Below are 72,089 nucleotides of genomic sequence, written 5' to 3' on the forward strand. Positions count from 1 at the left end.
GATAGAACATAGAAATATTGCTGCATAATTTTCTCTACATTGAAATAATATTTCTTCTTCTACATATGCATTTTTTGATGAAGATTAAGAGGAAGCCGAGAATGAAAATGAACTTATTGATTTTTTTGGATGATGATGGTAAAAAATTTGAATTACTTTTCCTGTCCAAGCACCTATTTTTAAAGAATGGTGCATGAAAGAGAAATAAAAAATTGCAACCAAAAGAAGGTGAATCTTCATTTAAAAAAAAAACTGAGAGTAAAAGAATAGCCACAACATTTGTATAAGAAAAAATCTCTTTTCATGTTTTTAAGTTGTAACTGTACAAGTTAGTTGTTTGTTACATGTGTGTAGAGATAAAAATTATAGAAATCAGTTATAATACCATGCAAAAATATATACTATCAGAAACAAATGAATGTAACTAAAGAAACGAAAAATGAAATCATAAAACACTAATAAATATGACAAAACAATTTTTATAGCACAAAATAAAGATAATAAGAAATCAAACTAATAGGTAACTTCTATTAACAAAAAAATGATTATAAAAATAATTAATAATACAATAACAAACGCATAGCCCAAATTTTTATTGACAAGACTATATAATTGGGATTTTTGTCAAAAGTGCCACATTCTCAAAAAAAAACTTTTTAGCAATGCCACATTTTGTTTTCCTTTCTAGAAATGTCATAATTCATCTTTATGGCATTTGTAAAAATTACATAACTAACCCATGAATAATAACAATAAATAACTAAAAAGAAAAGAAGGAAGCAATAAATGCGGTATGACATTAAATGCTTTAACGGTGGACAAGTATAAATTAGAGACATATTTTTCCATCAAAAAACAATGGACAAGTTTAAATTGAAGACATATTTGTCCATTCAAAAAAACAGAGTGTGAGAATAAGTGGACCAAAAATTGACTAGTTCATTAACAAGATTGGAGATGATAATGGATTTGTTCAAATTTTTTTCCACTGAATATTAAAATTGTTTACAAACACTATTCACAAGTAAAATATGAGTAAAATATGAGAAACTAAGCTAAAATTGTTGTCTATTAGAAATTTAAAATGTCCATGAATAAAAGTTGTCTACCGAAAATTAAAATTGTCCATTGATGATGATTAAAGTTGTCCATTGACGATTAAAGTTGTCTATGAAACTAAAATTTGGTCCATTACGAGGAAAAGACAAAAACTCTTCAGAAGGAAAAGACAAAAACTCTTCAGAAGGAAAATATGAGTAAAATATGAGAAACTAAGCTAAAATTGTTGTCCATTAGAAATTTAAATTGTCCATGAATAAAAGTTGTCTACCGAAAATTAAAATTGTCCATTGATGATGATTAAAGTTGTCCATTGACGATTAAAGTTGTCCATGAAATTAAAATTTGGTCTACTACGAGGAAAATACTCCAATTCAGATTTGGTCTACTCTCCATCAACATGATTCTATAGTGTTTTTTCTCAGCGAGATTTTCGACAAGAGGGTGTGAAAGAATTCAGATCTAACCTTAAAACCAAGACAAAAACTCTTCTAAACCACCTTGAAAGCAGCCATAACACACAATAAAACAGATCCAACGAGAACATATCCAACAAACCAGATTGGCGAGTCATAGATCCAGATCGAAAAACTTCAACCTCATAATCAAAGCAGAAGCCATGGATCTGACTATGAACACCATAGATCCCACCAAAACCGACTTAAGAGTTGCCACTCCGAAAAAATCCATCATTGCCAAGAGAAAAACAAAAAAAAATGAGATGAATGAAAGGGAAAAGATGACAAGGCCACCAATCTTCAACCATTGGAGAAGATGATAAACAACGGCTAGGGCAAATTTAGAAGAGATGAGATTTTTGTTTTATTTAGATAATATCTTTTTATTAGAAAAAATGTGATTAAGAAAAATAAAAACTAAAGGAACAAATTTAAAAGGTTAGTTTTGTCTTTTTAATTGACTATTGTGGCATTGTAGAAAAGAACCGATGAATGTGGCATTTTTGACAAACTTTTGTACTGTTCATGGCATTTTCTTTAATTAACTCTATATAATTTATCTATTAATTAGTTCACTATTAAAAAAAAAAAAAAAAATTAACCTTATTAGGGTTAATTTTGTATAGGAAAGAACATATATGTGGATCCATGTGAGGCCAACATTAACTACAAAAAGATGTATTGACTTATTGAATCATGGTTTGAACTCGCGGTACACCGCGGGACACATTTTTCAATTCAGTTATAATATTTTTTTTACATGTTTTACTACAGTATATATATTTTAAAAAATAGTTATATATTGTATTTTATTATTATTATTATTATTATTATGATTTTGTGGTATTTTTGAATTCTAAAGTGTTAATAGTACTATTATTCTTTATTTGTCTTATAATCATATCAACCTTTATATTTTTTATATCAAAGTGAATTGGTAGCTGTTCACAAAAGGAAAAGGTAAATTTGATAGTATATATTGTTCTTTGTTTGTAGCAGTTTTTATTAGTCTACATTATGTACAGGCAAACTGGCGAATTAAAAGGTGAATGAAAGATGATATTTGATACGAATATGTTATTTGAAACGAATATGTTATTATATACCAGAACAGACCCGCTAGGATCCAATGTGAATTAAGAGGTGAATGAAAGATGATATTTACAACTGTATTAAGAGGTGAAAACCTTGAGAATAAAGATATATCTATAATGTGTAGACTGGACTAAAAATCATATAAATAAAGTCTACATGAAAACTTTGGAGAAAAAAATTAAGTGGAAAGTTACAGATGATTCCAGCTTTTGAGACTGACACTAACTACATTGACATTGAGTTTAAAATTCATACTATCGCATGTGCTATATTATAAATAGAAAGAAGATAACAGAGAGACAAACTATCATATTTGAAGTGATGAGTATTTTATGTGGTCTTTGTCATCTCTCTTTATCCCATTTGTCTTTAGGACTCTCTTTACAATCAACAATAACAAATATCTTTCTGGGTTTGCAACCGTAATTTCCATCTCCACCTTCAATGGTGAATACATTGTTCATTCCTTATATTACCTTACCCAACACCACACGTTCTCCTTCCAACCTGCACCACATTTTTTACAATAGTCAAATCTAACTTTTCAAATCAAAAACTAAATCCACAAGAATTTTCCGTATGTTGGCTAGATGACAGTCACAGGACTTTCACAAGAATAAAACTATTGAGTGTTTCTGCATTAAAAACTGGAGTTCCTATATCATATTTCTAGTGTGTTCTTCGTAAGGAAAAAAAGCAATTTATATTGTGCATGAAGTGGGCGCATGAGAATTAAGATGAGAGGAGAGAGCTTACCCTTCACAGTAAAAAATTGCATGCGAGCCATCACTACAACACCTGCACATGCAAGCAAATTTGTTGAACTCCATAAATACATATATGGCTTCGTTTTCCTATGAACTCCGTCAATACGTATATCCTTCTCAAAATGCTTTCAAACCATTTTCCAAACAATTGAATGTAAATTAAGAACCTGTTTCATACTTCGCCACATGAATAAAAAATCACCATTCTGAAACATATAAGTATAATTCACACCATACACACGGATCCTGTAATAAGCACAAAAGAAGAACCACAAAAAAAAAACGTACGCACCCCACGCGCTTCTCTCTAGTCCCCCAAGGCGATAACGCGATCCCTTTCCTTTTCCCTTCACCTTCGCAGATCTCGGCGTCTGCTCCCTCCGGCCACCATGGCCAAAATGAAACCCAAAAAAGCACCTCCTCGCGGTCACCCCACTTGTGTCGCTCAGCACTCACCTAAAGAAACCCTATCCTCACCGCCTGTTATCTCGATTTCAGCTGGTTCTTCGCCCATGCCAAATAGCTCCAGGATGTTACATGAGGTTCCTAAGACCTTGGCTAACCAAATCAAGTCTGATGTAACCCATCTCGCTCCCCCTGAGGCGGCGGCGGCTGAAACTGGAAACCCTAATTCAAAAGCTCCAGCTAATGTTGCCAATTCCCCGGCACAATTACCTGGTAAATCGGTGGAGGGTACTGTTGGGGATCATGTGCCCCCTCTTCCTCCCGTAATGGCGAACCCTATTGTTCCCCAAAAAGCTGACGATAATCCCAAGACTCCGGACATCCCTTGGAGGAACCTGGTTGTTGGATTTTCAGTTAAACTTGAAAATAAGGGAACCCCCCTCACCCTCGACTCCGGTGAGGTATGTGTGACCATTCCCAACTCCGTGATTGAAAATAACAGTCTACGAGGATCCGCCTTCACGGGGTTCTGTACAGGCGATTGTCAATGGGATCTGGAGTCGCCAAAGGAAAGACATCACAGTGTCGAAGATGGAAGGTAACTCCTTCCTATTCAGAGTTACATGCCTCTGGCAAATTGATGGGCAGTCCATGTTTGTAGCCAAATGGTCCCCCGAGGTCCAACCATCGAAACATGAACTCTCTATGGTCCCGGTGTTGCTGGAGTTTGTTGGTGTTCCCCTACAGTTCTTCAACCGTGAAGGTCTGGAACATATTGCAGGGTTGGTTGGCCACCCAGTCTGTCTCCATCCGTACACTGAGAATCTAATCAATGTAGAGGTTGCAAAGGTGTACACAGTCATCGATCCACGGAAACCTCTCCCAGTGGTGGTCAATGCGAGATTTGAATCTGGCTTAATCAAGTGCATCCAAGTCTATAGCCCTTGGTTGCCATCACTTTGTAGCCACTATAAAAAAGTGGGACACACGGTCTCACGCTGCTCCAAAGCCCCAGTTATGTGTACTGCTTGTGGCTCCTCTAAGCATCCCACTACTGAATGCCCTCGAGCCAAAAAAGAAAAAGCTCACGGGAAAAAGCTGATAGCTAGTCAATTGCCTATTATTGGCCCAATCAAGTCCCAATCTTCTACTCCAGTTTGGAAGCCGGTTGATAAACCAGTGGCTCCCAGCCGAACCTTGGCACCTCAAGCAGTGGCAGTCCCCACTCCGCAAATTAGTGGAACAGGATCAGGTCAGACAGGTACACACAACAACAGTATGAGCTCTTCCCTGCCTACCAACTCCTCTCAAACTCATACATTGGGATTCGATGATGGTAAACTTTGCCTTGATCTCATGGACAATCTTTTCTTTCGCTCACCCTCACCATCCGCTGAAGGAGCAGTGGCACACTCAGATACTAGCTCAGATACTAGCTCAGATACTAGCTCAGATAGTCTCTCAGATGAGGATGACAACCCAGAAGCCGAGTCAGATCGATTTCTGAAGGTGGTCTCCAAGAGGATGCAGAGGCAACAACTGCGTAAGGCTCGGGCTGGAGGTCCCTTAAACCTCTTAAACCTCATATCCTTTATGGATATTTTTTGTTGGAATGTAAGAGGGTTTAATGACCCAGTAAAGCGGAGAAGCTTTCAGAAATGGTTGAGGAATAACCAACCAATTTTTGGTGGTCTTATAGAGACTCGTGTTAATCCGGTGAAATCACACGCTATAGTATCTCGTGTTTTTCCTGGATGGCATTTTGCTAATAACTATGAGTTCTCAGACCTTGGCAAAATCTGGATTGTTTGGCATCCTTTGGTTCAGGTTTCCATTGTCAACAAATCCCTGCAGATGATTACTTGCCTCGTAAGGCTTCCTTTTGTCTCTCAACAATTAGTGGGTTCCATGGTCTACGCTTCTGCATCCTGTAACTCTGCTAAGAAAGAATTATGGGCTGAGATCGTTGATCTAGCAGCTGATTCTTCCCTCTCAAGTCTTCCTTGGACGGTCCTTGGGGACTTCAGTCAAATCCTCCTGTCTCATGAACATTATGTGGAGGACGTGACCTAACTCCCCAGTGGTATGCGAGATCTAAACCAGTGTCTTACCAACTCATCGCTTGCTGACCTTTCCTATTGTGGTAATACATTCATGTGGACAAACTAGCATACTAGCGGGCTTGTAGCTAAAAAGTTGGACCGCATCGTTGTTAATGATAATTGGGTTTCGACTTTTCCTTCCTCTCTTGTTGTCTTTGGAGAACCTGCCATATCGGACCACAGTCCATGTTGCTTGTTTCTAGACATCCAGAAGCCCAAAAGGAAGAAACTTTTTAAATTTCTGACTCTGCTCAACCAGCACCCGGAATTCGCCCCTCTTGTTAAATTATGGTGGACTGCTCTCTCTTTCGATGGGACCAAAATGTTTAGAGTATCCAAACGCCTAAAAGAACTCAAATCGGTAATAAGGGAGTTCAGCAAGGAGAACTATTATGGTATCGAGAAGTGGGTTCAAGTGGCGTATAATAATCTTCTTAAATGTCAACAAGAACTCCTCAGCAACCCATCATCTCATACGATCATGGAGGAGAAAGAAGCACACAGTGAATGGTGTCTTCTTGCTAAAGCAGAGGAGTCCTATCTAAGACAAAAATCTCATATTTGTTGGCTTGAGGATGGCGACAAAAATTCAAGATTTTTCCACCGTGCTATTATCACGAGACAAGGTTTCAATGAAATTATCTTCCTTCTGGATAATAACAATCAGGTGGTGGACACTAGTCAGGGTATTCAGACAATGTTGGTGGATTTCTACAAGCGACTCCTTTTTGAGCAAAACCAATCGTTCACTACATCCCTTTATGACCTTGTGGAGTTGGTACCACAACGATGCTCCCAAGCTGCAGTGCGCATCCTCAACACCCCTGTCACACCATTGGAGATCAAAAACGTTGTATTCTCGCTGCCAAAAAATAAAGCCCCTGGCCCTGATGGCTACTATGTAGAGTTATTCACAGCGCACTGGGAAGTTGTTGGCCAATCTGTGGTCGAAGCAATATTGGAGTTCTTTAGCAATGGGAAAAAGCTTAAGCAATGGAATGCCATGATCATTACTCTCATCCCCAAAATCCCAAATGCTCAACGGGTTACAGAGTTCCGCCCTATCGCCTGCTGTAACACCCTCTACAAGATTGTGTCAAAAATTTTGGCCAACAGAACAAAGCAAGTTCTCCCGGATATGATCTCCAATGCTCAATCTGCATTCATTCTGGGATGACATCTAGTGGAAAATGTGTTGTTGGCTACCGAGCTTGTTCAAGGGTATAACCACAAGAATATCTCTTCGAGAGGCATGCTCAAAATCGACCTCACTAAGGCTTTTGACTCGGTTCATTGGGAATACATCATTGGTATCCTCAAAGTAATGGAATTCCCTAGCCACTTCATCTCTTTGATCGAGCAGTGTATAACCACAACCAGCTTCTCAGCTTGTGTAAATGGAGAATTGTGTGGTCAGTTTTGAGGTGCCAAAGTCTTAAGGCAGGGGGATCCTCTCTCGCTATACATGTTTGTCTTGGCAATGGAAGGGCTCTCGCAACTACTGAAGAAAAGCTACGACTCAAGCTCAATTGGCTTTCACCCATCTCCTCAAAGCCCACAAATCACCCATCTGGCATTTGCAGACGACATAATGGTGTTTTTCGATGGTCAGGTTAACTCTCTCACCAATAGAGCAGCGGTTCTACATGAATTCTTCCGTATCTCTGGTCTAACAATGAACACGAGCAAGACTGATCTACTCTTGGCAGGAGTGAACCAAATTGAAACCGACCAGATGGCTTCTATTGGCTTCAACATTGGTTCACTGCCAGTAAGATATCTCGGTCTACCTCTAATGCACCGGAAGCTTCGACAGGCAGAATACATACCCCCCCTCATGGTCTTCCCGTGCCATATCCTACGCAGTAGGCTTCAATTAATCTCATCTGTGATTTATGGAACTATCAACTTTTGGATGTCAGCATTCATTTTGCCAAAGGGCTGCATCAAAAAAATCAAAAGCCTGATATATCATGGTTTTTACGGTTTTTAACCATGATATAAGTGTGCTTTTTGAGTCTTTTTATTTGTTTACTAGGATGTTTTAGAGTCGTAACAAATTTTCTATGATTTTGGCACGGATGGAGCAAAATGGAGCAATTTGGATGATTCTAGAGCATTTAACCGGAAGAAATCAATTTGAAGTCTGATTATACGAAGAGCATCGACCGACACCAAAGGATCATTGGTCGACACCAAGGCAATTCTACACAAGTCTCCAAAATTGGAAGTTTTATAATTTTGCCCGAAGTTTTCCATAATTGCAACACAAGTCCCTGACGTGTCTTTTAGGACATATATATAGTATTTTTAGGTTTTAGAAACCCTGAAGTTTTATGGTTTATTAGATCTGTTTATTTAGGATTCCTTATATTTCTAGATCTTCATCATAGGTTGTTCTTAATGCTAGATCTTTGATTAGTCATCTGGATTTAGATATTAGGATTATTAATTGATATGAGAATATAATTGATTTAAACCTTTTGATGAGCAAAATTACTTCTTACAAAGAGATTTGATTTAGTAATTTTGTGAACAATCTAAACATGTTTTCAAAGCTGATTTTTAACCTAGAATTTTACAAAGAGATTTGGATTTTCTGGTTTTAAATTTAGATAATATTTGCAGTGAGAACTGATTTATTTTACAGAAGAGTTTAGAGTTCTAGATCTGATTTTTAATTGCTTGAATCCTAATATATTGATTGATTTAATATTTCATAATTTTCTGAGAAATTCTCTAGGCCTAACTTTTTGATCATCTGAATTTACACAGCTTCAAGTTAATATTTTGTATTGTTTATTTTAATTCAAATTATTCTGTTTAGCGTAATCATAAAACTCTATAATTTATTGTGTAGACTTAAGTCCTTGTGGAATTCGACCCCTAAGTATTACAGTGACCTCTTAATTTGAGAGAGTAGCTCTAGGATTTAATTTGAGCATATCAAATTTTGGCACCGTTGTCGGGGACTCTTTGATCTACCATTAGATTTGAGTTTTTTATTTCATCTAAATTTTCTTTTTATTTTCTACTTACACGTTTTTGTTTTTCTTCTCTTTGGTGTTTCAGGTGCATGCCTCCTAGACCTCACACAAGGAGCAACAAGACTGATCCTACTGTTAATCTTTCAAACCAAGAGTTGGGAAAACTTGAGCGTGAGAACAGAAAAGCAGTCAAATCCTTGAAGATGGTTAACACAATCATTCTGGTTCGTGATGAGGATGGTACTTTGAGAGATCAAGAGGGCCACTTGCGCAATGAGCAGGGCCATAAGCTTGATGCAGAGGGCAATATGATTGTTGAACCAGTTGTCAACGAACAAGCTGTTGTCAACCAGCAAGCTGATGCCGATGAGGAGGTTAATCTTGGTATCGATCGACGCCAACCAGAGGGCATCGATCGACGCCAACCAGAGGGCATCGATCGACACCCACCTACAGTAGGCGGATGTGGAGCTGCCAACCACGTCCAGAACCCGGTTCGAAGATAGGAGAATAACCGAGACTTGATCAGGACCATTTCTGACTACTACTGGGCTGATCTTGTGTATGAAAACCGGTCTGCTATTGTTCCTCCTCCATTCCAGAGGAATGACTTTGAGCTGAAGCCTGCATACTTCCAGTTAGTTGGACAAAGACCCTTCTCTAACCTGCCTAATGAGAAGCCTCTGGACCATATTGAGCACTTTGAAGACCTGGTGACTAGTATCAAAGCCAATGGAGTGACTGAAGACTACATCTATTGCAAGCTTTTCCCATATTCACTTGCAGGAGAATCATCACAATGGTTGAAACAGTTACCAGCTCGATATTTGACATCTTGGCAACAAGTGAAGGTGGCTTTTCTCAATTACTTTTATGATGATGCAATGTCAGATGAGCTGAGAGTCAAGCTGTCCTCCTTCAAACAGCGACCAGACGAGGCTTTCAAGGCAGCTTGGGTGAGATTCAAGGCCTATCAGAGGGACTGTCCACACCATGGTTTTTCAAGGATGCAGTTGTTGAGTATCTATTTCAGAGGAATTGACTGGGAATATCAGCTAGCTTTGGATGTTGCAAGCCATGGAAACTTCAAAACAAGATTTCCAGAAGATGCTGAAGCTTTGATTGAGAATTTGGCTTCCAGCAATAGCACTAAGAGAGCAGATACTGAAAGGAAGAGATTGCATGGAGGATTTGATTCAAACCAGCTAGCTTCTGTTAATGCCAAGCTTGATTCAGTTCACAATCTCCTGGTTGGTAAGAAATCAGTTCATTTTGCTGCTGAAGTTGAATCATTTGAGCCACAACCTGAGACTGGGAATGAAGAAGCAGATGTCAACTTTGTATATGGGAATCAAGGTCAGAGATTCGGTAATCAGCAAAGTAACAAGCCTTACAGTGGGAACTCTTCAGGCTACACTCCTAAGCCAGATCACCAGAAGCAGCAACAGAACAATGGTTATACTAGAACCTATGGGAACTCATCTTATCACTCTCCTCCTCCACAGACTTCTTCTGACAGTAGAATGGAAGCTATGCTAGAGCAAATTTTGCAAGGTCAGGAGAATTTGACTGTGACATTCAATGGGAAGATTGATAATGTTTACAATGAGCTTACTGGGATGATTGATGCATTGAATATTCATGTCAAGAAGCTAGAGAATCAAATTATTCAGACTGCTGGGTCTGTCAAACGTCAAGAGGGTTTTCTTCCTGGAAGAACTGAGTCAAACCCCAAGCATGCTTGCAATGCTATATCAGTCAGAGATGAGGATGATGGTGAAATTGTTTCTGCAGAACAGGGTGAGAAATCGGCAAATCTCTCGAACCCAGATGTTGGTGTCGATCGACACCACCTGGGTGTCGGTCGACACTAATCTCAAACAGAACCGGAAACTGCAAAATCTCAGGTTCCAGCTGCTGAAAGGGTGTACCAACCGAAGATTCCTTTTCCTAAGCCAAGAAGGTCCAAGCAGGAGCTTGAGGAAGCTAGATGCAAGGCAATGATGGATAAGGTAATGATTGAGATGCCTTTGATTGATGTCGTAAAACATTCACCACCACTTAAGCGGCATGTGAAGAGAATGGTGTCTAATGGTTTGAGCCCTGAAGAAAGAGCACTGCTTACCAAGGATGTCAGCGCGATTCTTTTGAACCAGCCTCCACAGAGGAAGAAAGAGAAGAAGCAAGAGGTAGTTTTCTCTGAGAAAGTGAGTGCAATGATCCAGAGTAGGATTGCAAAGATGTTACCGGATCCTGGAAGTTTTGTGTTAGATTGTTCTATCTCCACAGGAAGGTTTGCTCACTCACTTTGTGATCTTGGATCAAGCATCAACTTGATGCCACATTCTATTGCTCTAAGACTTGGGATGACAGATTTTAAGCCAACTCAGATATCTCTTATCTTAGCTGATCGATCCCGAAGAATTCATGAAGGTGTTTTAGAGGATATTCCAATTAAGGTTGGAAACTTCATGATTCCCACTGACTTTGTGGTGTTGGAATATGAGAAAGAGCCTAAAGACCCTCTCATCTTAGGAATATCTTTCTTGGCTACAGCTGGTGCCATCATAGATGTGCAGAGGGGACACATAACACTGAATGTGGGAGGTTTGAGTATGAAATTTGAGATGGATAAGCTAAGAAGAGCTCCTACTATTGATGGACAGACTTTTTCTGTTGAGAAAGTTTCTGCTACTTGAGTTACAGGCTTAGCATCGATCGATGCTCTATTAGCATCGGTCGATACCCCTCCACATCCGAGACCGAACTTGTCCAAAACTGATGCTCCAAGTCATAAACTTGTTCCTAAATAGACAACTTAACACTCCATACTTCAAAGTCCTCAGGTAAGACAAAGGTACACATCTTCTGTACCTAATCCTCTTCAAGTCATCAATAAGACTTTCAAAGGTAAAAAAACTGTTTTGCAGTCAACCAAGCCACGAGATTATCGTAGAGCGCTTGTTTCTTCTGTTGATGATTTCGCAGGACATAAAAGAAGCAAACCCATCCCTAAGTCCCACCCTGGTCCTGCTCCTCATGTCCTTAGTAGACCTCACTCTTCTACTGCTTATACACCCCCTTGGATGAAGAGGACATTCGCTCAGAGGCATTCAATGCCAATTTCCAATCCACCTTATGCCTGAGCTCCAACACAGTCAAGCTAATGACTGAAAACAAGCGCTAAGTGGGAGGCAACCCACTTCTAGTTTTTTTTTTCCTTTTGAGTCATTTTTCTTTTTGCATTGAGTCCGTTTTTGTTTGAATTTTGTTTGACATTATGAACTATCTATCTATCATGTTGCTTTTAACTTGTGTTTGAGTGTTTCTTCACAGAATAATCATCCAAGGATTGATCCAACAACTCATCAACACAACTAACCACACCTAACAAGGATGAGTTTCGGCCAAAAACACCATTCGTGATGAGTGTCGATCGACACTGAAATGGCATCGGTCGACACCTCTGGGTAACCCGAGAATCAATTCATCTTTTCATTACAATTTTTAATACGTTTTTGTTTCTTTTTGCTTTCCTCTTGTTTGAAAACACTGGGGACAGTGTCGTTTAAGTATGGGGGAGGTTAGTACTAACTACTAACATAGCTTTGGTTTTTAGTGTGTCAAAACCGTATTTTTGTTTTATTGAGCCAAGTTTTTCAAAATTTTGTTGGAAACTATGATTTTTTTTTCTAGTGTATTGCCTTGGCTGATTAATGCTGCAAATTGAATCCAGAATCCGACTAATGAAAAATCTAATGGCTGACCAGTAAACCAGAGACATCCAAATATCCAACATAATCCATAAAAGCCTGAGGTAATTTCTGCACTTTTCTTTTTATCTCATCAAGGAGATTGATGTTCATTGAGCTTGACTCCTTGTTCATACCTAACAAGCAAGATTTTCAAAAGAAAATGGTACTCATCTCCCTTATTTAAGTTGAAAAGATTATTCCTGAGAGCTTTGTTTAGAAAAAAAAATAATAAGAGAATAAAAGATGAGATGATTTTAATCAGTTTAGAGAGGTAGGTAAATTATCTGTGACCTCATTATTCTACTCTTGAGAGTCAAATGATCACACAAATCTTGGAAGCGAGGGGTAGGTAAATTACCGATGACCTCATTATTCGCCTACACCTTTGAATCAGAAAAAAAAGATATGATAAAAAAAAACAGCAAAGCAAAGCTCAAAGGAGGATAAGAATATAAGCAGTCTGGGGAAGAGGAAGAATACCACATGTTGTTAAAATTTATATCTTACTTGTTATGGTATAGTACGAGAATGAGTCTAGAAGGTTCTTGACATAGATCTAATTGATGAGACCCACCGATGAAGGCTTAATGGAGGAAGTAGTGGAATTTGGTTTGAATTTGGAATGCTACGAATGTCAACAGAGAAGTACATGGTGGTTCGATTTGGATTTATTTGCTAAGCATATGGATTATGGTTTGGATGATCATGGCAGTACCTTAGAGAGAAAATGAGTTTATGTGTTTTCAAACCTCTTTCACATGTCTTAGCTTATGTTTTGCTTGAGGGCAAGCAAAGGCTAAGTCTAGGGGAGTTGATATATCATGGTTTTTACGGTTTTTAACCATGATATAAGTGTGCTTTTTGAGTCTTTTGATTTGTTTACTAGGATGTTTTAGAGTCTTAACAGGTTTTCTAGGATTTTGGCACGGATAGAGCGAAATGGAGCAATTTGGATGATTCTATAGCATTTAACCGAAAGAAATCAATTTGGAGTCTCATTATACGAAGAGCATCGACCGACACCAAGGCAATTTTACACAAGTCTCCAAAATTGGAAGTTTTACAATTTAGCCCAAAGTTTTCCATAATTGAAACACAAGTCCCTGACGTGTTTTAGGACATTTATATAGTATTTTTAGGTTTTAGAAACCCTGAAGTTTTATTCTAGCAAATTTTATTTTCTGCAACACTGTGATACTTTGAGAGCTTTTGGGAGAGAGAGAGATCTGAACTGCTTTGAGAGAAGAATTCTTGAACTCCCTCTTTACTCTTTTAATTTCAATTGCTTATTATTCAGAATTATGTCTTGTTCTTCATTAAACATGTCTGAGTAGTTTGCTTGTTAGGTTCAGGGTTTTTCACATGGATTTTATGGTTTATTAGATCTGTTTATTTAGGATTCATTATCTTTCTAGATCTTCATCATAGGTTGTTCTTAATGCTAGATCTTTGATTAGTCATCTGGATTTAGATCTTAGGATTATTAATTGATATGAGAATATAATTGATTTTCCTGATAAAACCTTTTGTTGAGCAAAATTACTTCTTGCAAAGAGATTTGATTTCGTAATTTTGTGAACAATCTAAACCTTTTTTCAAAGCTGATTTTTAACCTAGAATTTTACAAAGAGATTTGGATTTTCTGGTTTTAAATTTAGATAATATTTGCAGTGAGAACTGATTTATTTAACAGAAGAGTTTAGAGTTCTAGATCTGATTTTTAATTGCTTGAATCCTAATTTATTGATTGATTTAATATTTCATAATTTCCTGAGAAATTCTCTAAGCCTAACTTTTTGATCATCTGAATTTACACAGCTTTTATTTAATATTTTGCATTGTTTATTTTAATTCAAATTATATTGTGTAGCGTAATCATAAAACTTTATAATTTATTGTGTAGACTTGAGTCCTTATGGAATTCGACCCCTAAGTATTACAGTGACCTCTTAATTTGAGAGAGTAGCTCTAGGGTTTAATTTGAGCATATCAAAGCCTATGCACGAATTTTCTCTGGTCTGGTGATGTTAACATGAGAGGTTCTGCTAAGGTAGTCTGGAGGCATCTTTGTCTTCCTAAAGATGCAGGGAGACTGTTCACTGAAAGCGATTCATTGTGGGCTCTCTGGCTCCGTAACAACAAAATCAAAGACGGGAGCTTCTGGGATTAGAGGGCAATCATCAACGTTCAGGAACATGAAATTCCATGCTCAACCTCCGCCACATTGCAAGAACTTTCCTCATACTGCACTTAGGAAATGGTTACCAAATCAGCTTCTGGTACGATAACTGGTCCCCCTTCTGTCCACTTATTGATTTCTTTGGCAGAACGGGGCCATCCCAAATTGGTGTTCCCCTCGACGCAAGAGTTTCTCAGGCTACCTCCTCTATGGGTTGGTCTCTCAGACCTGCAAGATCATGTCAAGCAGAGGCTCTTCAAATTTACCTGACCACTGTTACTTCTCCGTCTCTCGCCACTGATCAAGACTTTTTCTCCTGGCGGATAGGCGCAGAGGATCACTTAGATTTCTCTACCACCAAAACGTGGGAAGTGTTGCGGCCTCGAGCAGTCATTCAGAACTGGACCAAACATGTGTGGTTTAAAGGTGCGATCCCAAGACATGCCTTCATCTCCTGGCTAATCCATCTCGACAGACTTTCCACAAGATCACGGTTGATATCCTGGGGACTTCAAGTAGACCCCAACTGTTGTATCTGTGGCTTGACACAGGAAACTCGAGACCATGTATTTCTTTGTTGTAGCATCAGTGAAGACCTATGGATGAAGATAACAAGACGGCTCAGTTATAGGCCATTCTCCTTCCGCACATGGGATGCATTCTCGGCTTGGCTGGATTTAAAGGACAAAACCGCACCAAGACACCTACGCAGACTCGCAGCACAAGCTACCCTCTATGCCCTCTGGTTGGAGCGAAATAACAGGTACCACAACAACATCTCCGCAGGGACGCCATCTTAGCTAAGCAAAAGAGGGAAATTGTCAAAAACCTTCTTCTTGTTTGGCTTAAGTATGCCTAGGATTTCCATTATTGTAATCACTGTTCTCTTTCCTTGTTTTTTATTTTTTTTGGGCAAGGGATGATTCTGATATACGGATGTTGTAGCTTCAGTAAACTTTATGTTTAATGAAATTCACAGTTTTCAAAAAAAAATAAAAACAAAAATCAAATCAAATCTTCATCCATCTTTTGGCAACTCTAGATGTTGGAGTTAAAAAAATATGAAACAAATTATATATGGTTAATCAAACTGTAATACTTACCTTCTAATTTACAAACCCAGAAGAAAGCTCACACTGTGATAATTATATTGAACATCATCTTCTCCAAAACTCTGACCCGCTATCTTCTTTTACATCGAAAGGAAAAAAAGTAGTTTAGGTTAAACAACAATTGTATGCTTTTAATCGATTCTTTATTTTTACAGGATCTAGGAGCCCACTTGCGAAACAGATAAACACGCGGACCTCATGTTTATTGGGTCGGGTATTTGGTTTCTATTTATTTTATCACCAATTTGCCTCTTTCAATTTGAATAAATGTTTTCCTTTTTGGATAATTGAGTGGCAATAGCTGTAAATACAATGAGGATTTCGGACATAGTCTAAAACGTATTGATTGAAAAACTATATCAGGAAAATTGTTTTTCCAAATTGTTAAAGCTCTAATTAAATTTTATATAACTCTACATACACATACAAAAAAAAAACAGAAAAGGAAAAATAAAATATATCCTACACATTTTAAAAAAAATATTATAATAAACAAAAAACAGATTTATATTAATAAAATGGTTTCTCCAACTAACCAATGAGAAAGAGCTCACTCCTCATATTACACAGAACAATGGAAATGTCTAATAGTTATTATTTTTATAATTATATTTATTAGTTTTTTTACTACTTGGTTTTCATTACATTAAAACCTCTATAAATTATTAAGGTCGGGACCACGAAATTTTATTAATTTATAGAAATTTTAATTTATCGATAAATTAATAATTATTTATTTATCGATAAAATAATAATATATTAATTTATGAAGAGATTTTTTTCATTTTTATAGTTTTGAACTTTTTTCTTTTTAACAGCAAATTTTATTAATGATATCATGAGTTTACACAGTACATAAGCAAAGCAAGTACAACCATTATCGCAAATTTAGGAAATTGAACACAATTTCGATGAAAGAGTGGAAGTGACCCTACAGTCCGAACGGAAGCCTTACGGGCTAACATATAACATATGTTAAGTCTCCCTCTCATACACTTGTAGATGGCTATCATCATATTGATGAAACTCCAAAATGCCCTTGGCATAACCTTGATTAATAAATTAAATTTGAATGTTGTTACACTTAATTCTGAACTTTGTCGCCTCCGTGATATCGAAAATCCTCGCCATATATTCTTAACCGAGACCAACTTCGTCTTTCGCATTTCCGTGTCCAAGTCTCGCTTTGTTTCCTGATTCGTATTCCAAAGAAGTAACCAAAGTATTGATTCCTTCGAAAGAAATAAAATATTATGTCGCCAAGGCTTGTCAGTATGAAATACGATATTCCACAAAGTGGAGAACACATGTGATATATAGACGCTTATTATTACTACATCGTTGTCTCCGATTCGTCGCTTTCTCCATGGTGGTCTCCATGGACGTTTCTTCCATAGCAAATCTGTTGAAAGAAGAGCATTCAAACCGCTAGATACTCTGGCCAACGGATGTAAGCCACTGAATGTTGCCGATGAACCATGGTAGAGATACATAGGGATCATCGGGAGAAGGAAATTCTTCAATTGAGCGGAAGAACGGTTGAAACAATCTTGTATCTCCAAGAGATTTAAAGGAGAAGACGAGAAGATTTGTGAGAAACCTCCCTTTGGCCTTCGTTTTTTGTAGATCTCAGCGATTTTCACGATCGCGAGTGAATCGGCATCACTTTGAAACCCAAGTTTTAAAGTGGGGATAAGAGTCGAAGTGTGGAGTGAACGAACATCATGGTCCACGACTCCGGCGAAAAGAACAATCGTCACCGAAGTGAGAAGCAGTTGGAAAAGTAACCGTCTCTCTGTCGCTCTTTTAATCGCCATGAGCGAGAGCGGTTGCACTAATGTTTTGAACATTTTTTAATTAAAAATAAGATTTTTTTGTTATAATTCACATATTTATAAAATTTTGTTGATTTATAATTTTGGCTATCATAATATTACGATGAATGTCAATAGTTTACTAGATTATTCAGGTGAAAATGATAAATGTTTAGAAATTCAGTGTTTAGAATAAATCGATGTTACTATTCTTCATGATGAAGTCTAAGAAGATATTGCGGTATCTTTAGAAATAATTATATGTAAGGAAGTAACTTACGCGTCTAGGATGCTCGACAATATTTCAATGCATTTTGAGAAAACGACACAAAAAGTTTTTGATGCAATGAGAAAGATTATAGATGAGCTCAAACAAGAATGCAAATTTAAGAATAAGCAAACAACAATAGAATCATATTTCACTAAATTTTCTTAAATATATATATATATACATTTATATTATTATTAATTTATGATATTTATGGGACCATATTTTTATATAGGATTTTAAAAAAATATTATTTTATTATTTTATCGAATTGTGTCATTTTTTATACCAGCCCAACTTAAGACTGGGAAAATTTATTAATTTATACCGAGTATTAAAAGGTATTAATTTATACACGTACTACTGTATTTGGATGTATACTCAGATATTATTAAGCCCGAAATGTTGGAGGACGTCAATGGGGCTGCATACCCAGGGAACGTCGGATTGTAATTTCTTCTTTTATTTTAAACAATTAAAGGATTAAAAAATTGTCTCCTACTTCCGTTCAAAAAATAAAAAAGTTAAAAGAATTATCCATAGAATAACTTTATGTACATCCAAATTTATTGAAAACAAATTTAAACAACTAAAATATTAAAAATATTGCATACAAAAACTAACAAAAAAACAAAGCCGTCCAACGGCGGGCCTATCCCTAGTATATAATATTACGAAGTTCACTTGGAAACAGGACTGCAGGTTATGCGCGTTAGATCTATAGGGCAAACCCACAGTGTTCTATTTGACACATTTTAACTATCTTTTTGGTGAGTGACCTAGTTATGCAGAGTTGTTAATAGATCGTAGCAAATTAGGGTTTTTTTTTTTTACTTTTCGAAAAAGCCAATCGAGATTTTGATTTCTGGTAAAAATATGCACGTAAGATAGTTATATATTAGTAATGCAAACCACCATGTGAGGAATCTATTATAGTCTATGATATATTATATTCATAGTATATTTTTACTAATATTGTCAATTTTTACCGAACGTAATAGTGTGTTCTAAATATCATTCCACATATAAACAAAAACGATGGATACAATGATCAATCAGTTTTTTGCTGACGAATTTCCTCTGTTTTTTCGTAAAGCCTCATCGTCAAAAAAATTTGGGTTTTAAATACTTTGTTGTTTTGTTTAAAAAATATCTGAGATTGTAAAGCTTTATAAATCATAAGAGTGTTGCATCTCGGAATGAAAAGCCATGTCGAAGAAAAGCTTTGCTCGAAAAGACAAAGAAATTATAAGATCAAAATTTCTGGTACAGTGGTTGCTTGTGCTAAAACAATCCAACACTAACATTTAAAACTATCAATATTAAAATAATAAGGTCCTAAATTATATTGAACTATACAAAAGTTTAAACGGGATATTAATTATCTGTAAACCAGTATGGTCCAACTTTAATAATAACCGTTACCACAAACAATTATACGCCACAAACAAAATTCTTGTTAATATATATTTAACTAGTAGTAATTTAAATATAAGTTGTATTTTTTTTTAAGTCCAATCCTATATTTTAATATAGCAATAGCCAATAGGTACCATTTTTATATTAAAAATAGCAATAGTTTCTTTTTAATAAAATTATTAAATTACGAAATACTAAAATAGTATAACATTTATAATAAGATGTTAGATATTTTATTTTTAATATCTAATAATATTAACAAAATAAACAAAAGGAATATGTTAAAGAAGTGTATAGAATCTACTAGATAAACCGAGAATTATTATCTGAGGTTAAGACCAAAATTATTAAAAGAAAAAGGAAGAAACACATGTTTGGGACTAGGATTTGCTAGTTAAACTAGGATTTGGTTTTTCCTTTTATGTTTGGGACTTGGAAGAAAAAGGAAGAAACACAAGTTTTCCAATTGTGAAAAGGAAAACACAATTAACCGACTCTTAAACTTTATAAATAGACCATCTTCGACTCCTCTTTATTCCATTCATCATTCAACAATCTCTCTCATTCCAATAGCTTTTGCATAATTCATAAACAATATGTCTTCGAAAAAGATAGAGTTGGTGAGCTCTGATGGCGAGTCTTTCGTAATTGAGCAAGTGGTGGCGAGAAAACTGCAGATCGTAATAAGGCACATGATCAATTAAAAATAAATATTATCTCAAACAAAATAATTTTTTAAAATTAGAACAATAATTTTTGTTATTATACTAAAATTTTTTTTTTAAATGTCGGGATATCTCTTAGTTTATATATGGTAAAGAAGTTTATTGAATCAACTAGATAAGCCCAGAATTTTTATCTGCGATTAAGCCCCAAATTATTAAAAGTAAAACCTAGTTAAAGTAGGATTTGGTTTTTCCTATTATATATGTTTGGGACTTGGAAGAAAAAAGAAGAAACACATGTTTTCCAATTGTGAAAAGGAAAACACAATTAACCGACTCTTAAACTTTATAAATAGAACTTCTTCGACTCCTCTTTATTATATTCATCATTCAACAATCTCTCTCATTCCAATAGCTTTTGCATAATTCATAAACAATATGTCTTCGAAAAAATTTGAGTTGGTGAGCTCTGATGGCGAGAAAACTGCAGATCGTAAGGCACATGATCGAAGATCCCGCTTTCAAACGTCACCGGAAAGATCCTCTCCATGGTGATCGAGTATTGCAAATCACACGTCAATGTTGTAGATGCTGAAGAAGAGAGCAAGGAAGACAAGGAAAAGAAGGAAGCTGATTCAATGTCTGAAGAAGAAGCCGCGAAGATCAAGGAATGGGCAGCAGAGTTTCTCAAGGATAAAGATCTGGCGACAGTCTTCCAACTCATTCTCGCTGCTAACTATCTCAACGTCAAAGGCCTTCTTGATCTCACTTGCCAGAACGTTGCAGATCACATCAAAGACATGACGCCAGAGGAGGTTCGTGTGATCTTTAATATCGAGAACGATTTCACACCCGAAAAAGAAGAAAAAGTTCGCAAGGAGAACTCTTGGGCTTTTGAGGAACCAGCTGCTCCTCCAAACCCTAACTTTTTTTTATTACTCTCTCTTTTTTTTTTTTTAATAACTTTTCCATATTTGATTTGGTGAATGAATGAATAATAATAATTTCCGTTTCTTATCAATTGATTTCAGTTTCGTTGTTTATTCTTTCTTTGCTGAGATAAATAATAACCACTGTATGAAAATATGCTTTAGTAATCCCTAATTATAATCGTTCACCAAAATCCTACGGCGATTTAGAATCTTCGCCGGCAGTAAAAGTAGAACAAAACATCGCTGCCGTTCTCTATCGGGAGCCATGTCTAGGGTTTCTCCATATCTTTGAAATCCCTTATCAATTTATTAAAATAATAAGGTAAAATTACTTTTTTCTTTTTAGCCACGTTATACGTATGAAATAAAATCATTTTTTTCGTTCCCACATCTAGAAATCCTATATTTCATCATGACGGAACAAAAAAACCTAGACTCTCATTAACATTCATAGGAACAAAAAAACCTAGACTCTCATCCAGGTACTTAATTCACCTCCCATCTATGTGTCAGTCTCTCTAATTTTTTTCAATAATGGGCTGATTAAGATTAGGTCTCTAATGGGCTGAGTTGAAATTTTGTGTCAAAGGGTTTTTTTTGCATTAAAACAAAATACAGTATAGAGTTTACGAGGGGGAAGGGCAACACAAATGCCAAATAAGTAGATGAAAGAAGATCACATGAAAGTGAGAAAAAGAAGGAGAAGAGAGACTGGATCCAAGACTGATACCAAAGGGTAGATGATTTGCCAAACGATCTCAAGGCCGTCCAGACGATGGTGGTGATCATTGTCCCGTTCCAACATTGAAGAAGAGAAGCCCACTTTTGATTTTGCAATACAAGACTCTGGGCTCGATTCCTGACAACATGTAAAACATTTCGAAGAACAACAGAGGAAGGAAGTGTGGTTCCTCTCCCTCCCACATTCTTGTACATTTTTCTATCTCACGTTTTAGTTGAAAATTTATCGAACCTCTTATATAAGCAGCGATGTATGCCAACAAGGCCCAAATCGACACTTACTAGTTACTACTCTGAAAACATTAACCAATGGAACGAATCAATTAAATAGATTTGTTCCTTCCAACACCGTATCACTGAGTTCATCATGGGGCGACAAAAACAAACTTCAAGATAATAGTCATTATCTTTACTTTGGTCATTATAATGTTAATGGACTAGCAATGATCAAGCCATAACAAGGCTTAATAATACCTATATTACAAAAAAAAAAAAAAAAAAAAAAAAAAAAAACAAAACAGCTCAAAATTCAGGGCCATCTCCGTCAGTTTGTTGTTGGAAACAGATCATAACCGACAGAGAAAACCAGCATCGCATATGTAAAAAATACATATTTACCGATGGATTATTATTACAAACGGGTTATTAAAGAAGAATGCGAAGGTTCTTAAAATAATCTATCCAACTTCTTTATCACTTTTGATTATTTTATATTATAATTCATATGTAGAGATGTTAATATGGGTAAGTACACTCCATTATATTAGGAGTGATTTGGATAAACTGGTTCAATGTGTTTGATTAAGCTTAATATAAGAGATTTCCGGTTTAGATTAGTTCCATTTTACTGTAAATTGTTGTATATATATCAACACTGTGAAGTTAGTTAAGGCTTTAATCAATGAGAAAATCATTTCACAAATCTCTTTGCTCATGAACATTATTATGGTATCAGAGCAATTCTTCCGCAATTCTATGTGATTTGATCTTCTTTTTCTTCAAATTCTTCAAAAAATCGCCGACGAAATGGTTCTTTCATCACCGGATCATCTTCCGTGATTTTGATTTTCGCGAAAATGGTGAGAAAAGGAGGAAAATTGAAAAATCGGAGTGAAACACATGAGATCGATGCATCCGCAGCGAGGATCACTCGCTGGTCAACTGTGCTTGAAGATCCAGAGGTGGAAATGGTGTAACAACAACGTTCTCTTAGATCGGAAGGATATGGAACTCATGGATCTATGTCGAGGTCATCTGAAGCTTCTGATAGCCAATTAAGTCTTCAATCCTCCGATCATCCATGTTTAATTATTGTTGCTCATACTCTTGATGGAACGAATTACAATAGCTGGTCTATTGCAATGAGGATTAGTCTAGATGCTAAGAACAAGCTTAGTTTTATTGATGGATCCTTGCCTAGGCCGTGTGAAAGTGGTTATGATTTCAAGATATGGAGTATGTGTAATAGCATGGTGAAATCATGGATCCAAATGTTTTGAGCAAGAAAATCTATGATAGTATCTTATACTATCAAGATGCAACTGAATATGGAACGATTTGTTCACAAGATTCAAAGTGAATAACCTACAAAGGAGGTATCAGCTTGAGCAAGCTGTAATGACTTTGAGACAAGGTCAACTTGATTTGTCTAGCTATTTCACAAAGAAGAAGACTATGTGGGAACAACTAGCCAACACCAAGTCTCGAAACGTGAAGAAGTGTGATTGTGATCATGTCAAGGAGTTGCTTGAAGAAGCTGAAACGTGTCGAGTTATACAGTTTCTCATGGGACTAAATGATTACTTCAACAGCATCAAGAGTCAGATACTGAATATGAAGTCTAGACCAGGATTGAATGAGCTCGATAATATGTTGGATCAAGATGAGAGTCAAAGGCTAGTAAAAGCCTGTTCTAGGCCTAAGCCACCTCCTACTGCTTTTCAGTCTCAAGCTGTGATTATGGATCATAATTCAATTCTGTTAGCTCAAGGGAACTTTCAAAAGCCTAAATGTTCACATTTTTCTCAAGTTGGCCATATTGCGGATAAATGTTACAAGATTCACGGATATCCACCATGTCATCAACGGGCAAAGAAGAACAACTACGTTGGAAGTACAAACTTGGCAAGCACTGGTCAGATTGAGGATCAAAAAGATCAAATGGGAGCAGAGACGCATGGTGAAATGTCAAAAGATCAGCTCCAACAGATGATTTCTTATCTCAGTACCAAGCTTCAATCTCCCAGTATCACCTCATGTCCTGATAAGGCTATAGCTTCGACTTCTAATTACGTACCTTCTATCTCATAGATATCTGGTACATTCTTATCTTTATATGATTTCACTTTCTATGACATGCTGACCTCTTCTATACTTCATGAAACTGAGTTGTCTTTTAGAGCTTCGGCCATAGATTCAGGAGCTAGTCAGCATGTTACACATGAAAGAAGTCTATACATAGAGTACCAGACTTTAGATAGAACTTATGTTAGATTACCTAATGGTCATACAGTCTCTCTATAATGTGTTGCGTATCCCTGAATTCAAATTTAACTTGCTGAGTGTTAGTGTTATTACTAAATCTCTGAGGTCTAAAGTGAGTTTTACTTTTGATGAATGTATGATATAGGTTCTTACTCAGGACCTAATGATTGGGAACAATAGTTAGGTCGCAAACTTGTATGTCTTGAATTTGGATAAATCTCTTGATAATGTGTCTTGTTCAGCTTTTCCGGGTAACTCTGTTTGTTCTATTTCAAAAGATAATTCAAAAATGTGGCATAAAAAGTTAGGACATCCGTCTCTTGCTAAGATAGAGTCTCTCTGATGTTCCGTTGTTACCTAAATCAAAAATTAATAAAAGTAAAGTTCATTGTCACATTTGTCATTTATAAAAACATAAACATTTGCCTTTTAAATCATTGAATCATATGCGTAAAAAAACTTTTGAATTGGTTCAGGATATTGATACTTGGGGTCCATTTTTTGTTCCAACAATTGATGGTTATCAATATTTTTTGGCAATAGTAGATGATTTTAGTCGTGCAACTTGGCTGTATATACTTCAACAAAAATTTGTTGTTTTACATGTGTTTCCTGGTTTTATTAAAATTAGTCCTGGGCTTTCGGAGTAAACCGAGAAAACCGAGTTCGGTTTTCTCATACCGAATGTGAGAGGAGAGTCAAACCGATCGGTGGAATTATTTTGACAATTCGGTTACTGATTCGGTTCGGTTCGGCGGATCATAACCGATTGGATTTTCGGTTCTTCTCCAATCATCACCTAAAGTAAAGTTTTCTTAGGTTTTTAAGAAGTTGCAGAAGCGGAGCGGCCATGTTGGAAAAAAGATGGATTTAATTCTCTAGTACCCCTATCCTAAGAATTCTTTTCTACACATCCACTTTAATTCTACATACCCCTCTTCTTTAATGAAAAGACGAAACTACCCCTCTAACAATTTTTAAATAAAAATCAAACATCCTAAGTGTACAAGTTGCACCAGTTGCACCAGTTGTACTAGTTACTAGTTGCACCAATTGTATCAGTTGTACCAGTTGTACCCATGACACCTTTGTTGTACCCCGCATAGTAGGATTCGAACCCTGGGCGCGCGCGCGTGCGCAGGGAACTCGCAACCACTGAGCTACTGTGTTTTTTGTTGAACACTTACTATTTTAATTATATTTAACCTTTAATAACCTTCATTAAGGGTAATATTGTCTTTATATTATTGAGGGGTTTTTGAGAAATTGTTTTGATGGATAGAGGGATATGAGATTTTGGTCCAAAAAAGATATTAGGTTTAATGTTAGAAGGAAGAAGAAAACACACTTCTCTTCACGTGACTTAAAGTGAATTGTGGACATCAATTCTTAATAGGCTTATTTTTAAACATTTACAGGCCTATTTGAATAAATTCTGGCCCAAAATTAGTTTTAGCCCACGATCTATTATTCTATTTAATAAAAAAAAAAAAGCCCTAGATCGAATTGTTTGTCTTTTATTTTACCTCTCCAGCCGCTTCTCCTTCTACCTCTTTTTGGTGTATTTCTCTTTCACATCTCTCTTCTAACTTCACATATCTTTGGATTTTTATCTTGTCTATTCTCTTAGCCTCAAAGATCGAATCTGGGTGATTCGAGTTTATTCACTTTTCCTCTTTCACTTTCTCCATCCTCTCACCTCCAGTCCTCCACCTTTGTTTCCTTCTGTTTATGACTGGTTTGTCGTGCATACGGCTGATTTCGTAGAAAAATGTCGTTGGTTAACCAAATAAACCGAAAAAAAATCAATTCAGTTTAATTCGGAACATATTTTAGCGATGATAACCGAACCGAATAAACCGATTACCGAATAACCCGAACCAAACTTTTATTCGGGTCCATTCGGCATGATTTTAGAAAAACCGAAATTTTGAAAAACCGAAAAAACCGAACCGATTAACCCGAAAAAACCGAGTACCCAGACCTAATTAAAATGGTGGAGACTCAATATATTATTAAGGTTTGTTCTTGTGACAACCCATCCCGCAGACCCCACTAACCCTCCGCTAGTCGTCCCAACGGACTCCAAGCTGGCCCTGCAGGGCATCGATCCTAATCCCTCACTGTGGATACAGCTCAATTGGTGACAGCTTGTCCTGTGGGAAGGTTGTTAAAGGGTGGGAACCAGGGTTCGAGGAACGCTTGACGCACCAATAACCTATTGGTGGATTTGGATGTCCACAGTGAGAGCCAGCTCGGGGTCCATGGGGGCAAGCTAGTGGGGGGGGGGGGGGGGGGCTAGTGAGGTCACGGGACGGGTTGTCACAGTTCTGTTAGATATGACAATGCACATGAATTGAAATTTACTGAATTTTATCTGAAAAATGGAATTAAGTCTTTGTATTCTTGTCCTGAAACCCCTGAACAAAACTATGTGGTTGAAAAAAAACATTAGCATTTGTTGAATGTAACTAGGGCTTTTATGTTTCAGTCAGGTGTACCTCTAGAGTATTGGGGGGGGGGGATTGTGTGTTGACAACAACTTTCTTAATCAATAGGCTACCATCTCCAGTCCTAGATAGTAAGACACCTTTTGAGAAATTGACTTGCAAGATTCCCAACTATCATAGTTTAAAAGCTTTTGGTTGTTTATGTTACTGTAGTACTTCATCTAAATCTAGAACTAAGTTTGAACCTAGGGCTAGAGCTTGTGTATTCTTAGGATATCCTTCAGGGTACGAAGTTTATAAGCTGTTAGATACAGAGACATACTCAGTTTCTAATTCAAGGCATGTCATGTTTTATGAGGATATCTTTCCTTTTGCATCATCTAATATCTTGGATGATGCAAAGACATTCTTTCCTCATATTTCCCTCCCTACACAAATCAATAATGAACATTTGCCGTGCGCAATCAACTTCTGATGCTCCTCACAATATTGATGAGACATCTTCCATGGTTTCTATTCCTTATGAACTTAAACCAACTCGGTAGAGAAAACTGCATTCCCATTTGCAGGATTTTCATTGCTATAATAATACTCCTACTATAAATAAGTCTACAAAAACATCTTCATATGCATTGGCAAATTATATTTCTTATTCCTATATATCTCAGCCTTTCAGTTCTTTCAGTAATGCCATTACAAAATCATAAATTCCTAAAAACTATTCAGAGGCTCGGGTGGACAAGGTATGGGTTGATGTTGTAGGAAAGGAGATTGGTGCTTTTGTAAGGACTCAGACGTGGAGTGTTGGTAAATTACCTCCTGGTAAAGTGGTTGTAGGTTGTAAGTGGGTATTTACGATCAAATACCATGCTGATGGGAGTATTGAGCGATACAAGGCTAGACTAGTGGCAAAGGGGTATACTCAATGAGAGGGAATTGATTTTATTGAAACCTTTTCATCTGTTGTGTAAATGGCAACAGTCAAGACGACCCTTTCTCTTACACCTAAAATGCAATGGTCTTTATATCATTTGGACATATTTAATACATTTTTGAATGGTGAACTCGATGAGGAAATATACATGAAGTTACCACCAGGCTACGCTGAAATTCAAGGAGAATTGTATCTCTTACTGCTGTTTGTCGATTACATAAGTCGATATATGGACTTAAGCAATGGTTTCTTAAATTCAAGACTACTTTGGTGGGTTTTGGTTTTGACACATGTCATGGTGATCACACTCTGTTCGTCAAAGAGATAGGTGAAAATTTTCTTGTTGTCTTAGTGTGTGTTGACGACATTTTAATTGCTAGTATAGATGATGCATCTTCTGGTCATTTGCGAGATCAGTTAAGTTCTCATTTCTAGCTAAGGGATCTTGGTCCTCCAAAAATTTTCCTTGGTATTGAAATTGGGAGGAATGATGCAGGTATCACTCTTACTCAGAGGAAGTATGTTCTTGACCTCCTGGAAGAAACATGTTTCTCGGACTGCAAACCATCTCCTATTCTGATGAAGCCTGATCAGCAGATGTCATTAACAGGTTTGGTCAGAAAGAAGGCTTCTAATAAGGTGGTGACTGAGGATTCTAGTGAACCTAGTTCCGATTCTCTTCCGATTTCAACATCTATTGAGCCTTTATCTGCTCTTGATAGTGCACTTTTTCCTGATGCTAAGCAATTTAGGCGACTGATTAGCAAATTGCAATATCTGACTATTACTAGACCCGATATTTGTTTTCCAGTGTCTATACGGGAACAATTTTGCTCAGCCCCACGGAAGTTTCATCTTCAAGCTGCTCACAAGATTCTACGATACTTGAAGGGAACATTGGGCAAGGTCTCTTTTATGGTAAAGATGATGATTTTTTCCCTTCGCGGTTTCTCTAATGCAGACTGGGGCGCTTGTCCTGACAATAGAAGGCCAGTGACTGGTTTTGCAATATTCACTGGCCAATCATTAGTCTCATGCAAATCCAAGAAGCAACAAATGGTCTCAATGAGCTCTGTCGAATCTGTATAAAGAGCAATGAGCAAGGCTACTAAGGAGTTGATTTGGTTCACATACATTTTGAAGGCATTGAGCGTTCCTTTCTTTCTTCCAGCTTACTTGTATTGTGACAACAAAGCAGCTCTTCACATTGCTAGTCATTTTGTTTATCATGGACAGACTAAACACATAGAAATGGACTGTCATAAGGTTTGTGAGGCGATTGAGGATGGTGTTCTCAAGACTATGTTTGTTCAAATGGGCAATCAGTTGGCAGATGTTTTGACAAAATCACTTCATCTAGCTCTTTTCCGAGAAAATATTCACAAGATGGGAGTTATTAATATTTACTCACCTCCACCTGAGGGGGGTATGAGGAGTGATTTGGATAAGCTGGTTCAATGTGTTTGGTTAAGCTTGATAGAATAGATTTCTGGTTTAGATTAGTTTCGTTTTACTATAAATTGATGTATATAGGTCAACACTGTAAAGTTAGTTAGGCTTTAATCAATGAGAAAATCATTTCATAAATCTCTTTGCTCATGAACACTATTACATTACCCCATTTAACTGTAATCCTATATAAACCCATTTTAATTTTAAACTCATTTAACCCCATGTAAGTTATCTTGACCCATTTACTGATTTGTTGTAAATTCAGTAATTAACTACTACTTATTTATTTAATTATTTAAAGATACTGATTATTGATTGTTTCATTAAATTTAATTGATAAATAATTATATAATTGTATTTATTATTTTGACAAGAAACTGTGGTTCTACAATATATCGAGTTTTGGTTAGAAGATGCGGTTTAATGATTTTGGCGGAAAACACAGTTTTATGAGAAATATTTTAGGTGATAAAACACAATTTGGAAATTTTGGTGGGACATCACAATTTCATGGATTTCTAAGTTTTAAAAAATCATTAAGAATCCCATCAGAGATAAACCATATATGGACTACTAATAAAACATGTTCATATAGCTACGTGTGATTGTTACGGAAAAGTAGTAGCAAACTATAACTACAGAAGGTTACAAATTAGTGACAAAGTATTAGTTAATTTAATTTGTAGCTATTATGTCACTAAACATATGTATATAATGACGGATAGTAAAAAAAGAAAAGTGTAGCAAAATTGTTTCAAAGTTTGTGAGACAAAATATTGTAGCTCTGGTGCACACAACATAAGTCCTCACAAATTGTAGTTAATAATTACTAATATAATGTAAAATTATGAAAATATAATTTGAACATTTTGATACAAACTCGTTGTAACTAAAGTGACAAGTTTTGACACAAAATCTTACTCTAGAGGATGCTGAGGAATGGGATCAGCGTAATGCCAATGAGAGGTTAATCGATGGACCCCAGGTGCAAGGAAGGACAGATGATGCAAAATGGAATCCTCCTCCAAGTGAATGGGTTAAGTGTAACACGTATGGAGCTTGGAGGGGAGAGGATACACCAAGCGGTACGGGATGGGTCCTTCGAAATGATTGTGGGGATGTTCTTTGGATGGGAGCACAAGCTATTCGTTGTGCAAGATCAGTGATGTAAGTGGAATTGGAAGCAATGTGGGGGGCAATAAACTCACTGATTCGCCTGAACTACAATAAGGTTATCTTCGAATCAGACTCTCTGGGCCTGGTCAACTTGTTGAATGATGAGGAAACTTGGCCTGCATTTGCTCCTCTACTCCACAATATAAAGAGTCTGCTCTCCGCTTACCAAGGATTCAAAATTGTTTATGTCTCAAGAGTTTGTAATAGGGTGGCAGATCGGGTAGCAAGGGAATCTCTTTCCTTCTGGAATTATGATCCTAAGTTATACTCGATAATGCCAACATGGGTCACATATTTTGTGTCATTGGATAAACAAAGTGTATTTCAATGATTGGTAAATGAAAGTTGTTGTTGAGCCAAAAAAAAAAAATCTTACTCTAGATGTCATTTATTAGCCTTTCTCTACTTAGATACATTTTATCTTCTCTTCATTTTACAGCAACCTATCATCTCTTAAGTCAAAAAGCTCTATCGTTGATGTCTGATCTACTACTCCACCATCTCTGGAGCTATGGCTGAACCGCCTCCCCCAACCTCATACTCCTCATCCACCTCCTCCGCCTCTCTTTCATTCGACCCAGCTCATCCAAATCCTAAATAACCTCAATCGAATCTACATCCCTTTTTTGCCTATGAGACTAGATAAATAAATTCAATTCGGCAACGTCTCTCGTGTTAGGTAAACCTCTTTCTCTATTGCTATGGTGAAGTCTATTCGTGGGATTTTAATCTGATAGGGGGTTAATTAGGGTTTATAAGTTTCGGGTTTAGGTTTGGTGTTGTTTAATCTTTTTGTTATGGGTTTTGGATTATGTTTGAATTATTATTCTGCCTAGGTACTTTGTTTAATCGCTCGAATTCAGCTTATAGATGACTTAATTCTATTTAGTTGGCGTATCATTAATTTGAATTTGGAATTTTACTTTTAGTGTATGTTACTTTTGATTTTGGTTCTCCATCTCGGGTGAATTTGAGTTTTTTTAGGTATAGAGTTTTTTAGTTTTTATGTTACTATAGAGAGACTAAACTTAGGTTTTTTTCCTTCTGTTCTAAGAATTTGAGTTTTGCTATTTCTGAAAGGTTGCCTTTTGGTTTGTTAGGCTTCTCGATTTCCTCACCCTTTTTATCTTGATCTCCAATCTCATATTGAAATTGTTATCAACCATGTGTTTATAGTTTCTTATAGCCAATAATCTGAATTCATTGGATGTTGGAACAGAACATTCATAATTGGTCCTTGTTGCAAATAGTCTATCTGATTTTAAAGAGAAGGAGGTAAATTAAACATTCATTATTGGTCCATGTTAAATGATTCTTGAATTGGCAAGGAAGAAAATGTTGTAGGTATGCTAAAGCTTTGTAGTTTAGTTGTGGCTTGTTTGTTTTTAGCTGCTAAAGTTGAAGAGATTTAAGTTTCATTGCTCTAAGACCTCCAAGTTAGTTACTTTCTCTTGATCTCTTTTATAATGTAGCTAACGTGTTTGCTGAAATGCTGAGTTATAATGGTGTTTTTTTTTTGTGTGAATGTGATTTAAGGTCGAGTTTTGTTATTAGACTAAGTTTTGCAAAATGACCTTCATGGACAAGCAGCTTTTGCGGTGGTCTATTAGTCAGGATTCATCTTTTTTTTTCTTGTTGGTGTGGGTAAGTGAATTACCATCTTGCAGCCTTTGCTTGCTTTTTTCATTTCTTTTATTATCAGCCATTTGTGAGTTGCATTTTATTTCTATCTTTTTCGTATAAGGATTGGCTAAGAATGTTGTGTTTTCTTTATACATATACTGACATGTTGTAGGTCTCTCCTCTACAACTATCACTTCCAGCTTTGGGAAAGCAATTTCTGAATAATTTGTTTGGATTGCTAAGGGTAATGAGTTGTTTCATTCATTAGGATCAAGATGTAGCACAGTTCAGAGGATACCAATCTCAAGGAGAAGGTCTTACCTCCTGTTGAGCAGGTACTACCTTTCCCATTCTCACAATTAGTTTGATGCAGTTTGTGATAACAACATTTAGGGAGATAAAATTCTGAAGCTGCATCATGAGAATGTTATTCAACTGCATCAAACTAATTGTGATCTGTGAATTTGGTGATGTTCCGGCGGTGAGATCTGGATATTTGGAGATGATGGAAGGTGTTGGAGATGGTGGCAGAAGATTGGGGATCATTTAATCACTTCATTCTGAGATCTGAAATTGGGGAACAAGACATGAAGATCAACTCGTTCATGAGAAGGGAGATGCGAAGAAAATGGTGTGAAAGTACACGAGGCGTAAGAGCGAGGAAGAGGCGGAGGGTTAAAGTGGAGTTTGGAGAAAATTTTATTCTTTGTATTTTAATTATACATTGAAAAATAAAATTTTTATATAAATTATGAAGATTTTGTTTATATTTTTTGACAATTTTTTTTTTTAACAATTAGCTACAACACTATACACATTAAATTAGCTACAACACTATAGACATATCGTCCCAATTTGTAACAAATTTATGACAAATAACTGGGTAGCTTTTGTAACAAGTTTATAACAAATAACCGGGTAGCTTCTTGTGAGGCTATTAGCCACGAAATTTTGTAATTTTTTGAATCTAACTGGTACTAATATTTCTGACGCAAATTGTAACAAATAGGGTAGATAAATGTAACAATTACTAGCAGCTTGCGACATATTACTTTGTCTCTAACTTGTGGCAATTTGCGATAATTTTTTTATAAGGGGAAATTTTATGACCACAAAATAGTTACAAAAAATTTTGGTCTCAAACCTGTAACAAAATTATTTTTGCTACGCATAACAGGTTATAACTACACAATATTTTGTAACTATACAACAGAATTTTACTAGAGACAAATTCTTATAAGCCTTTTTTCTAGATAGGTTAATAAACGGTGACAAAAAGAGATTATAGTATCTGCAAAAGTCTCAAGTTATTTGTATTTAAACTAAAGAAGACTCCGACTGATATGTATGTTGTTAAACAATGTTTCAAGTTTTTAAAATGTAAAATTATTAGAGAGCAAAGTAAAATTTTGTAAAATTAATTATTTAAATCTAATAAATAGAAAATCTCACTATAATTAAAATTTACATTGAGTTATAGGTGGTCCCAGAAAAGAAAAAAATGTATTTTATAAATTCAATCCTATAATATATCAACAATTATTATTGAGTATAGCATTAGCTAATCTTTCAAAAAATTAAATTACAAAGTGCTCAAATAGGATACATCTAAAGAAATCTGATCAATTTTTTTATTACTATATGTGTATGTAAAATATTATTACAAAGATAAGAGCCTAATTAATTAAATTAGGATTTTGTTCTTTCTTTATTTTGTTAATTTCCTCTAGGGGGAAAAGAAAAATATTACTACATCCCTAAATTCAACAATGGATCTAGATACTCACTCATTATAAATAGCGACGTTACAATTTCTTAAGCATTCTCCCAAACATCTTCTTCTACGGTGTAAACCGCAAAAAAAAACAAAAAAAACACTATGTCTTCGAACAAGATTGTGTTGACAAGCTCAGATGGCGATTCTTTCCAAGTTGAGGAACAGGTGGCGAGAAAATTGCAGATCATAGCACACATGATCGAGGACGACTGCGCCGATAAAGCAATCCCGCTTTCAAACGTCACTGGAAAGATCCTTGCAATGGTCATCGAGTATTGCAAAATACACGTTGATGATAAAGATAGTAATTCAACTGAAGCAACGAATGATAGTGAAGCAACTGAAGCAACTGAAGCCAAGGAGGAGCTCGTGAGGACTTGGGACAAAGAGTTCATGAAATCTCTCGATCTTGAAACGATCTTCTCAGTCATTCTCGCTGCCAACTATCTCAGCATCAAGAGCCTTTTAGATCTCACGACCCAGTACGTGGCAGATTACATCAAAGACAAGACACCAGAGGAGGTTCGAAAGATCTTCAATATTGAAAACGATTTCACACCGGAAGAAGAAGAAGAGATACGAAAGGAGAACGCATGGGCTTTTGAAGATGATCCAAAACCCTAACTTTTTGTTTTCGTTTTAAAATTGTTGATTTCGACGGTCGTTTAATCTTTGTTGATGACTTTCTTAAATATTTATTCTCAAGTATGTCTTTGATTTTATGGTTTGTGGTTGCTTTTCAATTTCATGGTGTTATTATGTTCAATAATCTGTTTACTTTGATATATTTTTTTTTTCAGCAAATCAAAATATATTGATATCAAAAAATATTTACATGATACAAATATATCTCAAAACAAACGTTTACACAAATACAGGAAATTATTACAATTTCAATGAAAGAGTCACTACTAAAGAATCAAAAGCACAAAACCACAAAACCTTAAGCTTGAATAAAGAATCCTTCCTTTATTAATGTTTAGAAAATCTTCTCAAAACTAAACACAAGCTCTGTTTTTCTCTTATGATCATATATCCTTCTTATGATCTCTATTTATATTGTTCTAGACTTCTTTTTCTAAAACATCCTAACTTCCTTTTTAGTTTAGGATTACAACTTTTCCTTTTCCTAACTAGATTCCTAATTCCTTTAAGGATATCTATTCTAGAACATTTTAGAAGCTTATCCAACATTTACCCCTTAAGCTTCAAGTTGTTCTTCATGAGATCTTGAACTCCGATCATCTCTCTCATTTCAGGAAACTTGTTTTTCGCCATGGCTTTGGTAAGGATGTCTGCACGCTGCTCTTCTCCAGGTACATGTTCCACTTCAAGTAGTCCATTCTCCACACACTCACGAATGAAATGAAAACGTTTGTATATGTGTTTACTCATCTTGTGAAAAACCGGGTTCTTTGTAAGTTCTATGGCCGACTTGTTGTCAATGCGGATCATAGTCTTCACATACCTTTTCCCGGTGATCTCACTCAGTAAATCTTGAATCCATATGGCTTGCTTAGCCGCTTCCGTAACTGCTATGAACTCTGCTTCACAGGAGGACAGAACCACTATTTTTTGTTTTTGCGAACACCAAGTTATAGGAGCTCCTCCTAGATAAAACACATGACCTGTGGTGCTCCTTCCGTCATCAGGATCCGTGTTGTGACTACTGTCGCTATAGCCAACAATATCTAGTGATCCTCTCTTGTATGTCACTCCATAGCCCACTGTTCCTCTCAAATACCTTAGGATCTGTTTCAATACAATGCCATGAGATATTCTAGGATCATGCATGTATCTACTCAAAATCCCTACTGAGAAAGCAAGGTCTGGTCGAGTATGCAGAAGATATCTCAAGCATCCAATCCTTCTTCGATACATGGTCGCGTCAATATCTGGTTCATCAATTCCTTTTGACAATTGCAACCCAAACTCCATTGGTATTATCGTCGAGTTACAAGAGTCTAAACCAGCTTCCTTAAGAATTCAGCAAGCATAGGCTTCTTGCTTGATTTCTATTCCATTTATTCCTTGACTAACTTCAATACCAAGATAGTAAGTAAGCTTACCAAGGTCACTCATCTCGAACTTAGTAGACATTCCAGCCTTAAACTCCATTATGATCTCCAGTGTACTTCCTGTGACAAAAAGATCATCAACATACACGACCACGATCAAAATCTTAGTTCCTTCTTCCTTGCGATATATGGAGCTTTCCTTATGACACTTCTTAAATGCCATGCTTTTGAGTATTTGATCGAGTTTTGTATTCCATGCTCGAGGTGCTTGAAGAAGTCCATAAAGAGCTTTCTTGAGTTTGAAAACCTTGTATTCTTCTCCCTTCTTCAAACCCTTCAGGTTGTGAAACATAAACATCCTCCGTTAGTTCACCATGTAAGAAAGCTGTCTTAACATCGAGATGATGAATTTCCCATCCATGTGAAGCTGCTTATCCAATCAACATTCTAACTGTATCCAGCCTTGCAACCGGTGCAAAGACCTCATCAAAGTCAGTTCCTTCTCTTTGTGCATAATCGTTAGCAACGAGTCTAGCTTTGAACTTGTTGATTGTTCCATCAGCATTCCTTTTGATCTTAAAAACCCACTTAAGACCAATCACTTTTACACCAAATGGCTTCTCACCTAGATCCCATGCATTGTTTTTGTTGATCAAATCGATTTCCTCTTGACAAGCCTTTGTCCATTCGATTGATTCCTTCGCTTCTTGATAGTTGATAGGTTCATCATTTAGCGATAGGAGAAGTATTTCACATTCTAGATCAGCTAGAAGAATATAGTCAGCAAGGTAACTAGGGGGATTGTGTTGTCGGCTTGATCTTCTAAGCGGAGCTGGCTCTGTTTCGATGCTTTCATGATCCTGCACTTCCTCTTCTTCTGCAGTTTCTTGATCCTCTATGGGTTGAGAACTGATGTCCACTGTCTATAGTTTCTCCCCATGTCATTCAAAACATCCCTGGTTGATCTTCTTTGTTTTCTACTCCCTTCCAAGTCCAAGATTCCTTCTCATTGAACACCACATCACGACTTACTACCACTCTTCTCGTTGTTGGGTTGTAAAGTCGATACGCCTTAGTTCCTGGTTCTATGCCGAGGTGAACAAGTGTTTGTGATCGATCATCAAGCTTCTTGAGATGTTCAGCTTCTACCTTTGTATGAGCGATGCAACCAAAAATCCTAAGATGCTCAATACTCGGCTTTCTTTCTCTTAAGCATTCATATGGTGTTTGATTCTTTAGAGCTCGAGTAGGAACTCTATTAAACAAGTATGTTGAATGTCTTACAGCTTCTCCCCACAAATAATTTGGAACATTCATTCCCTTAAGAATGCTCAGAGTCATCTCCATCAATGTCCGGTTTCTCCTCTCAACTACTCCGTTTTGTTGGGGAGTGTAGGGTGCCGTAAGATGTCTTATGATCCCGTTTTCATTACAAAAATCTTGGAAATCTCTTGATGTAAACTCTCCGCCTTTATCTGTGCGTAGAGTTACAATCTTCTTGTCGCTTTCTCTCTCGACAAGAGCTCTAAAAGATTTAAACTTCTCAAAGGCTTCACTCTTCTCTTTGAGCAGGATTGTCCACATATATCTTGTGTAATCATCCACTATTACAAAGATATACTGATTTCTAGCAAGTGTGTCTGGTGATATAGGTCCACAAAGATCTGCGTGTAACAACTCCAAAGCTCGTGTAGACCTATATTGAGTTGCATTCGGAAAAACATGTCTCGTCTGCTTTCCTACCAAACATGATTTACACAACACTTTCTTACTTGTGATTTTAGGCATACCTCGTACCATCTCTTGTGTGGACATAGAGTTCATCGTCGTGAAACTTATATAGCTAAGTCTCGCATGCCACCTCCATGAATCATCTTCGATCTTCAAGTGTAAACATGTTGGTTTGCCTATCTTTAGGCTGATCTTATACAGTCTATTGGGAGAACGGTTTACTTTAACCAACAAGCATCCATTAGGATCACGTAAAGTGAGATAATCAGCCCTCATTCTCACATCACAGCCATATTTTGTAGCTTGTCCTAAGCTAAGAATGTTGCTCTTTAACATCGGAATGTAGTAGATGTCTGTTAAAAGTCTCTGTTCTCCGTTTTTTCCTTCAAAGATAATTGATCCTTTTCCTCCAATGCTTACACAAGATCCATCTCCAAATTTAACCGTTCCTTTGATGCTCTCATTTAATTCAGAAAATTATCCTTTCTCTCTTGTCATATGGTTGCTTTCACCATTATCCAAATACCAGATTCCATCCTCTCTTTTGTTTATCTCGTACTTCTCCGGAATTACCTTCTCCTCATTTAAATATACAATTTCATGCATATATAGGGCTTTATCTGCTTCTTCTGTCTCGTTTTTGTTGAGTTCTTGTTCCTTTACAACTTCACTGGACAAACAGATGCAAAGTGCCTGGTTTCTTCACCAACTTTGGTGCATCGAGAGGTTGACCTAGAGAGGCTGATGTCGAAGCAATCTCCGATAACTTACCGGAGAAGGTATCGATTGTATCTGAATCTTTCATCCTCAAGGACTCGAATTCATACATTAGAGTTTGGAGGTGAGCTTCTTTGACGTGTTCCACGCCTTGATTTATTGATTTTATAGCTTCCCAAATATCCCGAGGTGAGTCTTGCTCACCAATTTGCAGAGTCAGATTCTCTGGTATAGATTGATACAACAAAGATGTTGCAACATCGTTCTTCTCTTCAATTCCGTTCCAGGTTCAATTGCGATCCAAGCTTTGTGAACTTTCAGCGTTGCCTTCATCTTCAATGTCCAGATGGTGTAATTGGTTGAATTCAGCATCGGACATTGAACAGCGGAGGTTGATGTCGTCGTCTTCTCCATCGTCTTCTTTGATGGTTTTGTCTCAGCCATGATTCGTATGAGCTCTCCTTACTCCAGGATTTGCTTTGATACCAAATAAAGAATCAAAAGCACAAAACCACAAAACCTTAAGCTTGCATAAAGAATCAAAAGCACAAAACCACAAAACCTTAAGCTTGAATAAAGAATCCTTCCTTTATTAATGTTTAGAAAATCTTCGCAAAACTAAACACAAGCTCTGTTTTTTTCTTATGATCATACATCCTTCTTATGATATCTATTTATATTGTTCTAGACTTCCTTTTCTAAAACATCCTAACTTCCTCTTTAGTTTAGGATTACAACTTTTCCTTTTCCTTACTAGATTCCTAATTCCTTTAAGGATATCTATTCTAGAACATTCTAGAAGCTTATCTAACAACTACAACAAATATGAGTATTGATAGCAGATTATAATATCACAATTTCTGGAATTGCTATTAAAAGCGAAATGAGAGTTTGTCAAATAGACTTATAACATTGAACTAATGCTATGCCTAAAAATCAATAAGCGGGAACTAAAAATACCTGATTCCGCCTTAATTTTATGAACGAGCGCCAACACTTAGAAAACAAAATTACATTTTGGCGGTCTATGAACAAAACAATTACATTTCATAGCATAAGGAAAAAAAAGACAAAATAAAGAAGGCAAAAAAAAAAAAAGACAAAACCTTCGAGTTCTCCGTCGACTCGTTTGCTCGTCATCTCCGCGGACTCCTTTGCTCGCCGTCTCCGGAGATTCCATTGCTTATCATCTCCGTCGAGTTCATCTTCACGATCTCTCGCCATCTCCGTCGAGTTCATCTTCACCATCTCTCGCCATCTCCGTCGATTTTATCTTCTCCATCTCTCGCCATCTCCGTCGACTTCATCCTCTAGATCTCTCACCATCTCCGCCGACTCTATAGCTCGCCATCTCGATTCGATCTGTCTCGCTCTCCTCAGATCTGACTTTCAGGTGAGTTGAAAGTGAGTCCATAGTAGCAATATACAGTAGTGTATTTCGTTGGTTGTTGTAATTACAGCAGTGTGTCTTGTTAATAGGTGTGGGTTCTCAGATATCGGGGGAAGAATACAATCACTATAGAGGTTAGACACATCTATCGATTTCTTGGCCTTTTGTATCCTTTTGTAGTTGCAGTGTCTCTGTGATTGATTGTCGTAAATATGTTTAACTTATGGTCATTGTTGCTTGTATCCTATACCGTTTGAACTGTGTTAAGGGAAACTAGGATTTTTAAGAAAAATGTTGGACAAGGCATGGGTGCATTTATGCAGGTAAGTATAATTGTTAAAAGTGTTTTGTTTATGCATTTGGATTAGTGTTGTGATACTTATGTCTTTTTCTTATACTTTTCTCTTACATGAACTCAAGGGTTGATTTTGCATATGAGAGTGGTGCTCGATGTTTTGTTGAAGTTGTTAGTGCCAAATTAGCAGTTAATGGAAAGATAATTTGTTCGTGCACCGGATGCCGCAATTTAGAGCGCCATACATGCAACGAGGTTGTGTCTCATTTAGTTATACATGGAATGGATGAGGCTTACAAGATATGTACTGATTGGTTTCACCATGGAGATTATGTTGGTTTAGTAGAAGGTCAAGATAGAGTGTGGAATGCTGAGATTCTGGGTTTATACGAAGATGCTAAATGGTCTGATGAAGATTTACCTTGTAAGGGTTCAAATTTATGTGAGGCTGCTGAGGGTGAGGATAGGAAAGAAGATGAGTTTTTAGTAAAACTTGCAGAAGCTGAAATGCCATTGTATCCAACGTGTGTGAATCATAGCAAGCTATCAGCTACAGTGACACTATTTCGGATTAAAACTCAGAATGGCTGGTCAGACAAGAGCTTCGATGATTTACTGGAAACATTATCAAAAATGTTACCTAAAGACAATGTACTGCACACATCAACCTATGACGTCAAGAAGTTTCTGAAATCTTTTGATATGGGATATCAAAAGATTCATGCTTGTGTGAACGACTGCTGCTTATTCAGAAAGAAGCTGAAGAAGGTTGATACTTGTCCAAAATGCAAGTCTTCAAGATGGAAGACCAACATGCACACTGGGGAAGTCAAGAAGGGTGTTCCACATAAGGTTTTGAGGTACTTTCCAATAATCTCTCGTCTGAAAAGGATGTTCAGATCGGAGAAAGTGGATGTGGATTTGAGATGGCATTTCAATAACAAGAGCACTGACGGGAAATTGCGCCATCCAGTAGACTCAGTAACATGGAAGTCAATGAATGACAAGTATCCTTCTTTCATAGCTGAGCAGAGGAACTTGCGACTTGGGCTCTCTACTGATGGGTTTAACCCCTTCAACATGAAGAACAGCTGATACAGTAGTTGGCTTGTGTTGCTCGTTAATTATAACATGGCTTCTGACTTATGTATGAAGGAGGAAAAAATCGTGCTTAGTTTGTTGATTCCTGGACCGCACCAACCTGGTAATAGTATAGATGCTTACTTAGAACCTCTTATAGAAGCTTTAAATCATTTGTGGTCTAAAGGCGAGATAGCTTATGATGCATTTAGTGAAACAACTTTTACGTTGAGGGTGATGCTGCTTTGGACCATGAGTGATTTCCCAGCTTATGGAAATCTTGCTAGTTGTAAAGTAAAGGGTAAGATGGGTTGTCCTATATGTGGGAAGCACACAAATAGTTTGTGGCTGAGTCATAGTAGGAAGTTTGTATATATGTGCCACCGAAAAAGTTTGTCTCCATCACATAGATTTCGAGGAAAGAAGAGTTGGTTTGATGGTAAAGTAGAGTATGGAACAAAGGGAAGGATACTCACGGGTAGAAATATTTCCTTACTACTGAGAAACTACAAGATTGATTTTGGTAATAGAAAAGAGACTGGGAAAAAGAAGATCTAGAGCTGCTTGTGACATACCATCTGTTAACGAAGATGAATACAGTGAATCTGATGATGAAGAAGAAGACTTAGCAGAAAAAGATGAAGAGGAGTGATCTAGATGGAAGAAAAGATCAATATTCTTCACATTGCCTTATTGGGAGGTATGTAAAATATTTATAGAGTTTCCATTGTCATCACTTACTTATAGAGTTTCCATTGTCATCACTTGTATATGACTTTCAACTGATAACTCTATTTTATGCTATGTCTTGACAAGGAGCTCCCGGTATGACATAACATAGATGTGATGCATGTGGAGAGAAATGTGGTTGCAAGCTTGATTGCCACATTGTTACATTGTGGCAATTCAAAGGATCGATCAAAATATTTGCATCCAAAAGCTCACGGTAAAAGAACACTACTTTCCGCAGGTCCTTGGTCTTTGTCAAAGTCAGAAAAGAAAATGTTCTTTAAGCGGCTCTTTGACTTTAAAGGTCCGAATGGCTATTGCTCTAACATATCTACTTGTGTATCATTGGACGAGTGTAAAGTGATGGGACTCAAATCTCATGATTACCACGTCTTGGTGCAACAACTTCTACCAGTTGCTGTTAGAGGTTTACTACCTAAGGGTCCTAGAATAGCCATTTTCCGTCTATGCACATTCTTCAACGTATTGTGCCAAAGAGTGATTGATATGGAACAACTCCAAATAATGGAAACAGAAATTGTGGAGACTCTATGCATGTTTGAAAGATTTTGGCCACCTAGTTTCTTTGACATCATGCTGCACTTGTGTGTGCAGCTAGGAAGAGAAGTCCGACTAGCTGGTCCTGTCCATTTCCGATGGATGTATCCATTTGAGAGGTAGTGTCATTTTTTTATTTTAGTATCATCTTCAAGACTAACTTAGTGAATCTAACTGGACTTATTGTTGTTCATTACAAACATGTACATGAAAGTATTGAAAGACTATATTAGAAACCCAGCAAGACTAGAGGGGTGTATAGCTGAGTTATATCTCGCAGAAGAATGCATGAAGTTCTGCTCTGATTTATTGAAGACGACGACAAATGTAGAAGAAAAAGAGGAGAGGAACACTGAGTATGAGAACCACTCCATCCTAGAAGGTCGTCCTATATCAGCTGGAACCTCATTCACTCTCACTGATATGGATAGAAAAATAGCTCACCTTGTTGTAATCCAGAACACGGAAATGGTGGAACCTTACATTGAGTAAGTATTTCATATTACGTTGTACATTATTTATTCTTACAGTAATTGTTTCTGATGAATTTTCTTGTTTCTTGGTTATATGCAAGTGCTCATTTACAACATCTACAAGACTCAAATGGTAGATGCAGACATGATGCAAGTTATTTATGGACTATGAACACTCAACATTTCCCAACGTGGCTAAAGCAACAGGCATGTTATACTATATTTGTCTTTTTTTTGTGGCTATTTAATTAGTACTTTAGCTGACCTTTTATTTTATAATTGTTAGATACCTCTTGATTCTGAAGATAAGAACGAGACACTTAAATTGTTGGCTTATGGTCCACGTAGTATAGCCAGATCTTATACAGGCTACATTGTGAATGGCCTACGGTTTCATACAAAGTCTTCTACGTCCCAATATTCCGGTGTCAGTGGGCTGTTAAAGGTAACAGTGTTAAGGTAGAAGATGACTTTACGCTGGTTAATATGAATCAGAACCAAGTGTCATTTGCGAAGGACCCATTCATTTTAGCCTCTCAAGCGAGACAAATATTTTATTCCAGGGAGAATAATGAATCTAGTTGGTATGTAGTTTTGAAAGGTCCATCTAGAAAATACAGTGATGAGAATGTGGAAGATGGGTATGCAGATGCTGGACCATTACCTTCGGATATTGATATGACTCTAGAAGGCGTAGCAGATGAGGCTCAAAATGTCAAAGATGATTGTGAAGGATTTTTGTGTGATCGCGTTCATTTGAGTCTATATTTGATTAATTTCGCATGACTGTTATATTTTTTGTTTTTGTATACTTAGTTTGTCTTTGAGTCTATATTTGAGTTTCCCTTTTAGTTTTACAGACGTAGCAGATGGGGGTTAAGGGGAAAAGGGTGCAAGGAAAAGAAAGACCAATGTACAAGAAGAAGAACCTGAATTCGTTGGTACCATATATCCACATGACACACAGCCTCAAGACACACAGGTTGATGAACCACAACCGGATCAGAATGTTCTGGATAGGCATATGGTTGGGTCTGAAGCTGATACGGACGATAGAGAACAAGGAGGCGATAAAGAGTCAGCTGCTGTCTTTGAAGATGCTACTGATACGGTCCCCCCCCCAGACTACAAAACACAGAGGACCAACAAAGATGAAAGATATTGCCAAGGATCCTAATACACGAATAAAAGTATAGTTCACTGAATTTGGAGAACCGTGTGGAGAAGGATCGGTTAAGTTGTCTTCCTACTTAGGTCCCTTGGTAAGAGAATATGTTCCTGTTGTGACAGATGATTGGAGGAAAATTGGTGAGGAGCTGAAGACAGTTAGTTCTATGGAAATCTGTTCAGGTATTTTAATTTCAGTCACAATCACAATTAATTTTCTCTAAATACTCTTATCTTTTTTTTTTTTTTTGCTTTATCGTATATACTGTTTGAACTAGATGGAGAATATGAGAAAGCGGCTATTTTAAAGCAGATGGGATGTTTATGGAGGGCATCTAAGTCATGTTTGGTTAATCAGATTAGGAAAGCTCCGAACAACGTAGAAAGAATGAAGCTGCGACCAGACAATATTCCTACGGCAGAGTGGAGGAAGTTTGTCAAAGAGAAGACTAGTCCAGATTTTAAGGTACTAACTTGTACTTAATTTATTTCCAACATTTAATGCGCTAATACTTTTATATAGGCTGTTAGTGATTCATACAAGGAAAGAAGACGTAAGCAGATTCCTCACACATATAGCCGTAAAGGATTGGTTAGATTGGCCGAAGATTTAGTAAGTGTCACTCAGTGAATATCAATATATTTTGGCCACCAGTTCTGACAATGGTTTCTTAATGTCACTGAATGTGTGTTATTATTACGCAGAGAAAAGATAGCACATATGAAGTGACTAGACTGAATGTGTGGGTCAAGTCACGAACTAAAAAGGATGGGACAGCAGTGAACACGGATGTTGCTGCAAAGATTGTAAGTCATTCTTTTATGATCCTCTCTTCTATGTTTTTCATTCTAATTTACCTCTATAAACATAAGTCCGACATTTAATAGGAAATAGCAAATGAGTTTGTTATGTCTGATGCTCCATCATCATCATCATCAAACCCAAAAGAAGACACTCTTGCTCAGATATTGGGACCTGACAATACCGGACGCCTGAGGGCAATGGGTAGAAGAATGAGTATGAACAAACTTGCCTGTTTCCAGATGAAAAGCAAGTATGTGACTCAAATGCAACAGACCCAAATTCAGTTGCAGCAGCAGGTCAATGAATTACAAGATGCTCTTGCGAAACTGAATAGTCATGTAAGTCTGTAAGTTTGTATCATTGGATTAATAGCCTAAGAAAATGGTAACTAATTACATTCCTTCTAATTTTACAGCGTCAATTTTCCGAAGTTGGTGAACATTCAGCACCAAGAGTAAGTGTTAATATATAATGAGATTTGCTGAGGTTGTTCACTGATTGGTTAACAAATTCTAACTATTATTTATCTTTGTAGAGTGTAAACCAAAAACCGCAGCCTAAGTATCTGAGGGTTGTATTCTATCTTTTGATCACATGGACTTCGTCAACAATGTACCGTTGGGCCCTAATTCAGTGAAGGTGTTGGTTGAGACGGCTTTTCAAGAAGATGCATTCCTTTGGAGACCTGCGGCAAATATGTTTAGTATTGGTCAAGCTGTAGGAGAAACTATTGCGTGGCCTCATGATTGTGTTGATGCTATTGAGCAGGAGTTAGGACCAGAAGACATTCCGCCTAAGGTAATGTTTTCTTAATCTGATTGATTGTACTTAGGATTTGATCTCTACGTTTTAGTGTTCTTAAATCTAGTAATATTTTTCTATATTGGAATTATTTTGTTTAACAGAGCCCAAATACAACTTCCATGAACAAGTGCAAACTTCTACATTGGCTATCAAATGATGATAAACTTGTTACTGAAGGCCATTGGCAGACTCGTGATCCCAAAGCTTTGGTGAATGGCCTTCCTCTTGGACCAAATGCCATTAAAGTTTTTGTGGATTCGGTTAATGAACCTGAGCCATTTCTTTGGCAGCCAACAGAAGAACTCTCAAATCTTCATGACTCTTTGAAGTCGTTTGTAGCATGACCATTCAACAGAGTTTTAATCGATGATTCAAGTACAGAGGCACCAGCTACAACATCTCCTCGCACGCAGTCACAAATACTCACTCCAGCAGCTCCTGTGAAGAGTTCAAAACCACTTTCACAATCTCCTTCAAGTTCATCTCAGAAGGTAAATTTCAACGTTTTGTTACTTATAAAATATGTTATGATCGTTAGCACTGATGCCTTTGGTAAACCTTGCATATTATTTATACGATGCAGCATACTTCTTCGAAACGGATTGTCAAGGAGGATCAGAAGTGCAGACTGCTGGACATTACTGGTCAGAATAGGGTTGTTGCAGAAGGACGCTGGTCTTCAAACAACCCAGATGAGTTAGTGCACTTTGTTCCCTTGGGTCATAATGCAGTCCGTGTGTGGATTGATGTAGTCAAGGTGCCTGATGCAAAGGTTTGGAGGCCTAATTCTGCTATTGAGTGTATGGAGGATGCTATTGGTACCACTATAGCATGACCTGAAGAAAAAATTTTCATCATTTGATGTCGAGTAAGAACCGTATGATTTTCTACTTTCGTTGTTGTGGCAAATGAGACTTGTGTTATTTGTTTGGGATTTATGAAATTGGATCGTATGCTATTTGTGTATCACAACAATGTTTGATATTTTCTATTCTGGAATACAATTTCAGCTTTATCACAGGTTTCTATACTTTCAAATTGTAACTTCATTTGAATATGCTGTATAGGGAACGGTTAATAGTAATTAGAAGACCAACCTAATTGATCGTTATAGCAGGCAGATGAAGTCATTGTACACTCACTTAGTAGCACATAATAAAAGCTACAACTCAGATACAAATAGCTCAACACCGATGCTAAGATAAATAATTAAATGGCATTAGAAAGAGCTACTAAAAATTAAATCATAGCAAGAAAAGATAGCTACGTTTACCGTACATATAGCAGGCAAAAAGTACTATTATATATTTAAATATAGCACGATATATGTGTTATTAAATATTGTAATATAGCAATTTATATATGCTATTAAAGGATACCCTACGATATCACCAGCCCAGAAATGCTATCGTATATAGCCCCTCTATTATAGCGTCTCTTTTAATAACATTCATGAAAACGCTATAATAACCATATCATAACATTAATCGTCTGCTATTAATACCCATATTTGTTGTAGTGAGTGGAGAGTAACCATGCTATCTTTAGATTTATAGGCTAACAGAAATAGTTTGTTACGTCTCTCTTTCACATACTTTTTATTGGCTATCAGCTTGCTGCTGAAACTCCAAAATGCCTTTAGCATTTCTTTGAATAGTAAATGTAAATTCAAAGTTGTATGAGATGAATCTGGATCGTGTATCTTCCTTGAAATCATCAGCAAGATTTCACTGTGTTCCTTTGGAAGATTCTTTGGTTTTCTTATCCATGTATATCTCTCACATGTCTCGTTGAAGTAAACATTGTAGTTTTGATATTGACTATTCCTTTGGAACGTTGTGAGAAAAAGACTTCCAGTTTTGGTGATGAGATTTACCCCAAATCTTACCTTTTCACCTTCCCTTCCGAAGAGAGCCTCCACATCTCTAAAACTTGTTAAAACCTTCGAGAGAGCACTGCCATCTCCTAGACTCCTTGAGATGAGTATGTCAATACCATGAGCGAGAATCGTTGGCTTCTTCGGGAATTGATGGCCTCCATCGGAGATCCTCACCGAGAAGAGTGTAACATATCTTATATTGAAGCGACTAAGCCGCAGTTCATTACCATCATCTTCAAACCCAATATAGGATACTCCTGGATCCCAAATCTGGGTTTGATTACCCTTACACGATTTGCATAGATTGTTGTGTGAAGGAATGAAGCATCGATGGTGGAAATGAACAGTTTCAAACTTGAAACTACGGAAGCCGCCTGGCTGGATCCATGATGAAGAGACGCCGCCAACACTCCGATTCTCTTGTCGGATCATATTCAGAAAGGAAAACTCTTGAAGAGAGAAAATAGATGAAACACAACAATCTTCAACCAAATAGCCATAAACTCTATGTGCCGATGTTATTTGAAACTAGAACTGTACAAAACAATAGTTTAGAGAAAATAAATTGTTGGAGTCTATCTTAGTTTTTTTCTGTTTGGTGTTTTGGTTTGCGTTTCATTTGCTTTTGTTATGTTGTTTATTGATTCAATGTTTCAGTTAGAGTCAAGTGGCATTAGTTGGGTTAGTGGTCATAGTTGTTTCCTTTTTCCTTGTTTGAGTCAGTTCTGTCTTTGTAAGCCACTATAAAAGGCACTTGCAGTTCATTAATGAAGTTACGGGATTCTGGTCCAAAGTGAAGCAACAAGGCACCAAGCTTCAATGGCTTATGTGGAGCTTCTTAAAGCACAACAGAGTGATGTGTGGTTCGTGGATTTTAGGTGTTCGAATCACATGTGTGGAGATAAGGGGATATTCTCGGAGCTGGGCACAAGTTTCACTCACCATGTGAAGCTTGGTGACAGCCATAAGCTGAATGTTGTTGGCAAAGGTGTGGTGAAGTTTGTGTTTGGAGGAGTAACATATGCTGTAAGTGACGTTTACTATATTCCTTAGTTAAGGAACAATTTGTTGAATGTTGGACAGTTACAAGAAAAGGGGTTGGATGTGCTATTCAAGGGAGGAAAGCAGAAGACGTGTAGCATTTTCTATCCAACAAGAGGAAAGATACCTGAGTCCATCGTGACTGCAAACAGGATGTACGTGTTGATAGCTGAAACATGTGGAAGTGAAGGTGAGGGAGAAAAAGGTCAATGTCTGCAAGTTGATGTCTCTAACAGAACAGAAGTGTGGCATCACCGTTATGGTCATTTAAGCTACAGCGGTCTACTCACTCAACACAACAAGAAGATGGTCATGGGCTTGCCAGAGATTCAACAAGTCAAAGCTACATGCGAAGCCTGTGTGAAAGGGAAGCAACATCGGGTGTCTTTCCCTAAACAAAGCACATGGAGAGCAACCGAAAAGCTGTAACTCATTCATTTGGACTTGTGTGGTCCGACTACTCCTCTTCAAAACAATCAGAAGAGGTACCTAATCAGTTTTATTGATGACTTCTCTAGGAAAACTTGGATCTATTTTGCCTTAAAGAAATCAGAAGCTCTGCATCATTTTAAGTTATTCAAAGCATTTGTTGAAAAACCAAACTCGAATGTTCATAAAATGCTACAGATTAGATCAGGTGGAGAGTACAATTCTAGAGAATTTAAGGAGTTCTGTGACAAGCATGGGATCTTGAGGCAGCTGACTACTGCATACACTCCTCAATAGAATGGAGTAGCTAAGAGGAAAAATCGAACCATCATGAACATGGTGAGAACAGTTCTGCGAGAGAAAGAGATCCCATGATTGTTCTGGCCTGAAGCTGTACAATGGGCAAATCATGTTCTTAACAGATCACCTACTGTGGCTGTGAAAGACAAAACTCTGGAGGAAGAATGGAGTGACAAGAAGCCATCAGTAGGGTACTTCAAGATCTTCGGTTGTGTGGGGCACGTTCACATTTCAGTTGTCAAGCGAGCCAAAATTGATGACAAAAGTGTGAAGTGTGTCATATTAGGCTACAGCAGTGAGTCTAAAGCTTTCCAGATGTATGATTCAGTGGAGAAAAGAATTCACATCAGTCGTGATGTGATCTTTGAAGAAGAAATGAAATGGACTTGAGAGAAAAATCATTCGGCTGAACAGGATGTTGAGCTTGAGTTGGAGAACAATGACACTGGGGAGATGAATAAAGAAGGTGATGACAATGAGGCAGAAGATGTAGCGAATGATGCAAATGTTGAAGTTAATGATCAAAACCAATTAGTTCAGCCTCAAGTTGGAGAAACTAGAGTTCGTAGGCCACCAGTATGGGCTGCTGATTACACTTTGGGGGAGGAACTATATGATACAGAGGAAGAAATCAACATGGTGAAGGTTGACGTGTTGAATGTTGACTATCTCGCTTTTATGACTATTTCAGATCCCACACATTTCCAAAAAGCAGCTAAAAATCAAAAGTGGAAAGAGGCGATGGACATAGAGATGGGTTCCATTGAGAAAAATCAGACGTGGTCTCTCACCACATTACCGGATGGAGCCAAAGCAATTGGAGTTAAGTGGGTCTACAAGACCAAACTTAATGAGCTTGGAGAGGTGGCTAAGTTCAAAGCGAGGTTAGTTGTGAAAGGTTATGCTCAAGAGAATATAGTGGATTACACAAAAGTCTTTTCTTTCGTACCTCGAATGGATACTGTGAGAATGATCCTTACTGTAGCGGCACACAAAGGATGGGGAGTTTATCAATTAGACGTTAAATCTGCATTCTTGCATAGAGAACTAGAAGAGGAGGTATATGTGGAGCAACTTCAAGGTTATGAAGTCCCAGAAAAAGAAGAAATGGTTTACAAGCTACACAAAGCTCTTTATGGATTTAAATAAGCAACACAATCTATGTTAAAAAGGTTTTAGTTGTGTTGGGTTACATGGATATATAGTAGATAATAAATTGTAAGATTTTAATTTCTAGATACATGGATATAAGTATTTCTTATTCCCCTTACACTTGGAGTTACATGCATGCTTTGGTTTGGGCTATGGAGTCTATCCTGACTGGGGGGTTCGTTTGTCAATGTTTTGAGACTGATTGTGCGGAGCTAGTCGCGATGGTGCAGTCTCCTAAAGATTGGCCGACCTTTTCCAATCTACTAGACGATTTCAGTTTGCTCAGAGCTGCATTTCCCTCTTTTTACCCTACCATGATTCCGCGTGAGTCAAATGAGTGGGCAGACTGTCATGCTCGTTCTTCGCGTATGTTAGTTTTTGAAATTTTATTTGTAAACTCTTATTCTCCGTTTGGGCGAGGAGTTATCAAGCTCGTCTACTGGAACACGAAGTCGCAACTTGCAGATGCGATGACTAAAACATTGAAGCTAGCAACTTTTCAGAATGCTAGAGCAGCATTTGGAATGATCACATTGAGTGAACTGAATCTCTCGGAGAGTTAAGTTCAAGGGAGGGTTTGTTGGAGTCTATCTTAGTTTGTTCTGTTTTGTCTTTTGCTTTGCTAATCATTTGCTTCAGTTATGTTGTTTACTGAGTCAATGTTGCAGTTAGAGTCAAGTGGCTTTAGTTGGGTTAGTGATCATAGTTGTTTCCTATTTCCTCGTTTGAGTCAGTTATGTACTTTGTAAGACACTATAAAAAACACTTGCAATTCATTAATGAAGTTAAGGGATTCTGGTGCAAAACTGTATTTCACATAAACAACAGGAAAGGGGGCCGATAGACGCCAGAAAAGCCAACGCCGGCCGGAAACGATGAGGACGAAGAGGTTTTGCTAGGAACGGTAGTTGTACGCAATCGTCTAAGGCGAGAGAGAAAAAACGGTATACTTTATATAAGTCAATGTTTTCATATAAAATAATGTAGTACTGTATTTTTCATCATATATAATTATTTATGAAAATATGAGAGCATTTAATTACACTCGATGTGAGATAATATATATGATATGTCTATGTCTATGTATACATTTAAATTATATGATAAAAGAAAAAAAAATACATAAGAGTTAAGACGCGACAATTGTTCTAACATATAAAACGGTTATAACAGTAATTAGTAATTAGTAAAAAATGCAACCACAAAAAAGAAAAATTCCGATGAAAAAATAATACGATAAAGAGCACTCTCATAAAGGAGGTACTGCTAAAAAAAATCATAATAAATTGACATAACTTTGCCAGAACTATTTTGAACGATTATTAATAAAAAATAAATATAGATTTTACAAAAAAATATGATAAAGATTTGTTGAAGTGAAGATATTGAATGAAAAGTAAAAATAGAGAAATACAATTGTATAATGCATATTTAAAGCTAATTAAAACTTTTACATTACTATAATCATTTCAAAGCTTTTTTGTTAAATTAATTATTTTTAAAATTTTCTTTAAATGTGAAATAATATATGTTAAATTAAAAAGTTTATAGTATATAATAACTTTAGTTATTGAAATACGAACTATTTAAATTCTTCATAAAATGAAAAAAAAATTATTTATCAAATCACAAATAGTTGGTAGCAAATATCTGAGATGAGGCGAAAGTATATATAATTAAAAAGAAATATATTATTAAATAAACACAACTATTTTTGAAAGACTCAACTATTACAACAAAGAGTTATGATGAAAAATATGAATAAATATGATGAACAATACAATCATAATAGATATTTTTAAAATGATGATATATTCTAGAAAATGAAAATATAGAACTGAGATTTTTTCCAATTTTTATTATTATATAAATTTAGATTTTAGTTTTTTTGTGACATCATGATTTATATCTTTTAATATTTATAAGTATTTACTTCATCATCTATTCCTATTAATTATAAAAGTATATAAAAAATTTCAGAAAAATTCAGATCTTAGAATAAACAAATATTATATTCTCTAAAAATCTTAATGAGCATTAAGGAGAATATAATATTTTTGGTTAACTGGCTCTAAAAGCAAATGGGTGCCCTATATGGTTATACCACACCATTACAATTGACACTAAGTCTTCTTCACAAAACATGATTTGTAACTTGATGCATATGTAGTTGACTGTACCGATTATAGGATTGGGGTGTTATTTAAATGATATTGAAGCCGCATATATGCGAATGATAATTTATATTGGGACAATTGTATTTTGTAAACCTTTATTTGGCATTGAATGCAATAGTAGACCCCATATTCGATATTTGAGAAACATAACCACTAAGGGTATTGAAATTACAGTTGACTCCCTTACGACCAAACAAAAAATACAAGCCGAAATGACAGATGTATCCCGGAGAAGTCTGCAATAGATTTCTATAAGGTTGATTACAAATTAACGTCAACTAGAAGACATAACAATTTGTCTACTCCTTAATTATAGTTTAAATTTTAATTAAAAATATTATAAAAAACTAATTCGATAAACCTACTGACCAAATAATAACCACATAGACTTTCTGCATTGGAATAAAATAAATTTACCTATAAACGAGTCAAATTAAGGGAGAAAAGGCTGATTAGGTTTAAATTATATGATTTAGGGTTTTGCTTAAGTAGACTTCTCTGTGGACTATTTGTGGTTGACTTTCTTATGCTATCAACTATTAATATTATATTAATACCGATAATTTAACCAAACTGATAGCTGAACCTAACTGAATGCGTATCGATTCATTGTTTTTAACCTAACTGGATAATTTAACGATATATATACTTCTTCCTGTAGGTCAACCCTAGTTTTTACGTGATCTCTCTCTCTCCAAAATTTCTCTCTCAAAATTACGATATTGTTGTTCTCGGAAATTCAGATTGTATTCTCATCCTTTCTCTTCTTCGAATCTCAAGGACATCTCAGATAAGTATTTATTGGTTTATCGTCGGCTAATTTTGTTCGTAAATATTCTCATCTTTGTAACGCTTTAGCTAATTTTGTTTGTAAATATATATGTTCTCATCGTCTTTTGTTCATTTTGCACACAGATATGGGGTTACATAGCTACACTCAGCCATCTTCTAATTCTTTGCAAGTATGGAGCGAAGGTCCACCAGAAGTAAACTTTCTTGGCCTGACAGTTGGAATTCCTGACAAATGTTTCTGCGGAAGGAAAACCGTTATGAAATGTTCCACCACAGCCGACAATTCTGGAAGAATTTTCATTGGATGCAATAACAATGAGGTTGTTAGATTGTCTGGTGGTTTATTTGTTTGGTATAATTATTATTTGAATATAGATAATATTCTTATGGCATATTTATTTCTATGGTATAGGATGAAGAGAACCATATTATGAAATGGTGGGATGAGGCTATTATGCAAGAACTTCAAGCAATGAGAGGTGGACTTGCTGAACAAAGGGATTCTATTACAGCCATCCAGGAAAATGAGGAAATGCTATGAGTTCAGCAGGAGCTAGGCAAGGTGAAAGATCAGATGAAAGAATTACGTCTGTCAGTTCGTCGTGTAAGGGGGTGGTCGAGAATGTTTTAATCGCCGGTATAATCCTCATTGTTGTATTAATCTCTTTGGTTTCGTAGATCTTTCAATTAAGTTCTAAAATCTGTGAACTTTTCTTCATCGTGTCAGTTTGTTTGAATGGCGTATTTATGACTGTAATCTGTGAACTTGCTTCATTTTCTGTAATATTTGGATGAGTTCCTTGATTTCAATTACAGTTGACTTCTACTACTGTTTACATATTGTCGAGAAATTAAGATTATGAAGTCTACTCCTTAATCTGTGTAAAGAAGTCAGGCAATGAAGTCTGCTCATTAATTTTTTACGACGCGACGATTTGAATTATTAATTAATTATATGTAACTGTTCATTTCAACCGCTTTGTCTCATATATATAACCCAAGCCTTGGGCCTTGTGATTATTTTAAAATTGCAACCAAAAAAGTTATTAGTAAATCATTTCTTTTCTCTTAAAAAATAGTATGTAGTTCATCCTCACAACAGAGAATTGGTGATTGAAAGTCTTTAAGTTTCATTAGAACGGTCATTATAAATCATCACAGCCACGAGGAATTGGAGACTGTTCACGGTTGGGTACTTCTCTATATCACTTCGTTTTATTTAACTTATAAGTGTAGAATTCTAACATTCACGGTTGGGTAATTATTAGAAAGTTTCTATTGAACTTCATTTCACGCTTATAAGTGAACATATACCATAGAAACAGGTTCATCGAAGTTAACGATGTATTAATTTGGTTGATTAGATAGATTTGCATTTTAAAGTACGTTCCAGTTTCCCAAGAAGAAGTCTTCTTGATAAGTCTACAGCATATCAGTACAAGTTTTAATTTGATTTGATGGGTTTGCAGACGGTTCAGTTTCCCGTGGAGAAGTCTGCCAGGGAATTCGTCAACATAATCATTACAAGGTATAAATTGAATTGACGTTAGTTGGCGGTAATATATATATGTTTAATTTACCGATAAGCGGGAATTGGTTTACCGATAAACGGGATCCGGTTTTAATTGGGTTCTTTATAATTTTCCGATACTGTTTCGAATAAAACGGTTTTGGTTTTATAAAACCGAGATTATTATAATTATTATAATTTTATACAACCTAAAAACCGAGATAACAATATTTGTTATCTCTAATTCCGTCTTGCTCATTTTCTTGTCATCTTTCCTCTTCCGCTTATCTAAGATATATTTCGCTTATCACTAATGGTTGATTTCACATATGTTTTTGTGTTAAACTTGAATCTCTATCTTTCGGATTGTCTTTTTGCTTACTTCGCTTAATGTTTTTGTACCAGATCTCGCCGAACTCTGTATTCTTCAACCCCGTCGCTTCATCTTCGCCGCAACATCTTCGCCGCCATTTCATATTCGATTAAACTGAAGGTTAACTTCTTTTTCAAATTGACTGTAGACTTCCTTTTCAATTCAATGTAGACTAATCGTGTTTGTCTTCTTCTATCTCAATCTCTCGTGTTCTAATTCCCCGCCAAACCTAATCTTATTTTGCAGAATGGAGGAGGCGAACACTATAAAATTTCCTCTGAGGTTTTTCACGAATGGAGAGGAGCCGTTTCCGTAAGCATCGACCCTCATTATCAACGATACGAAGCTGTTTGATGAACTGTACGAAGCTCTCGCAGAAGATGAATGGGATGAGATTTGTAACTCTCGACTGGGTGTCTTCTTACATTTTAACCTTCTCAAATTTGAATGGGCTTCCAGACTGGCTCACTATATGTTCAGCTTTCAGCTAGTCTGAAACAAAAAGTACGAGATATGGAGTCTGGTTGGGTCTAACCCATTAAGATTTTCTTTGAATGAGTTTGAAACCATCACTGGACTTAACTGTGAAGATGTCGAGTCCTTGGAGCAACCACAGGTTGATGTTACAAACGAGATGGAAGAGTTTTGGGAGAAGCTTGGAGTCAGTTTAGACATTGGTCCGAGTATTGATCAACTCGTCGCAGCATGTAAGCATGCTTACGACTGGGATAGAGTAGATCGTATTAGGTTGGGTTATTTAGCCATCTATGCTGGTTTTATAGAAGCTAGAAAATCCTCAATGCCCACCCGTCTAAATATGGCTAGGCTATTCATGGATTTAGATGCATTTCCTGATTATCCATGGGGAAGAGTTACCATATAGACGTATTTGTCAAACCTCTGCAGATTTGGGTATACGAATCTATGCCGTATTTTGGTAAGGAATTTGGTGACTGGTTGCCTAATAAACCAAATCCACCGTTGCTTGCTTACTACGGCGGTTCCCGCGGTAGAAAATATGTCAAAGAGGGAATTCTAAAACATGTACGCATATGAGACTATCTACTATCTTAGATTTGTTTATAAGAAACACCGTTAGTGTTGGATTTGAACAATTATACTGTTTTATATCAATTATAGACTCGTTTTAATCACTTCAAGACCATTGGTGGCATGAGTAGCCCTGTTTGGGAAGAGGATGAAGCAGATGACAAAATTGATAACATTTTGAAAGCATTGACTGGGGAGTTTGGTCCATGGAAGTGGGGGAGAGGCTTGTGGGAGACGGACGATATTCATGAATCCAAAAATGCGAAGATGAAGGTGGAGGAAAAGGGTGAGAAGAAGAGAGACGGTACATTTGATGAACCAACTGGGAAGAGGCACTGTCCAGATAAACCAAGTGCCTTGGATATCAATATCTTGGATTCCCTTAAATATGAGCTCGGCATGTGGGGAGCAGCTCTGATTCAAGAGATGAAGGATGGATTAAGCGGTTGCGATTTGAAGTTTGACATGCTGAATAAGAAGGTGGAAAGCCTGGCTTCGGATCTTTCCAAAATGAAGGGAGATGTAACTGATACGTCAGATGTCGATACCAACCCAAAGGAACAGAAGGCTCCTGAAGCTACTGCTGAAGAGGAAGAGTCTATCACTCAAAAAAACCACTGATATGGTTAGTTCTGAACACTTGAAAATTCCTACTACGATTCCTCACAAACACAATACCAAGTACAAGGCGAAGAAAAAATAGACTTATAGAAGTTGTCAACTTCGCAGACAAAATAACAAGTATATCGAATAGACTTCATTATGTGCAGTAGACTTCTGAATCATGTTGTCTTTGTTTGTTTTATTCGAGACTTTTAAACATATGTTGCAGCTTTTATTTTATTTGTTTACATCAATGATCATGTAACTTTTAAATCGGAATTTGCTGACCCTGAACCCTTCTCCATCTGTTACTCGTACGGATAGGAAGGTGCCAAAGGTGGGCAGCTCTAAATCATCTTACACTGATTCAGACCCACCTGTGTTCCTTCTCACAGAAATCGAACAGCAACCGACTACACTGCCAGAGCTAAGAAGCAAAAACCACGGGTTGAAGCTGTTATGCTTGCGGCACAGGGCAAGGCTGAAAGGGTTAAGAGATTAGCGTCAAGTCCGCATTCTCCATTCGTTGGTGATAACACAGCCAAGACTATCATGGGTTGTAAGTCAAATACGTAAACATACAATCTCTTTGATAAAGCAGACAAGGAGATGAAGAAGGTTTTGCTTGACTTCTTAAAGAAAGATCTGTAAGTCTACTACCTTTTATGTTATGTTTCAAAATTCTATGTTTTGAGACTCTAGTAACTTATATGTTTCCAAATCATTCTTCCTCCGCAGGACGTACAGGAACAAGGTTCCAAACAAATCTCGATGTTGTCTTTGGTGGTAAGAACTGCAGACAAGAACAGTGTGGCTACGAGATTCGGTAAGTCTATTAGTAAACTTCTTGTAAGATTTATGTTGACAGTCTTCAATACTATTTAACTTCGTTTTTTTCAATCCATGTGATTATCCAGCACTTGGATACGGGTTTGAATCTATTGAGACATCGATACACACAACATCCTGAGAGGTTTAGATCGAATAGAGTTGCCTTCCTAGACGTTATGTTCACTCATCTGTGGAAGACGAAGTACTTTGACTTTGTCAAATCTGAGCCGAATGCTTATGGATCTGGAAAATTTCTGTCGGCCGGTTCCTTCAGCTACCACGCAGGTGAGTATCCACCGTATGCTCAGTCTAACAAACAGTGTGGTCTGGAAGTGGACGACTTATACGCGCCGCTAAACGTTAAATCTCAGCCTTGGGTTGCTTTGTGGATATCAATTCCAATGAGACACATCGTGGTCTGGGACAGCATTCCCAGTTGTTCAACCGATGATGAGCTTGCGACTGCAGTTCAGCCGATAGTTGTGATGGTCCCGTATGTGCTGCGGGAGTTAGCCAGTCATGACCACAAACAAATGTACTCGTACGAGAAGTTCACCCACGAGCGTGACACAACGGAAGTGCCTCTGAATAAGAGGCCAGGTGACTGTGGTGTTTTTACATTAAAGTACATAGAATGTCATGCACTCGGACTACCGTTTCCTTCTACATTATGCGATGCAAACATCACATGGATAAGAGAGAAGCTGGCTTGTGACTTATTTCACGAGATTGAGTGTCGTGGACCAAATGAGCAGAATTACACTGAAGAATTTGGGCTCTATGATCCTCCCCCAATTTGAGACTAACTAAGAACTTGTTTCCATAATTTAAAGTCTTTTTAATTATGTATGACTTATTAGGATGATGTTTTGTTTCTGTTGGGGGATCTTGTTATTTTGTGGGTGGGATATATCTTGATTAACTCTGATGATGGGCGGTATCCATATATTTTTTGTGGGATCCTCCTTATTAACTCTAATGTAAACAGATTATTGTTTTTGTTCTCGTAGTTATATTCTTCTAAGTTTTCTTCGTAGTTATATTTTTTTCTTCTAAGTTTTCTAACAATTATACCACTTTCGAAACTCAATCTTTCCCATTAATTGCGACGACTTCGTCCACGATCTCTCACTCCTGAAACCAAAAAACGAAACAATTGTATCTCTTTTAACTTTGTCCCTCACCAAACATGTCCCTCACCTAACATCTCAATACTAAAACAGTTTTTCATCCTTTTGTCCACAATTAATGCTAAGGCATCTACAGAGTTTCAATAAATACCAACAAAGTGCTTTTTTAACTACTATCAGATCCCGCCGATACTCTCTCTCTTCTGCTGTCGGAAACCGAGAAACAACATAAAATAATATAAAATGTGGCAGATTTAGAAAGTTTTTCGGGGAATGTGGTACATTTAACAAAAATCTTTTTTTTATTAAAATTAAAAAATAATACTGAAAGAGAGAGAAAGAGAGAGAACCGATGCTTAAAGTACTTGTGGAAGAATCGTTGCTATGATTATTTTTACACTTGTTTGTTTCTCATTAGTTAGTTATTAAAATATTAATTACTTGTAGTCTTCTATAAACAATAGCGTTCAGCGAAAGCTTAGTAGACATCTGATTGAAGTAAACTTTTATACTTCTTTTGATCTGGTTGTCCAATAGGCATGTAGAGTTCTTGTTCTTGTAGTTATATTTTTTGTTTAACTCTGATGATGGGCTACTATCCATATATTTTTTGTGGGATCCTCTTTATTAACTCTAATGTAAACGGATTATTGTTCTTCTTCTACTAGTACGAAATACATATCCATTAGGTCATCTCCTCATTGAATCTTCTATATGTTGTGGGACAACACCATCTACTATTCCTACCCGGTCGATGAAAAGCCTCCCAATATATTTTGAGGTGCAACGCTTACGGTTAGTTACGCGGTCCACAATAGAACATGTATGCACATTCAGATATTTGGTGACCCAAAAAGTGTTTGGATCATTCTTCACAGTGGCTACGACCCTCCATGTGCATCCTGGCACAGATCATATTGCCACCAACCGAGACTTTGTGGACTTCTTAATCTTGAAAGAGAATTTTAACATAATCGCGGTCAAACGCACCTCAGTTATGACGTCAGCTTTGCATGCAAAGCATTGACCTACTTTCAGTTGGTCTATCCAAGGATTATTTAACTGTCCATGAATACCACCAAAAAACGGTTTCCCTTCTTCAGCATCTAGTCCCAGGTCATCTCCATCTCCATCGTCATCTTCATCTTTAAATTTCTCGTACTCATTGTAATCAAAATCCATGTCATCAACATCTTTCGGCTTCTCATCTGTATGGTCAGTTTCATTAAGTTCTTCTGCACATTCATCTGCACACTCATCGGCACCTGGATCTACATCGTTACCAAATTCATCTGTTGGCTCTCTATCGTCAACAGAACGAGAGTTTTTTAACATAATTGGATGTCCATCCATGCACTGCGTAGAGACGCAAAGGCGAACAACATTCCTACTACTAAAATCTATCAAGTTCTGAACTGATCTGCCATTTGTAACATAGACAGGAGGGGTATCTTGGGGCAATTGCTGAAGCATCATATCTGTTAAGGGATAAGATAACTGAACCATCTCTGTTTCTTTGTCAATCAAATAATCTTCTACAGCCATTTCAACAAGCTCAGCGTATGTACAACCGTGTCGCAAAAAAAACATTCTCCCACCTTTGTATCCATCCATGTCAAAATGCCAAGACCCATTTCTCGTCAGCCATACCCCGAAAACAACAGGTACTTGCACCATTTACCTGAAAGAGTAAGCAACAAGTTACATAATCAATAGCCTAATAACATAAGAAAAGCAAAAACATGATTGATCAAAAAGTAAATATATTATCATCGTAAAAATATACATAGGCAAGTACATAACCGATATAACACGTACGCACTAAAAAATAAAATAAAAAAATCTTTATAAATTTCCAATTAAAGACTATTTCAATTGTACAGACTTTACAGATAACTCCAACATTTTGACTTCCTAAATAAGTCTAATTTAATAACCTAACTGCCTATGAAAACCAAAACTTGATTTCTCCATATGTATAATACATAATCAAGACAAAAACATACAGAAGCAAGTACATACCACATATCAAAGAATACAACAAAAAAATCTTTAAAATTATTCACCAATTTGCAATAAATTGGTTTTCAAATTAGGGGTACTTCATGTTGATTTCAACATTGTAGACATAAACTAGGCTCTATGAAGATACTTCCTTTGAAGTCTACTTTGTGTGGTCTATTTTTGCAATTACAATTTAATAATGCATACACCGTATGAAGTTTGCTATGATAGTTGACTTCTTTTGTTGTTTTCCTTTGTTAAATTTTTGGTCAGTTTTGCAATTAATAACATATAAAAGAGTAGACTTCTTAGAAAGTTTCAAAAAGTTAACTTCGACTACAGTCTACACTGGTTATTTTTGCAATTGACCAAACCATTGACTTTGTAGTAGACTTCTAGCTAACAAGTAGACTTCATATATCCGTCAACTAGAAAAATTAAACTTCGTTGTAGTTAGTTTTGCAATTGACCAAGTTTGACTTTCACCAATTAGGCTACTTACAAAGTCTCCAGAAATGTTGACTTCGTTTGCAGTCTGTCCTGGTCATTTTTGGGGTTGACCAACATTTTAATTTTTTAACTAGTAGACTTCTTTTGCAGTCAACTAGTTAATTTTATACAAATAATATTACGGTCAATGCTTTTCTATTTTGGTCAACTTCAAAAATAACCACTATAAAAGTCTACTATTTTATTATCCTGCGAAAACTTCGTCTCACAGACTTAACTAAAAAGTGAAGAAGTTGGTCAATTGCAAAAATACACCTTAGTAGACTACAAACAAAGTATCCATTAGAAATATTATAATGCAATCTAAACCATATTTTTTTGTTTTCAAATGAAATTAAGGAGACTAAAATTTTAGTTTACGGGCTCGAAACTCGATAAATTGCAAAACTGACCACATAGCAGACTTTACATGATATTATGACGGTTGGACTAATAAATGAAATCTAATTTCGACAAAAACACAAGGAAAATCACGAAATCTACTGGAAAATAACCTTACGGTGGTTGTTCGCAATGTCAAACACGGAGGACGTCGTCTTAAGTCACCACGGAAGAAACCCAGCGCCAATTTAATCACTATCCAAGAATCATGACATATAACAAGATAAATGCACTTGCAAATTTTCTTGGATTAGAATGGAGAGGAGATGGAAGAAAATGAAGTTCTCATAGCATTGGATGTTATTTAAGCTTACAAATTCAGGTTGTTGAATCTTTAAGAGCTTCAAATTTGGTTGTTCATGGTTGTTGGAAAATAGATGGCGGTGGTACAACCGTAAATAAAAGAAGAAGATGAGGATATGAATGTAATAAACATTTTCGCAAGAAATTCAAATAAATCAGAAATAATGGCAATTTTGTGAATACAATGAATGGACAAGGATTTAATAGGGAGAAAGTGGGAAATGTTAGAAAGAGAAAAAAGGGGGTCTAACATTGCAATTGACTCAAGTTAGGAGTCTAATTTTGCAAGTCTCCCATTTATATTTGAATAAAACGAGGATTTAACCCTTGTCTTATACTTTTTTTATTGTTGATTCAAAGTTATTCCGTCTTACAACCCATTCACAATATAACATGGAAACATTTTTTGATTTGTTACATTTGTCACAATATAACTGAATTAATGTCTAATATTGTAGACGATGTGGAACACACATCTTATTAATAATTGAGTAAAATATATCCATTTTTACAAATTTATATCACAATATATGCAGAATTCTTTTTTAATTTTTTTTTAACTTTATGTATTATACGATGATTCAAAGCAATTAAAAGACAAAATCAAATAAATATGATAAAATCATAACATAATCATAGTTTTAAATCTTAACACTATGTTCTAAAAATCTATATTATTAATTGTTGAATGCACAATCTTTGTTAAAAAGGTTTTTGTTGTGTTGGGTTACATAGATATATAGTAGATAATAAAGATTTTCTAGAAAAATGGATATAAGTATTTCTTATTCCCACATACACTTGGAGTTACATGTTTTGTTTGGGTTATGGAGTCTATCCTGGTTGGCGGGTTCGTTTGTCAGTGTTCTGTGACTGATTGTGCGGAGCTAGTCGCGATGGTGCAGTCTTCTGAAGATTGGCCGGCCTTTTCCAATCTACTAGACAATATCAGTTTGCTCAGAGCTGTATTTCCCTCTTTTTCTCTTACTAGGATTCTGCGTGAGTCAAATGTGCGCGGGCAGACTGCCTTGTTCGTTTTTCACGTACGTTAGTTTCTGAAATTTCATTTGTAAACTATTATCCTCCGTTTTGACAATCAATTTTGAAGTTTTTTTTCTAATTTTATCTTTGGTTGACAAAAAAAAAATAATTCTTATTCCAAATATATCTTTAATGAGGTTATAATATATTTTGCCTTTAAAGTGATGGCATTAATCGTAATATCTTACAAAACAATTGCTCTTAAACATGTATAGTTAAAAAATAATATATATATATATTAGATGTATAGATATTAAGATATAACTTTAGCTGAATATTTTGCAAAAATATTAAATTACAATATTTGTATAACATTTATATTAGAACAATGTGTGTAGTATAATTGGGGTTATATTAATTATCTTCCACCAAAAAAAATTGGGGTTAAAAGATTTTTTTTTTTTTTTGACAACGGGTTAAAAGATTAAAGACCTTAAAATAATTTAGGAATTTTTATAAATAAAGATATTTTATTACCCTTTCCTTATTGCTTTGGAAATTAAAAAGGGAAAAATTATCATATTTCCTAATTCCTAAATTCAATAATTGACCGACTCTTCTCATCAGATAAATAGAGAGACGATCATCATACCTTCTTCGATCTCTCATTCAATATCTCTGATTAAATCTCCTAAAAAACTTCTTTTTCGTTTAGCCACACAAAAGAAAAAAACAACAACATGTCTTCGAACAAGGTTGTGTTGACTAGCTCCGATGGTGAAACTTTCGAGATTGAAGAAGCGGTGGCTCGTAAATTGCAGATCATAGGGCACATGATCGACGATGACTGCGCCGATAAAGCAATCCCGCTGGCGAACGTCACTGGTAAGATCCTCGCACTGGTCATCGAGTATTGCAAGAAACACGTCGATGATAAAGATTCAACCAAGGAAGAGGAAGCCAAGGCGGAGGAGCTCAAGACTTGGGACGTAGAGTTCATGAAAAATATTGATATCGAAACAACCTTCTCAATCATTCTCGCTGCTAACTATCTCAACGTCAAAGACCTTCTCGATCTCACTTGCCAGAGCGTTGCAGATCACATCAAAGACATGTCGCCAGAGGAGATTCGAACGATCTTCAACATCGAGTGCGATTTCACATCCGAAGAAGAAGCAGAGATTCGAAAGGACAACGCGTGGGCTTTTGAACCTGAACCAAAACCCTAAACTCTTTTTTTTTTTGGTTTCGTTTTCTAATTGTCGATTCCGATCGATGTTTTCTATTATCTTTTGTTGATGGCTTTTAATTTGTCTCTTTCTTTCATCGTTTTTCTTAACTGTGTGGATTAACTTTGATTCTCTAGTTTCGGATTCGTTTTACTTAATTTCATAGTTGTTATGTTATCTTCGTCTCTTGATGTTTCTTGCTAAATTCTTAGTCGGGGAACGGTGGAATACAGTCGGCGCCGCCGTTTGATAAAGACTTGGGCACCGAAAAGTTATCATGATATATGTGCCATATCTAGGGGTTTCTCTATTCCCTTTTTCTTTTAATAGACTAGGGTAAATTCCACGTATAATGACTTACGAAATACGAGTATTGACTAGGTTAAATTTTCTACGGCTTGGCTTATTTGAGAAAATCATTAATATAAGTTGTTGAACATAAAAAGGTTTAGAATAAATTATTAATTAAAATAGGGTATTTATCTACACACATGATATACTAGTAGTAGTAATAAAATAGAGTAGAGATACTGAAAACTATATTTCAATGCTCTAGAGCTTTTGACACCTGTTATTCAATCCGTCCTTGGAAGCTTCATGTTTCTTGGTCATCTCTCATTTGGCATAAAGTGGCGATCCCTAAGCATTCAACAACAGCTTGGCTCATAAGATGGGTCTATCAAATGACGTCCCTCACTCTTGGGACCAAATTCTCCTCTGGCTACATCCCCTAAGATTAATTAATTCATTTACCCTCCTTCAAGGCTAGGCAAGGAGGAACTTATAACTTGTGGAAAGAGCGTAGCCGTCGGTTTCATCAGGGTTTGTCTTTACCACATGTTACCATCTCTATGAAAATCTTGTTGGTGATAAAAAAAAAACAAACCAATTGCTCTCAAGAACATGGGATCCGGATACGGTGAGGACTTGATCCATCTCTCTGGTCTTAAAATGTGGAAAGAACAACATCACAATGCGCCGATTAAGCAAGATTATTATTTTATTATAGGCCCTTTCAAGCCCAATGATATGAGCCGATTAGCTCTCAATCTCATACGAGTATTCTCTACATGTTTACTATGGGCATTGTAAGTTAAAGTTTGTAGCTCATTCTCTTTCTTTTTTCACCCATTATAATTCAAATCGCAATGACCAAAGAACATTCGACCAATACACATGTACTCTAAAGTTCTATATATATGCGGGGTAAAATATACAATCGTGAAAGAAACAAATCTTACACACATTTTCCTCAAAGAGGATATATATACTTCCAAGTTTAGAAATCTATATGATATACCAATTTTATGGGTTTTGAAACATTTTGATAAAAAAATATAGGTAAGATTTTTATTTTATTTTATAATCAAAATATAGGTGAGATAGTTAGGGCTTAATTATGTTAATTTGTTGGGCGACGTGTTCGTATTTTCATCTTTTATAATCAAACTGCATGACGCATGCTTTTCATCTTTCTCGCTCAAGTTGCTTGGAAGTTGAGCGAACTCTTTTACTTTGCTTCCAAGTTTAATAATTATAATGATACTTATTGTTCATTATTATCAATAATTCTCGTAGAAACATCATATCGATGTGATTTCAAATTAAGTTGTTCATGATGGAACAAGCCCTTCCAAACCATATTAGCACTCTTTTACGTTATATATCTAGAAATTACAGGATTAACAAATCTACGGTAAATGATAAACAATTTATAAGAGATTTCAGTAAGCAGAAATAGACTACTCTTTGTTATAATGTTACTATATCCAGGGCACATGATATTTATCATTGTGGTTTCACGGACACATGGAAATTTACACATATACAATTACTTAATTTTTATTCTAGCTAGGTTCAAATAGTTGTTTATCAATAAGAAAATTAAAACAAGTTTTCTTTTCTTTGCAAAGATTTATTACTTCTGTTTTTTCCCTTGTTTTCATATCAACACAATTAAAAAACATGATATATTCTATTTTCTCGGATGTACCTATCTAATGGTGTAAAATATGGAGGCACTTAAAGTTGTCTCAAAGCATAAAAGTTTATTTATCATAAAAGAAGAAAACAATTAAAATCTACAATTTTCCACATTCGGTGGGGACAAACGATACCGTTTCTTTCTCAAGATCATGAAGTACATTAAAATTCTGCTGCTGAACATTTCCGAAAATAGACATCCTATTAGAACTTCCCATGGCCAAACACAAAAGGCCTGTGCTCGAATCCGCCACCATATAATTCTCTCCGGGAAGCTCCAAATCCGCACCTTTAAAATGGAAAATTAGCTTAGGAACTGCAATATCCTTTTCAACATTAGGTAACTTGAAGCACAAGTCAAGTCCTGTGGATCCCGAGTCATCGACTGGTAGACCCATACGGGAAGTAAACTCTTTCTTCAACTCCTTAAAGGCGGACTCCTCGAGATACGTGATGGTCGTTCCCGAGTCTATGATCATGCCTCCCGTTCCATCTTCGGTTAGTTCGAAATTAGACTTTTCAACAGAAAGGCGTTTCCCTCCAACGGTGATGCCTTGTAACTCAAGGTAATAGAACGAAGGCTGATTCGGATTCCGTAGCAAAGACATCGTTTTGGTTACTTCGCCATCTAAACTTGCACCTGTTTTGTTGACGATATTTGAGGCTAAAGATCCGATAAACAACGAGCTAGATGCTTCACTATCCTCAATCGACGTCAAGCAATAAGAGAATTTAGTCTCTTTGAGCTGAGAGATAAGCGAGAGAGGTCCACGACCAAGACCTACAAGACCTGAGCCTTGTGAGAACCCGTCTCCTTCGTTCTCAACCCCACACCCGAAACCGATACCATGAATCGAGTTCCCCTCCTCGAAAGTGAACGTTTCCGTGGCTAAGAACCCACTTGTGGATGAGTAATCTCCATAGGTATACAAATACTCACAAGCATCATTGTCTTGGTTGCAGTTTGATCGAGGCAATGCGTTGCAAAGACCAGAAGAGCACCCTACTTTCGAGTAAGAGGAAGATTTCTCCGGGTCAAAAATCGGAGTTGGTTGATCAAAACATTCCGTACACGGCTTGCATTGAGTCCATATAAGGTCACTTCCGGTGTCAAAAATAGCTGAGTATTTAACCGCCGGGTTTCCAATAGACAACTCCATAAGAAACTCGCCGCTTCCTCCATGAGTAGGTGCTTTAATGTTATTAGTATCATCAGGATTAGACGCTACAGCCAAAACAGCTACAGCTCCTAACCTGTTCAATCTGTGGAAACCACGGTTAATCCCTCTTTGGATCTTTTGGATCTTGGTGAGGTTTTTACCTGAATCCACATGTTTAAGACTGAATCGAAAACCGGATCTTGGAAGGTTCTTGGGAAGAGGACGGTCGATTAATGATCTTCTTGATGATGAAACTGATATTAAACATGAGAAAAGAATAAGAAAGAAAGGAAATAATAAAGAAAATGATGAAGAAGAAGAAGAAGCCATGGTTTCTGTGTGTGTGTGTGTGAGAGAGAGAGAGTGGATTGATGAGAGATTAAGGGAGTGTTTATATAAGGAGTTTTTAGGACACAGAAAGAAAGAGTTATAGAACAAAGTTAGGCGTGTAAGAAGATATACACTGATGTAACTTCCCTACTTAAAATGAGGAGAGGGCTGTTTAAGAGATCCATTCAAACAAGCAAGCCCTCTTCTTTCGTCAAGTTAGTTGAGAAAACTTTTGCGTTTTTCTTTTCTCCTCACCATCTAATACTGTTGGAAAAAGTTATATAACAGATTTCTTTATTACGGGCTTGTTTTATATAAGCCCATTAAAACTACGTTTAGTGATAGTATTTAGTCAATTTTATGATTAATAAGCTTTAAACTTTAAGCTCATACTTCACAAGTTTGAAGAAGGCTAAGCAAAGAATTTTATTAGACAAAAAGGTGTCAAACACGATGTTGATTATCTAAGTTTTGTCCATATATAAAGATTCAGCTGGCTTGTTTCAAATTAAGAGTTGTCAACAAGTTTAAGTCCCCAGCTAATATCTTCACAATGTCTAACGTGCGGGACAACTTTACCGGTGTCAGTTCCTCGTTGTGCTTTGCAGTCGTAGTAAGGAGGAGCATGGAAACAAGGATCTGGCGACATAGCTCTACCACAAGGTGGATTTGTGTTGGTTTGATTCTCTTGTTTATACAGAATCCAAGCTCTTAATCCTCCAAGTCCTTGAGCTACATACCCAAATGTAGACCAAGCACTAATAACCAACTTATCAGTTAAGCTCAGCAAGTACATCTCTGCCCAAACTTTCCTGTTATGCATTAACTTCTCTGTTTGTTGATGTCCTTCATGACTTGGCTGATGTATTCCAATCACATCTCTTGTCACAGTTGGGTTTTCCCAATACATTGTTTTCAAGATCTCGAAGTATCCTGTTGTTAAAGAAGTGACCAAGACAGATTTGAGTTTCAAGTCTTCTTCTGATGGCTGCTTGTGTTGTTCTTCTCCTTTGCTTAGTTTAGGTAACAAATCTTCGTTTTGAACGCACGAGATGATTTGTTTTGTGACTTGAGGAGATACGCCTGACTTCTCATCAAAGACTCTTATTTGAAGACCAATCCTCTCATCTGCTTTAGCTAAGTAAGCTTGGTAGTACCCAAATGGTGAAACACCGTTCCTTTCTCGGGAAACATCATACCAAGCTCTTCCTCGAATGAAGGAATCAAGAAGAGAGATGGTGCAAAGAAGTTGTTTGTCCTCATGATCAACCAAGGAACATTCTCTAAGAGATTCTGATCTTCTGAGCAGAAGAACATTTTGTCCTGGTCGTTGTAATCATGAGCTAGATGGAGATAGAGATGAGACAGAGACGAAACCGAGGAACCATTAATCAGTTTCTTCTTTAGCATGTCTCCGTGGCAATAAGCTGAGTTTTGACCAAAGCCACTGAACTGACTAGTTAAGGTGAAATCTTTCGGTAATAACCAAGTGGTATCGAGGAAGGGTTCGCAGAATAAGTCCGTTAATTGCTCTCCTCCTTCAACGAGCAAGACTCTATCTGTCAACATTGCATAGAGAAAAGCAGAAGCAATACTAATAATCCGGTTTCCTAATCCGCTAAACGACATCCAAACAACATACTTGCATCCTTCTGATTCCGAATCACCGGTTTGTTTCGGTTTAAGCTGTCTTTCCGCTTTGATATATGGTCTGGTTCCTGGTCCACATCGTTTCTGAAGCTCTTCGTAAGCTCTAAGCTTCGAAAGTAGATGCAAAGAGGGTTTGTGCGGTGAAGCTTTACGGTATTGGTAAGATTGGTATCTACTCAAGCAAGTCTCTTTCTTGAATCCAGAAACAAGTAGTCTCCAAGCAGAGACAAATCTTCAGAATCTGATGGAACATTCAAAGAAAGATATAAACATTCCAATCCCAAAAGAAAAAGGTAGAAGGTAAGTTAAACAACATATATATCATTGCCTTACCCTTTTGTCCCTGATCTCTCTGCAATGTTGAATCATCTGAGGATGTTACATTTGGTTCCGGTTCCATTCGTATGATTCTGGAGGCTTCTACAAAGCTATTTCCTTGATCATATCCAAACATAGCTACGATTACTAGCAAGACAGGTATAGTAAGCATGAATAAAGCTAAGATCTCTGTGATTCTCATTGCTCCCAAGAATCTGCATCTCTTTTCTTGGACTCCAAATTGTTCTTCGGGTTCTTTATCAATGGCTTTGGAAAGAGGTAATCTTCTTCTGGATGGATACATTTCTATTCAGAAACCCTAAGATCTAAACAAAAAATGAAAATAGAAATCAAATCTGATCTCTCCCTTTTACCTTCTTCCTCTGTTACATGGAAAAAGAGTAAGAGAAGAAGCAAAGATTCATCAGATTCACGTTTTACTGCAACAATACAAAAAAAAAAAAAAAAAAAAAAAAAAAAAAAAAAACTTTGGTAATAAAGACTCAACCTTTATGCTCTTGTCTTATACCTAATTTGAGAAAATGTCAAAAGGACAAAATTTGACTTTATAAAAGCTAATTTAAGGACTAAAATCTAGTATACCCTTCTAATTAAATTTCTATTCTCATATCCCCTACGAAAATAACAAACTATTTATTTTTTTTATTTTAATCAAAAATGTGGTTAAAGACAAAGAAACATATATCATTTTTGTTATTTACAAATCCAACCACCTTATACCCACCCAAACCCACAAAATTCGGACAATCCAGTTGAAATCGGATCTCTCCTTTAACTACCCAACTTTCGAATTCATTCATTCACGACTCCACTCTCCCTCGTTCAATTCCCGTTAATTATTCTTCTCCCTCAAGTGCAACTAAGGATAACTCGATTCTGGGTAAGTTGAAATAGGTTGGGGTTTTTCGAATTTGGGTTATTTGTTTTTCAAAATCGGGTAATATGGGTTTCGATTTTCGATAATTTGGTTTTCAATTTTAGGGTTTTGTCGATTTTTTTCATGAATTGGAGTGGAAGTTGAAGTTGAAATCAGTTGTTATTTTTTGTGTGCATGTGTGGAAAAATCATAATGGTTCGTACAAAGAACCCAAGCTATGTGGAAAAATCGAATCCCCCAGCAGATCTCGAAGAAGAAGCAACTCGTGGAGATGAATCAGAACGTGATTCCGATAAAACGGACTCAATTGAGGAGTCAAATGATAAGGATTCATCGGTAAGTATCTCTCTCTCTATATTGGTATAACCGTATAAGAATTCGTTCTAAAAAGAATAACTGTATAACTTAGGAAAACTTAGAAAAGTATAACTTAGAAAAACTTGGTATAACTAGATATGTGTCTTGCAGGGATCTGAGGATGAATGCGACGTAATGCAACCTCTGAATATGTACTTCGATTACTCCCAGTATACGAAGCCTTTCAAGATGTCTGGAAAGTGTTTTATTTCAGAGACGATAAACTTATTAGGCGGTCATCTTAAAGAAGAGGAGTTAGATTGGTTCTTAGGGCACCCACAGTTCAAGCATTTTTTCCATATGCCTAAGGATTTGAATCATAAGTTGATGGGTATGTGGATGTTGTTGCTTCGCACGGCGTAAGAAGGGGACGGGACCTTCCGTTGTCGTAAGGACTCCTATTATAACAAGGCAGAAAAACTCGAAAAAGTAAGGAGCATGTGAACCTTTATGAGTCAGTATGTGAACTCTTTGGTTGTTTTTATGGTTTTTGTTAAGTACTCGGAATGTTTAACTAGGTACAACTCTCTTTTTTAAGTACAATTCTCTTTTTTAAGTACAACTCTATGTTTTTAGGTACAACTTGGTTGGAATGTTAAAGTAAGTACAACTATGTTTTTAAGTACAACACTCAGTTTGCATCAAAATTTATGTTGTGTGTTTAAGCAGACAAAATAACACACAAGAACAAGACAAATTACCGGCAATCGGCAAATGGAACCACACAAACGATCCTTAGTTGTACCATTACAAAGAACAAGTTTTACTTAGTTGTACTATTACAAAGTACTACGTAGTTGTACCATCTTCCAAGAACAAGTTCTACTTAGTCGTACCATCTTCCGAGACATACCACAAGAAAACATCCAAAAAAAACGAGAAAACATATTTTCTTAATTTTCTTCATATCTCTGCTCCTATCCATCTTCAGCTGTCTATATTAGATTTCAAGATTTGAGATGACCCAGAAATCGCAAAAACCCAGAAATCGAAAACCCAGAGAGAGGAATCGAAAACCCAGAAAACCTAGAAATCGAAAACTCCCGAAAACCCAGTAAACCCAGAAATCGAAAACCCAGAAAACCCAGAGAGAGGAAATTTTGTTTTTGTTTTTGGACCCAGAAATCGCAAGAGAGAGGGAGAGGGGAGAGGAATGAATTTTTTTTGGACCCCCCAAAATCGCAAATCGATTGGAAGCCCTAGATAATTCGCTCCAATTTAATGTTTCAAAAATTGAAATTTTGTTTGACACATAAAAAACACGTGTAGTCGCCAATTTAAACACGTGTAGCCGCCA

At 36.5% G+C, this 72,089-nt stretch overlaps 2 protein-coding genes, 1 long non-coding RNA gene and 8 pseudogenes across 9 annotated transcripts; 8 read left to right on the top strand and 3 right to left on the bottom strand.

Annotated features, from left to right (window-relative positions):
- Positions 1-3,768: 3,768 nt before the first annotated feature.
- Positions 3,769-7,063, top strand: LOC147945262 (uncharacterized). The gene is made up of 4 exons (XM_087509173.1): positions 3,769-4,245; positions 4,287-4,382; positions 4,433-5,848; positions 5,954-7,063. The coding sequence occupies exons 1-4, from the start codon at positions 3,769-3,771 to the stop codon at positions 7,061-7,063; spliced, it is 3,099 nt and encodes a 1,032-aa protein (XP_087365299.1).
- Positions 7,064-19,819: 12,756 nt separating this feature from the next.
- On the top strand, positions 19,820-21,143 carry LOC104783479 (SKP1-like protein 14 pseudogene; annotated as a pseudogene).
- Positions 21,144-22,834: 1,691 nt separating this feature from the next.
- Positions 22,835-24,422, top strand: LOC147945263 (uncharacterized; annotated as a pseudogene).
- Positions 24,423-30,673: 6,251 nt separating this feature from the next.
- On the top strand, positions 30,674-32,657 carry LOC104779640 (uncharacterized). Of its 3 annotated transcripts, none has more exons than XR_015596453.1 (4): positions 30,674-30,933; positions 31,791-31,898; positions 32,050-32,212; positions 32,364-32,657. It is a non-coding gene; the product is annotated as an uncharacterized LOC104779640 (long non-coding RNA). The 3 variants fall into 3 exon arrangements; XR_015596455.1 differs by having other exon boundaries at positions 30,710-30,933; positions 32,146-32,212; XR_015596454.1 differs by lacking the exon at positions 31,791-31,898 and having other exon boundaries at positions 30,682-30,933.
- A 959-nt stretch (positions 32,658-33,616) lies between these two features.
- On the top strand, positions 33,617-34,493 carry LOC104779641 (SKP1-like protein 14 pseudogene; annotated as a pseudogene). The gene has a single exon (XR_015596452.1). The product of XR_015596452.1 is annotated as an SKP1-like protein 14 pseudogene (transcript).
- Positions 34,494-34,848: 355 nt separating this feature from the next.
- LOC147945264 (secreted RxLR effector protein 161 pseudogene) lies at positions 34,849-35,592 on the bottom strand (annotated as a pseudogene).
- A 4,209-nt stretch (positions 35,593-39,801) lies between these two features.
- LOC104783481 (uncharacterized) lies at positions 39,802-46,283 on the top strand (annotated as a pseudogene).
- A 9,715-nt stretch (positions 46,284-55,998) lies between these two features.
- LOC147945265 (uncharacterized) lies at positions 55,999-58,358 on the top strand. The gene is made up of 5 exons (XM_087509175.1): positions 55,999-56,118; positions 56,215-56,720; positions 57,123-57,286; positions 57,430-57,553; positions 57,596-58,358. Exons 1-5 carry the CDS (start codon positions 55,999-56,001, stop codon positions 58,356-58,358), a joined length of 1,677 nt encoding a protein of 558 aa, XP_087365301.1.
- Positions 58,359-63,473: 5,115 nt separating this feature from the next.
- On the top strand, positions 63,474-64,273 carry LOC104783482 (SKP1-like protein 14 pseudogene; annotated as a pseudogene). The gene has a single exon (XR_015596104.1). The product of XR_015596104.1 is annotated as an SKP1-like protein 14 pseudogene (transcript).
- Positions 64,274-66,124: 1,851 nt separating this feature from the next.
- LOC104779643 (aspartic proteinase nepenthesin-1 pseudogene) lies at positions 66,125-67,816 on the bottom strand (annotated as a pseudogene). The gene has a single exon (XR_015596459.1). The product of XR_015596459.1 is annotated as an aspartic proteinase nepenthesin-1 pseudogene (transcript).
- Positions 67,817-67,970: 154 nt separating this feature from the next.
- LOC104783483 (fucosyltransferase 2-like) lies at positions 67,971-69,986 on the bottom strand (annotated as a pseudogene). The gene is made up of 2 exons (XR_015596458.1): positions 69,553-69,986; positions 67,971-69,460 (listed from the first exon to the last, which is right to left on the bottom strand). The product of XR_015596458.1 is annotated as a fucosyltransferase 2-like (transcript).
- Positions 69,987-72,089: the final 2,103 nt, after the last annotated feature.

The sequence above is a fragment of the Camelina sativa genome, chromosome 4, assembly GCF_030686135.1.
Source record: "Camelina sativa cultivar CO46 ecotype springtype chromosome 4, ASM3068613v1".
NCBI classification, from domain to species: Eukaryota; Viridiplantae; Streptophyta; class Magnoliopsida; order Brassicales; family Brassicaceae; genus Camelina; species Camelina sativa.

Coding starts and splice junctions, on each gene's coding strand:
- LOC147945262 (XM_087509173.1), top strand. CDS start 3,769: ATGGCCAAAATGAAACCCAAAAAAGCACCTCCTCGCGGTCACCCCACT. Junction 4,383..4,432: donor CACAGTGTCGAAGATGGAAG/GTAACTCCTTCC, acceptor ATTGATGGGCAG/TCCATGTTTGTAGCCAAATG. Junction 5,849..5,953: donor ATGAACATTATGTGGAGGAC/GTGACCTAACTC, acceptor TGGACAAACTAG/CATACTAGCGGGCTTGTAGC.
- LOC147945265 (XM_087509175.1), top strand. CDS start 55,999: ATGCCGTATTTTGGTAAGGAATTTGGTGACTGGTTGCCTAATAAACCA. Junction 56,119..56,214: donor AAGAGGGAATTCTAAAACAT/GTACGCATATGA, acceptor TATCAATTATAG/ACTCGTTTTAATCACTTCAA. Junction 56,721..57,122: donor GCTACTGCTGAAGAGGAAGA/GTCTATCACTCA, acceptor TCCTTCTCACAG/AAATCGAACAGCAACCGACT.